The sequence below is a fragment of the Callospermophilus lateralis genome, chromosome 1 (genome assembly GCF_048772815.1).
Source record: "Callospermophilus lateralis isolate mCalLat2 chromosome 1, mCalLat2.hap1, whole genome shotgun sequence".
Taxonomy (NCBI): domain Eukaryota; kingdom Metazoa; phylum Chordata; class Mammalia; order Rodentia; family Sciuridae; genus Callospermophilus; species Callospermophilus lateralis.
The window spans coordinates 218,646,852-218,718,940 of NC_135305.1; the positions used below are offsets into that span (position 1 = coordinate 218,646,852).

Here is a 72,089-nt window from a genome sequence, read left to right on the forward strand (position 1 = left end):
ATCTAAAATTATTTTGCATTATGCAATGGTAAGAACTAAAAATCAGCATGTGCATTACCTCATTAATATCTGTTTTAGGGTGAGAATATCTCATATCAGCTCAACATTTTTTAAGAATACAATACATCATCACTAACTAGTTGAATTTCTAGGCCATAGGTCTCTTGAATTATTCCTCATATTTAAAAGGAATTCTTACCCTTTGGCCAACATTTCCCCAGTATTACCTTCCCACTGCCCAGCCTGTGGTGACCACTCTTCCACATTCTATTTCTTTTATATCACCTTCTAAAATGTTCCACAAATGAGCAGTCATGTAGTATTTATCTCAGTTAGCCTACGTTACTTCGATTCCTATAAGGTTCTCCAGGTTTATCCATGTGGTTGTAGATGATTTCCTTTTCTAATTCAGAAATCCGATATGGATTTTTCAGAATATAAATTTTAAAAATGGTCAGCAACTAGGAAATAGATATAAAAAAGTTCTAGGTATGGAAATATATTTTAGTATGGAAATTAGAATTCATTGTGTATACATACTACATTTTCTTTATCCACTCCCCTGTTGATGGACAGTTAGATTGATTATATATCTTGGCTATTTTGAAAATCTTGGAAAGCAGCTATGTTTTCTAGATATTCATTTTATTTACTTGGATTCTACCCAACAATGGTGAATCAGACAGCTCCCGAACTTCCTCATGCTAAGAATAAAATGACCCCTTGCTGTGGAGGGGCACCACTGACCCTTTCTCTAACACAGCATAGCTAGATTTTGTTTCTGTAAACTTTAACCAATTCTGTGGGAACCACAGAGAAACAATCTAGCTGCATCTCTTCAGTTTGATCAAAACTGAAAATGAAATTCTTTTTTCCTTTTCTATTGTTCTCCTATTTCTTGTAAAGGTCATTGGCCAATTTCAGCCAGCCATCAAGCAAGGTGCTGGGCTAGAATTCTATAATCACAAAGGTTGCCACAATACTGGTATTAAAAATTTAAATTTCCCTCTGATAGCTATGCTTCTCTATAAGAGGGTTTGTATTGAGCGAATGCTTGGCAGCAGAAAAAAATGAGGTACTTTTTCTTGAGCATCTGTGAGTCCAACTTGTCCCAGTTTTTCAAGTATGCAGGCTAGTGGTGAATCCAGCATAACATTTGAGATTGAAACTCCCAGCTGAGTAAGAAAAGACAGAACTCAGGTGCCCACACCAGAGAAACTGCCCATACTCCTAGCTCTCCATGTTGAGCTTCTGATGGCCAGAAATCCCACCCCTCACTCCCACATCCTGCCAGATTTATTGCCGCCTTACCAGTGAGGATGCCAGGGTCTTTGCCACATGCCAAAGACCCAGGGAACTCAGACTTAGTGGCTATTATGGCTTACCTTGACCACTATCAAATTTCCAAATGTGGTGCTCAGTGATAAAAAAGCAAGCCTACAGTAGGTGCATTCCTCTTCTCTGTATCTTTTTTTTTTTTAGAACTCCTGTATTTTTTATTTGTTCCTTTCTTTCTTGATTTTTTCTTGAGCTCATGGTTTTGTGGTGAATTCATATTTGAATCCTGCTTTCCTACATTAATATATTTGGTTCTGATCATTGTTGTTTTATATAACTATATAGATAGGATTTTTGTACTCTGACTTTTCCACTCTTTATTCATAGGTAAATTACTAAAGAGAAAGATAAAAAAAATCCTTGGTTCCTGTTAGTTTTTATATAGATTTGTGCATTCTTGTGTACTGTATGTGTGTCTTTGTCTATATATTGCTTACATAGTACCAAAATTGGCATATATAAATGAGCACTCATAATGTTTTTTAAAAAAGAAACAAGGAATGGATCCAAATTCATTTTAGTTCATGTGACTTAAAATTTTTTAAGTTCAATATAAATTGATTAAATATATTATTTAAGAGCAAAGAGGTCTTTAAAATTACTAACCCATAAGTTTTTCTAGGTGGTCAGGCAATTGATAGAGAGTTGGTTTCTGTAAAAGATAGCTAATACTATTAACTACACTTGTGAAATATGTTGGTGTTTATGGGTAACCTAAAGTTAGCACTTACAAATGAATAAATTAAATTTCACATAAACAGGATTAATCTTCATAAATGCGTTTGTTAGAGGAGACATTGGATTAATTTGCAAAGTTAAAGTGCTAAAACATCAACTGCTAAGTATAAATTCAAGTACTCTTGACTTCTGGAATTCTAAAAGGTAAAGCATATTTAAGTACTATTAAATGATTTTACAAGTCATTTCCCTCTGATAGCCATGCTTCTCTATAAGAGGGTTTTTATTGAGGGAATTCTTGTAAATAAAAAAAAGGAGTTTAAGATTGCCTTGTGCTGGGCATGATAGTGCTCCAGTGGCTCAGGAGGATGGGAAAGGAAGATCATGAGTTCAAAACTAGCCTCAGCAAAGGTGAGGAACTAAGCAATTCAGTGAGACCTACTGTAGAGCCATTTTTTATCATTTGGGCACCACATTGGGACCCTGTCTCTAAATAAATACAAAATAGGGATGGGGATGTGACTCAGTAGTTGAGTGCCGCTGAGTTCAATCCCCAGGGTCCACCCTCCAAAAAAAAAAAAAAAAAACATTTTTTTGTTTCTGCCTCTTTACTAAAAGCAAGGTTACTAAGAGTTAATATAATATCAAGTATAATTCTATGTGTAAAAAGTATAAAAGGTTTTAGTTGTGTTTCAATTAAATTACTATAAAAAGCATAAAATATTTCATCTTACTAAAATTGAGTAATTTGTCTAAATTAAGAAATCCCATAAGGATTTTTCAGAATATAAATTTTAAAAAGGGTCAGCAACTAGGAAATAGATATAAAAAATTCTAGGTAGGGAAATACATTTTAGTATGGAAATTAGAAGGAAAAAGAAGTGTTTCTGGATGAGGAAGTCTTTTGTATGACCAATTAAACAAGTTGTAGTATGTCTAAGTAAGTTACACAAGGTTTTTGGAGGATAAATCTCATAAATAAGGATAAATCTCAAAAATCACAAAAAGGTTTGTGTCTAATTAAGTTGAGTAAAATTAGCATTATCAGTTAAAGTTATTTAAAGCTTTTTTCCTAAGGTCAAAAATAATATACTGATATAAACAAGAATTTATTTATTAAATTTATTAAAATTCTCAATGTGGTAAAAAAAAACAATGGTTTCTTAAAACATTAATCTGCTCTTATCTATCAAGATAATTTCTTTAACACATTAGGTTTTATTGTCTAAGGGAAATAGTAGACTTAGAAAATAATACATGAGAACTTTGTAAAATAATATTTAAGAAAGAGGCAAAAATCAGGTTCAGAAATAAAATACTTTACCTAAGATTTGTCAAAAGTCTACCTCACCTGAGTTAAGACTCTGCCCTCACCTTATTCCATGGTAGAATGACTCTAAATTAGGCTAAACTTAAGTTCATTTAAATTTAAGTTCTAAATATAGATTTTTGTTATAAAAATTACTGTGATCTCAAAATAAACAGGGGATTATAGTATATAACTAAGTAAAGGTTTGGGATTATAAAAAATACATTTCTTGGTTCATAGTTATCATACAAACTGATTATTTCTTTGTGCTTGTTAATTCCATTTTGTATTTTCCTTGTAAAATTTCATATCTATTGTCTGTTAGCGCTTTGCAGAAGTACACATCTTATAAAACAACATGGGTTAATTTGACAAATTAAACAAATTTAAGCCATCACCTATAAGACAGATGGGATATATAGCTGACTTCTAGTACTAATACTGACCCCAATTAAAAGGAAGGAGGTAAGTACTTGTAAAATTATAAACATTAAAGTTAAAACCCAGTACTCCTACTTCAAGATTTTTGACACTAGCCTGCTACATGTTTAAAACTAAAACTTGGAGACTAAATTTAAGAAAATAAAAGGGCCAAGGAAAATAGCAAATATTTGGCTCTTGCTCTTTGAGGTCAGTGTGGACCCAGGGGCCCTCACTAAGGGCCTTGCAACTCTGGTCCCATGACCTCGAAATCAGGGGGATCAATTGCACCCTAGAGACCAGGAAGGCAATCAGTGCACATTCTGCAAAAAGGAGGGTCATTGGAGGAAAAAATATCCCTGATGCTTCCATGTGGTCAGCAAGAATCTGACCCATCCTGGCAGATGGCACTAGATAATCTAAGAGGTTTCTTTCAAGTTCCCAAGAGTGATTCCCTGAATAATCTTAGTTGACTCTTAACAGTAGATAGAAACAAGGTCAATTTGACTAACTTGGTCTTAAACATCTAGCAAGAAAATTATAACTAAAACACAGACATACCTGGGTATTTAAAAGGAAAGACAATAGTTTTTTAGTGTAATTCAAGATGTACACTTGTGTCAGCCCTGCCAAAAGTAAGTAAAGCTGAAGTTATAAAAGAAGGGTTTTTAGACAGGAGTTGTCTGATAGCTATCAAAAGAGACTGTCAGAATCACAAGCTATTTTGAATCAATTTGAGATTCCTAACATTTCACATAAGCAGGCTTGGTCTGTGTTTGCTAGTATGGCATCTAGCCCCAATATTTATCCCTCATGTTGGTCTAAATAATGTAATATGGCACATAAAAATACTAATTAACTTTACCAAAAAAGTCCTAAGTGACAGAGATAAAGTGATCTCTACTAAACACAGAGGTAATGCCAATAGAAAGATATTTTACAAAAATAAGATGGCATTAAATATCTTAAATAGAGTTCACGAGGATATCTGTGACATTATAAAAAACTAAATGTTATGTATATGTCTCTAACAACTCTGCTAAAATGTTTCCAAATCCTTAACTGGACTCCTCTCACAGATCATGTGGAGCTTTAATGAGTTACCATCTTCAAGGTTTTCAGAGACTAGCCAATAATACTGATTGCTCTCATGCTAATTGTTTGCAAAAAATAATGTTTTGCTGTTTATTTATTATTTTCTTAGCTTGATCTCACCCTATGTAAACCTCATCTAGTCACCCAATAACAGTCATCATGGCCTTCTGGACTGTCCTAATAATGCTAAATAATCTTAACTCTCCATGCCCTGCCTGATAGAGAATAAAGACTTCAGGTTTCTTTCTCCAAAAACTACCCACTTTCAACAGGAAGTAGCCAAAATGAGTTGAAACCCAAATGCCCTAAGAAGATTTAAGGACCCAAAGTTCTTGAGTGAGGAATGACACAGAGGTAAAAGTCAGACAGTCAGTGCAGTAATCAATGATGGGGGTTGAGAGGGTGATGACAGGTTACTGAATAGAGAACAATGTGTTGCAAACGGTTAACCCCTACACTCTTGCTCTCATTCACATATGCATGGAAGAAAGAGAAGACAATGATTAAAGAGGGGGATTCCAGGGTTATATGAAAGTAAATCACACCCTCTTTCATGGGTTTTCAGCTCAAATCCCTTTCTCTTTGGAGAAGTCTATCTCTATCTCTTTCCTAAATAAAACATGCTTGCTACCCTTGCCTCGGCATTTCTTGAGTGTTAATTCTTTAACACTGGGGAAGAAGAACCCTTTCCTGATCACCACTTGATAGATATCACTGTGATATCTTACCTGGTTTACTTAAGCCTTTCTCAGGTCTTTTCCTATAGTTATTGGAATAGTGAAATCTGTTCAAATTCTCCTCACAGATATTTGTTCCAATCATATTCCCCAAGACATTTCAGAATCAAATGCCCTAATTTCCAAGTTGGCTTCCAGGAAACATAAATGCCAATAAGAACAGTGACCCATGAGAGCTTATTCATCATGAATATGCATTAGAATTTGGGGAGGACTTACCTTAAGTATGAGAACTGAAAAACCATAACTAGGGCTCCATCAACCATAATCATTACTTTCTCACCTATTTCTCTATAAACATAATTGCCTTCCTTGCAATGCTTTATAGATAAGCAGAACACTTGAGCATCATGTTTCACTGCCAAATAGATATAATTAATGGTGTGATTCACAAACATATCCAGTGAACTTTCCAGGAATGAATTTAATAAAAAGAAGTAATCTGGAGACCTAGCTCACACCATATATAACACAAAAATCCAATAGTTTAAATATTATGAGTAAAATCATAAATCTTTTAGATTCTTGAAATGACCCAAATTCATTAGTTAAAAAAAAGCAAAAAACCAACAAAAAAACTCAAAAAAGTTATGTTGCTCTTAAATAAATTTAAAAATGTATACAAACCAAGACACACTATCAAGGAAATGGAGCCTAATAGAGGCATAAAATGGACATAAAGACAATGGAACAAGATAGCGAGCCCAGAAATGAATGCACCAGTTTATGGATCAATTCATAATTAAGCCATTTTGACAATAATGTCAAGGACACATTGTTGTGGGAGGAGAAGTGTTTTCAGTCAATGATTCTAGGAAAACTGGATATCCACATACAGAAAAATGAACATAGACCCTTTGTCACAACATGCACATAAAAATGACTAAGAATTCAAGATTCCAATGTAAGACCTGAAATTATAAAACTACTAGAAGACAACTAGAGAAAACCCTATGATATTGGTTGAGGCAATGATTATTCACTTATATCTATTTGAATGTGTGTGTGTGTTTGTGTGTGTATATCTCCAAATATATAGATAGATATACACAAATATCTAACAAGTATATGAAGAAATTTCTCACTGTCACTATTCATTAGTCTAATGCAAAGTAAACTGCAAGGAGACATCACCTCACACATTAGAGGGGATATTGTCAAAAACCCAGATGACAACAAGGGCTGGTGAGTATATGGAGAAAAGGGAGCCTTAAAAGTCATTATAGGCAACATGATGTTGGTCCAATGATACAAAGTTTCCATTAGACAGAAATAACTTCAATAGATCTCTTGCACATCAAGGTGGGTATAATTAACATTAAACTGTACGTTTGAGGAAAAGGTAATACTAGCATACAGAATGGAAAAATATCATTGAACATACATCTGATAAGGGTCAAGTACCCTGACAAAATAATGAAATTTTAACAGGAAAAAAAGTATAATCTACACAATTGATGAATGAGCTAAGACTTAATAAAGCATTTCTGCAGAGAAGATGCATTAACTTCAAAGAAGCACCTGAAAATATGCTCAATGACTCACAGGGAAACACAAATCAAAAGCAAATGAGGTGCTACTTCAGAGTCAAGAGTGGCATACTTTTTACAAAATTAGATACCACCAATATTGGCAAGGATGTCAAGATAACAGAACCTCCATACATTAAAATATAAAATTTGCTGGCCACAATGAAAACCTGCATGGTAATTCTGCTAAGTGAAATACCCCACAACCAAGCTGTCCCATCCCTATATACATTACCCAGTAAAATGAGAATCATGTAGTCATACACTGTTTAATGAGAATATATTCTGAGAAATGCAACATTAGGTAATTTCATCAGTGTACAAACATCCTGCAATGCACTTACATAAACTACCATGACTGTGACATCACTAGGCAATCCAGTTTTATGGGATCACCATCACACAGACAGCCTGTCATTCACCAAAGCATCATTAATGCAACACAAACAATACCCAATTGTGCATATCAAGAGCAGTAATTTACTAATAGTTAAAGGTAGAAATAACCCACATATCCATCAATGAATAAACAACTTGTGGTGTATACTTAAAGTCGATCTGTAGCCATAGTAAAGAAGATAGTTAACTTTAACCAACAATAAATAAGAAAACTAAGGAAGTAGGGAATGAAAGAAGGAGAAAATATGAAGGTAAGAAGAAAGAAAGGGGAAATTATAGATCAAAAAGAATGAAGCAGTCGGGGATGTAATCCCAGCGGCTCGGGAGGTTGAGACAGGAAGATCATGAGTTCAAAGCCAGCCTTAGCAAAAGTGAGGTGCTAAGCAACCCAATGAGACCCTGTCTGTAAATAAAATACAAAATAGGGCTGGGGATATGGCTCAGTGATTGAGTACCCCTGAGTTCAATCCCCAGTACACCTCCCCCCCAAAAAAAGAATGAAACAATCTTTCAGAATATCATAGGCATTATATTACTATGTAACAGAGAAACACTGCTGGATTGTATCCTTCATATTCAAAATTCAATCACTGCTGCTACAAAAAGCAGGAAAACAAAGGTATGAGGGTGTGCTCATTTTTAGCTTCCTGTTTTAGTCCATCCAATATGTTGCTTCTCTTCAGAAATCATGTGAAGAAAGAAAAACAGAAAATGTCTCAAATCCCTCCAAAATGAATGTATCCACAAATATGGAGTCACCAGCACAGCCTGGTAGGCACTTTGTTCTGATGATTTTCATTTATTCCAGAGAAAAAAGAACAAGATCACATTAAGGTGGAGAACATTCATGCCGTAATTTTTCAGGAAACCATGTCTTGATATAAGTCTTGATATAAGACTTGATATAAGTCTTCATGTCAAGTTGGAAATCTAGAAGTGCCTGCAAGAAAACTTACAAAACTTGAAATATTATGGGCTACATACAGAGGAGAAAATTAAAAAGAAAATACTGAAGGATTTGTTAGGGAGAAATATATATAAAAATCTACAGAAGCAAAGGCATAGGGTATAGAAGAAATCAAACACAAGCTTTAGGAAAGAAACAGAGCCTGGCACTGGACATTGAAACACAACATTTGCCTGACAGGCCACACTGTCCCTCTACTTCTCAGGTCAGTCATTCCTTAAGGATCAGAGGCTGCTCTGCTGAGGAGTCTCCCCAGGGCCCCCTTCACATCCTTGTTCCTCAGGCTGTAGATGAAGGGGTTCAGCATGGGGGTGACCACAGTGTACATCACTGAGGCAACTGTGCTTCCCTGTGGAGAATGGGTCACAGCAGAGCTGAGGTAAACCCCAAGTGCTGTTCCATAGAACAAGGAGACCACACAGAGGTGGGACCCACAGGTGGAGAAGGCTTTGTACTTGCTCTCAATGGAGGACATTCTGATTAAGGAGGAGACAATCTGAGAGTAAGAGAAGAGGATCCCTGTCATAGGAATCATGCCCAGCAAAGCAGTTGACACATACAAAAAGATGATATTGATGAGGGCATCTGAGCCGGCCACCTTGAGAAGCTGAGCCACTTCACAGAAGAAATGTGGGATTTCAGTGCCTGTGGAGAAGGCCAGTCGATTCAGCAGTAGAATATGAATCAGGGAGACCCAGAACATGATGAGCCAAGACATCAGAACCAGGAGGACACAGAGCCGAGGGTTCATGATGACTGTGTAGTTCAGGGGATGGCAGATGGCCACAAAGCGGTCATAGGCCATCACCGTCAGCAGAAAATTATCCACTCCAAGAAACATAAGGAAAAAATACACTTGAGTCAGGCACTCTGTGTAGGAGATGTCATTGCTGTGTGCCTGGATGTTCACCAGCATCTTAGGGACCGTGGTGGAGATGAAGCAGATGTCAGCCAAGGACAGGTTGGAGAGGAAGAAGTACATGGGGGTGTGGAGGTGGGAGTCAGAGCTGACAGCCAGGATGATGAGCAGGTTCCCAAGCACTGTGACCAGGTACATGGACAGGAAAATCCCAAAGAGGACAGGCTGCAGTTCGGGATCATCTGAGAGGCCCAGGAGGAGGAATTGTGACAGGACTGTATGGTTCTCAGCTTCCATGTTGCTGGTCTATCTCTTACAGAAGCAGGTAAAGGTGAGTTTCAATGAATAGCCATCTGGAATCCCAGTTAATTATCACTTTATGAGCTCTCCCTAGGATGGAAATCCTACATCCTTAGTTTCTCCTGCCAGTGAGTGTGATTTTTCTCAACCATGTGGCAGCCCATTTCTCCTTTAAAGTGTATAATCACATGGACTTTCTTTAAATTACCAGAAATCAAAAGTGGATATCCACATGTAGACAATTGTAACTAGATTCCAAGACATTAAATTGAGTCATAACAGTTTGAAAGAACCATTGGAAAATAGGGGTATACAGTTTAAGATACTGTCACAGGCTATAATTTCCGGAATAGGTCTCCAGTAGTTCAGGAAACAAAAGCAAATACTGACAAATGCAATGACATTACGCTAAAACCTGCACAGCTAAGGAAACAATAGAGTGAAGAGACATCCAGAGAATGGAGAGAAATCTGCTAGGTATTCATCTGACAGAGGGTTAAAATCCAGGATATATAAAGAACAAAAAAATTAACAGTAAAGAAAAAGTATCCAATCAATAAATGGGTACAGGATCTTACCTATTTCTCAAAAGAATTTCAAAAGACCAATAAATATATGAAGAAATGCTCAACATCTACAGTCTTCGGGAAAATACAAATCAAAACTTCACTGAGATCTAATCTCACTGGAGTCAGAATGGGTTTTATCAACAAAATAAACATGACAAATGGTGGTGAGGGTGTAGGAGAAAAGACCTGCAAACATTGTTGGTGGGAATGCAAATTAGTACATCCACTATAGAAAAGAGAATGGAGGTTCCTCAAAAAACTAAAAAAGTGACTTCCACATAATCCAGCTGTACCACTCCTCGTGTACCCAACAAAATTGGACTCAGCATGCAAAAGAGGATCAAAATTAATATTGATCATAACTGTATTCACAGAAGGAACTTTATCAAGTCAGACTAGGTGTCCATCCATAGATGAGTGGAGAAGGAAAATGTGGTCCATACTCACAATGGAGAATTACTCAGCCACAGAGAAGAATGGAATAAGCCAGACACAGAAAGACAAGCATTGCATATTTCAAGTGTAGAGACTTAAAAAAAAGGAAAAGTCCTGAAAATAAAGGAAATCCTAGCAATAAAGGAGTAAGAGGGCAAGGGGGAGGAGAGGGGGACATGCAGGAGGGGAGATGATACCAGGCATGGTGGATGTGGTCAATGCACGATGCAAATATGTAAGGAAATGTCACAGTCAAACCTATGAATCTCCATAATTAATATGCATTAGTAATTATTATTTTATAGATAAAAATTAACAAAAAATATTCTCTTTTATCATCAAGTCACAGGATTTAACTATCTCTTTTTTCAATTCCCTTTTTAAATCTATGGACATGAGCTAATGTTTTCCTCAATGTGACCCAACCATAGAAATTGAAGACCTTCACATGTTTTTGTTATATTATCTGAGCTTGTTGTGGATTTTTATTTTAAAAATCTTTATTCTGTGACTCAGCACTTAATAGTGCTGTGATAGTTCTCCTGCAGTGCCTTATTTTTTTCTCTAAATATGAAGTTATTGCTATTACCACAATTGTGAGGTAAAAATGCTGTTCTGCTTCAGAGCAGTTCAGTAAACTATAGCTATTGTTGTTACTACAAAAAGTTATGTAAAATCCTCTCCTTTGTGATTCTTTGGACATATACATCTCTCAGTGGATCCTATAGAGCTGTGATTTAAAAATGGGATTCTGAAGTCAGCCTTCCAGGAGCAGAGTTTGCTCTATCAACACACCATCTCTGTGACCTTGAGAAAGTTATTAAATGATCTTAATTACAAGTACCTCACCTCTATAGCAGATGTACATCTACTACATGATATGAAGAGTAAAATTTAATTATACAGTGTAATTAAATTTCTGCTATGGTTCCTTCCTGTGTCTTAAAATGGGCATCTCATAAATGTCAGCTTCTGTATTTAATATGTCAATAAATCTATCATTTAGCAAAATCCCTCAAACTACGGTAGTAATCAAGGGTGGAATTCTTACTCATGTAAGCTCAACAGCTCTTTCCCTCCTGACTGCCATAAAGTACAATTAATGAAGATCTCTAAAGTTCCTTTTAGAGAATACCTGCTGGATGAATTGTTCTAAGAGGAAAAAGGATAAGGACCACATTGATCAAGGGGTGAGGAGTGGGAATCACACCACCATAACAGTCTAACCAAGGCAGGTCTGAGGTGCATTATCATGTGTCCTTGGTCTTGAGACACGATATATTAAAATCAATAGACTTAATGGCCAAAATATTTAATTGATGAATTTGACCTAAAATATTCCGAAATCAAAAGGCAAGTTTGAAATTTTAAAATGTGTTTATGTTCCATGACACAAAAGATCATTATTAGGAACACCTAGAGGAGGAACATTAGCTCAAGATGGAAAAAAAAAACACTAGGGACAAATTTACCCTGTGGAAGTGGTTTGGAAGTCTACTCTGAAATAGGAATGTTTGAGCCAGGACAGGAAGAAGCATTCATTGTTAAACAGGGGACATAGGAAAGAAGAACAATTGTAGGTGGAGAGAACAGAATGTTCAGTTACCCTCAGATGTGAGCCGGTACTAAAGGGATTAGGGAAGCCAGTGTGAGGGAGAGCAGGAGATGAGGGTCAGGAAGGTCAGCAGGGACAGAATGTGCAAGGCGCACTGTGGAGCTTCTGTGGTCTTTACAACCCTCTCAGGTGGTGTTCATTTTTGGCTCTGATAATTTGGGGTTATTACTTGTCCAGAGACTTCAATTGTATTGTCACATGATAGGTGCTGAACGAACACAACGCATAATATAGATTCACAATATATATCAAGATCAAAATGCCTAGCAGAATACAAAAGGGAAATCTTCCAATTTCTCATATATCTGTACATAGACACAGAATCAAATACGAAGTTAAATAAATGTATTCATATCTATTTTAAACAGTAAAACAGGTCTAAAAGTAATACCGATTTCAGGTACAGAAGCCAGTTTAAAACAAAATAATTTGTCACAAACTACTTCAATGTTGTGAAGTCATAAACATAAGCTCGATTTATGCATGGATTTGAGAAAATCCTCCTGCCATTACTATAGGTAGCAGCCAGGGCTGAGGCTGGCGGTGAATGAAGAGACCAAGTACAGTCCCTAACCCAATAAAAAATGGTTGTTTTTCAGACAACATCCAAGAGATGCTAACTTATGCTACAGTCTCTTTGTTAAATTCATAAGCATGCCAGTGAAGTCTCCTCCAGACTCAACTGTTAAATGTTTAAGGGGATTGATAAATATAAGAAAAGAATATTGGACTGAGTATTGAACATCAGAAACAATTATGCCAATGTTAGATTTCTGATTACCTCAAGGCAAAATGATGACTTGAGCAATATTAAACCAAGAGCACTTGCCTAAGCATGAGTGAGTTCCTAGGTTAGATCTCCAGACTCACAAATATTGAATGAATAAATAAAGATGAAGAAATAATGAGATCTATCAGTAAGTCAAATATGTAAATACAAATAATCAGGAGATGTAACCATAAAAAAAATCAAATTCAGAATAAAATAATCAATACATCATGCATAATAGCATTTAACAGATAAATAATGGGAGCCTGGAAACCAGACAGGAACTATAGGAAAGAGTCGGGAGGAGTTGGAGATTCTCCAGAAATTAACTCTTTTAGGAGATGGGAATCTAGATTCCAAAGAGTGAGAAATAGATTGGAGAGAAAGATCTCAGTGGGTACTAGAGTGCCTTCAAAGTACAGAGATTTCACCTTCACAGCCTAAAGAAATATGAAATCCTATTTCCATTTCCACTGTTCTAGAGGCAAAGCCCAGTATCCACGCTGTCTCCCATTTTCCTTCTTCATCTGCCAGCCTTACCAGGACACACCAACTCTCCGGTGAGTCTCTCTGAAGCCTCTCTCCTCTACAGCCTGTCCATAGAAAGAGGACTCAGGTTTTTAGACAGGCAGATACCAGAGAAGTACAGATGGGGAGCACCAGGAGCATCATTAAATTTTCTCCTCTCTCAGGGCTTGGATTCTCAGAGCTCCTCATTAAATAAATTGTTCTATAGTCTTCCCACTCTCCAAACCATTCAGTTCCCTTGGGGTACAGGGGAGATGGCAAAGAGGAAAATTCCCAGTCATTTTTGTTTCTGTGGAGGCAGTGGCAAGAGAAGATGAGTTGATTTTATTAAAGAAAAAAACTCTTTTTCATTGCTTTGACTTAAATATAGTAAGGTGTCCCCTAGGGAAAGGTCAACTTCTACAAGGAGATATCACGAGGTGCCTCCATTTCATAATCTTTGGAGCTTTTATACAGCACTGCAAATTCACAATGTTGTAGGAAAAAAGGAAACCTTTCTCTTTTTTAATATTTTTTTAGTTGTTGATGGACTTTATTGTCTTTATTTTTATGTGGTGCTGAGAATCAAACCCAGTGCCTCCTGCAAGCTAGGCAAGCACACTACCACTGAGCCACAACCCCAGCCCCAAGAAACCTTTCTTTTTAATTTTCTTTACCATTTCTGTTTTTCACTTATTTGTGTATTTCTTTAAATTGACATATAAAATTGTATATATGTATTATGTGCAATATGCTGTTTAGAAGAATTTTGTTTTGTATTATGACTATATCTGAAAAGTTAACACCGGTAGTCCCTCATGAGTTCTTATTGTGGTGAGAATACTTAATGCCAGCTCAACATTTTCTATTATACACTGCAGTGTCACTAAGCCTAGCAGCTATGCCGTACAAGAGATCTCTTGGGCATAATCCTCCTGTCTAAATGGGCCTGTGGGGAAACTTTGACCAACATTTCCCCAGACCACCTGCCACTTCCCCAGCATGTGGTAGCCACTGCTCTGTTCTCCATTTCCATGAGCTCAACTTTTTATTTTCATGTGGTGCTGAGGACAGAGCCCAGGGCCTCATGCATGCTTGGCAAGCACACTACCTCTGAGCTACAGCCTGGCCCCAACAAGTCATTTTTTCAGCCATTGTGAATGAAAATTCTTCTCTGATTTCTTTTTTTCAGTAGAATTATTCTTGTTATATAGGCAACAGATTTACTAAATAAATTTAGAAAACTGGAAACATTTTTTTTAAATTACTGCCTTAAAGGTTTGATAAAGAACTCCAATGATTGATTGCTATTATTTCTGATATAATTTTCAATGTTTTCTGGAGGTTACATTGGCTGTCAGAAAACTTACTGATGCATGGAAAATGTCATCTGCAATAGTTTACAGACCTTTTATACTAGATATTTAACTTCTTAAAACCCCTAGTGGAATGCATTTGTGAACTTAGATTTTAATTTCTAAATAGTCTTCCAATCAGATTTGTATGGTCAGAAGGTACAAAAAGAGTTTGTGTGTTAGATTAGAATCTACTTCATCTAAACGTAGTCATCAAAAGCTTTCTAGATGTCACACAGGCTGCTGGAGCAGTGATGAATGTCTTATTTTCAAGGTAAAATAATAACATTTGAAAATAATGTAACTGTGATGACATGATTTTTTCTAAGCATGACTCAACTTAAAACATTAAATTATTTAAGAATTTGAAAGAACAGTATATCTATCACCACTGCACTAGAATTACTTTGATCATTTCAAGAACTATAGGGGATTTTGGAGTTTTTTATTCTACTGAAATTAAACCTGAGTAAAACAGGTGACTTATTAACTATGATAAAAGCACAAATATTTAGCATTTCTTCCTGAATAGAGGAACTCTTCTCATTGAAATTTTTCTCAAGGTATTTTTGTGATTTTAGAATTTAAAATTCACTTAAAAATAGAAACAAGTAAAAAGAACTACTTAGCCTCACAAAACTAGTAAAAAAAATATGCTAAAATCTACTGACAGAGTCATGAGGAATTCAATACAATACTTAGACTCTACTAGTTTTATGTCAAATAAATAAGGAAAAATTATGATTACAAAGACATCTTTCCCCTTGAGAAACAAAAAGTCCATTTTTGACCAACTGTTCCCTACACACACATAAATGTTATTGTAAACTTCTTTAGAGAAGCAAGACATATTTGTCTTCCTGACACTAAATTTTAATATATGGTAATTTTTCACAAAAGTGAATGGGCTTCAATATCTTCCAAACACGTAGAGTGTGTTCAGTATTACCTCCTTAAGTCATCAATACAAAATAATAGATTCCATCTGTGTGTTTCTACAGTGTCACCATCAAGCAACCACCCAAAAGTCCTGACACTTACTAGTGCAATGTAGTGGCCTCAGTTGGGGCTATTCCACAGTGAACCACAACAGCAACAAGGTGGTTCATTCCATCAGGATTATCTGTGTCATTTGAAGTGTTAAATAGAGGGAGTTCTAAAGAAAAAAAAATATGCAACAAGAAAGTCTTATGTTTCAATGAAGATGATCCACATATGTAACTTGTTCAGGTATAGACCTAGAATCATGGGCAATTCAATCCTTTGTGTGCTTCCTGCTTGCTGATCTTCTTAGTAATATTTTTGTTCCCTGGACAGAGTTTCTGTGTTGCTAAAGCCTAAAGGGTTTTTTTTTATATGTTTTGCTTCACATCAATGGAAATGTCTAAAAAGTCTTAATCTTTGCTGCTTATAATTTCATAAGTAAGACATCAGGTTTAATTTATTAATGTACCATGAAAAATATCATGAACCCACACCAGGGCTAGTGTGCTATTATTATTTTTACTATCAATATAATCATTAGGTAAGCAACCATTTTGTTTTTCCTTCTTTCTCATTTTGTAAAATATAGTAATTGCACGGGGCAGGTAATTTAAGAATTAATGCACAGCTTGGTGCAACTAGTTGTAAAAAAAAAACTCAATTTTCTGTTCTAATCTTGTTCTGAACTTCTTAGAAGGGATTACTCCAACCTTTTCCTCTGAGTGGCTTCACTATGGAAGAGATTTGCTAAGAACCTAAGGATCTCTTTCCTAGACCAGCCCTGGTATGCCAAAGCTGTTTCCCCTGAATTGACAACAAAAATAAAGTGCTCAAAATAAACTGAATTGCTGCAGCAGGTATTCCCATTAATTCAAAATAGTACTGGTTGACTGCAAACTTCTGGACCAATATTTTTCTTTAATGCTGAGCACTGGTACCCAAAAGACCAATGGTGGCGAATTTAGAGACTGTCGTTAGAATTTCCATTGGCTCAATGCCATCTGCCAACAAATCAAATATGAATGGTGAAAATAAGAAAACTTTTGGCAAAAACTGAAGAATAGATGAATTGATGAAGAACTGTGGTGTATATACACAATGGACACCATGCAGTCATTAAATATAAGATATCCTGACATTTGCTAGGATACGGATAAACCTGTAGGACATTTTGACAAGGAAAATGAGACAGGCATAGAAGGACAAACGCTGCATGAGCTGACTCATATGTGGATCTAAAAATGTAGAACTCAGAAAAACAGAGGCAACGGTGACTATAAGAGGCGCTGGGGTGGAGACAAGGGAGCTATACTGAACAACTTTTCATATTTCTTCTTTTGAGAAGCACCTACTTGGATCTTTTGACCAGTTTCTAATCAAGCTATTCATTTTCATATAATGAATTGTTTTAGTTCTTTATGTTTTAGATATTAACCCCACATAAAATTTATAGTTTGCAAACAATATCTCCTGTTTGATTTCTATTAATCTTTACTTATTCTTTGCTGGATAGAAGCTTTTGTGTTTGATGTAATCCTACTCATCTATCATTTGTCAGAACCCACTGACAATCTGTAATTCCTGGTACAGCAGAGATGCATAAAGAAAGACACAGCAGGGATGCATAAAGAAAGACACACGCACACGCACACATCCAGTAGAGAATAAGCAGCAGCTTTATTTTTTCCCTCCTTCTTTTATACAGCAAAAATGAAACACATCTTTCTGGCAGCTTAATCTTATCAAGCACGGATAAACATTCTCAGAGTAATTTTGTTCATGGTCACAGTGCTCCGTACTTCTTATTATCTGAGTTGTAGTTAGTTAATTTCCTGGCAATCACATATCTATATCTCTATAGATTTTAAACTTGGCAAACATTCTTTTCTCTTATCTTCTCAAGACTGCAACAAGGACACAGCTCAAGGAGTTCATAGTTTCTCACAGAACCCCTTTGTTTTGCTAAACACAGCAAAACTTAACTGTTTGTGTGAGTGAGCACACAATCATTGCTCTCATGGTCAAAGCTTTAGAGTATATCCAAAAGAGTCTTTGCCCAGATTAAAGTTATGGAGTGTTTCCCTCAGGATTCTTCTCAATAGTTTTATGCTTTCAGATCTTGTTTTTAAGTCTTTATTCCATTATGCATCAATTTTTATATAGAGCTAGTGATAAGGTATTGATGGCACACCCTTTCCTTTGGAAATGCATCACTGGTGTTTGAGCTGCCTCCTCTAGGTCTATAAAAGTTTTAGATGTTAGCATTTTTTCATTGATAAAATGAGACACAGATATTGTCAGGTCTTGTCCATCAAGATTCATGCATAACCTTGACCATACTTACTCTGTATTCATCTTTCTCCTCAAACCTCATGGATTCCCATGAATACAAGAATATTCAGTACCTGTGTCTAGTAATGCTAAAATGGCTTGCTCATTTATTCTGTCCAATAAATTGCTATTTCTATACATGGCCTCTATTTTCCCAACACAGCATGCACAAATAAAGCTGGAGCTGGGCTCTGTGGAAGATCTTGACTTGTTCCCTGGTGGCAGTTGTGGGGAAAGGATACTCCCACATCGGGGCAGTAAGCATAGTCTTAGCTTCTCTATTCTCATGGTGCTTAGAAAACCACTGTTCAGCCAGGCTCAGTGGAGCATACCTGTGATGCCCGTGGCTCAGGAGGCTGAGGCAGGAGGACTATGAGTTCAAAGCCAGCCTCAGCAACTTAGTGAGGCCCTTAGCAACTTAGCAAGACCCTGCTTCTAAATAAAGTATATCAGTAAAGAATAAAGTATATGTTGCTCAGTGGTTAAGTGCCACAGGTTCAATCCCCAATACTGAAAAGAAATGCATTCTCCAGGTTTTAGCTTTTCCCATAGTCTTACCAAAACAGTAGTAGATTGATCATCAGCTTCTTCCACAGGAGACCCCACTGTATTTAGATCATTATACATCTGGCTCCTCATTACCTGTATTCTTCCCTTTGTTATTCCTTTGCCCTCTCTTATCTTCCACTTTCTGATCAATTCATTCTCCTCTCTCCCTATGGCCTTGGCTGCTTGAGAAACAGAAAAGCCTACTAGAGGGTTCAGGTTCAATACCAAAGCCCCCTAAGATTGCCCCAGAGCCATCTGAAGATCTTTCATTCCTGCTATAAATGTTTCTTTATCAGGATCAATGCAGTTCAACATATAAAGAGCATACAAGGCATTCTATGATGATGAACACATAAACAAGCCTGCTGCCAAGGTAGACTCCTGCTTCCATGTTCAAAATCTACTACTGCTGTTATAAAAAGAAGGAAAAAGTGGGATAGCAAAGATAGGAGTGTGTGCTCAGTGAAGATTCAGTTTCATGCATCACATTTTCAAATTCTTCCCTTCAGATATTTTGTGCCTGAGAGGAAATAAGTGAATGAAATCTTTCCAGGATAAATGAAATCAGATACATAAAGTGAGAAGCACAGTACTAATATGGTAAACACTTCTCTGATAACTTTTATCCTGTTTTTTTTCCAGGTAAAACAATAATGCAATAACATTAAGATGAAGGATTTTAACATTTAAGCAATAATTTTGAGGAAATCATGTCAGTATTTGATGTACATTCTTATGTAAAGTTGGAAATCTTAGGAGTTATAGTAAGAAAAGTTACTTAATGTAGAACTTTATGGGCCATGTACAGGAAAGAAAATTCAAAAAAAATTACTGAGATGGTTGTTAGAAATATGTACAAAAATATGCAACATAAAAGTATGGAAAACAGAAGAAATGTAGATGAAGAGGTACAGCATGGGGGTGACCACAGTGTTTTAGGGAAGAAACAGAACTAGAATATTGCAATTCACAACATTTTCCTTGGGAACTACAATGTCATTTAGCTCTGAGGTCAGTAATCAATCAAATAGAAGAAGCTGCTTTGCTGAGGAGTCTCCCCAGGGCCCTGTTCATATCCTTGTTCCTCAGGCTGTAGATGAAGGGGTTCAGCATGGGGGTGACCACAGTGTACATCACTGAGGCAATCATGGTTCTCTGGGAAGAATGGGTCACAGCAGAACTGAGGTGAACCCCAAATCCTGTTCCATAGAACAAGGAAACCACACAGAGGTGAGACCCACAAGTGGAAAATGCTTTATACTTGCTCACAGAGGAGGACATTCTCATTAAGGAGGAGACAATCTGAGAGTAAGAGTAGAGAATCCCAGTGACAGGGAACACACCCAGCAGGGCAGCCACCACATACAGAAAGATGTTGTTGACAAGGGTATCAGAGCTGGCCACCTTGAGAAGATGAGACAGTTCACAGAAAAAATGTGGGATTTCAGTGCCTGTGGAGAAGGTCAGTTGATTCAACAGCAGAACATGAGTGAGGGAGACCCAGAACATGATGAGCCAAGACATGAGAACCAGTAGGACACAGAGCCAGGGGTTCATGATGATGGTGTAGTTCAGGGGGTGGCAGATGGCCACAAAGCGGTCAAAAGCCATCACAGTCAGTAGGAAATTATCCATCCCAAGAAAGAGAAGAAAAAAATACACCTGGGTGAGGCACTGTATGTAGGAGATGTCCTTGTTCTGTGCCTGGATGTTCTGGGACCGTGGTGCAGATTAAACAGACATCAGTGAAGGACAGGGTGGAGAGGAAGAAGTACATAGGGGTGTGGAGGTGGGGGTCAGTGCTCGTGGCCAAGATAATGAGCAGGTTCCCCAGGATAGTGACCAGGTACATGGAAAGGAACAGTCCAAAGAGAACAGGCTACAATTCGGGGTCATCGGACAAGCCCTGGAGGAGGAACTGTGATAATCCTGTGTGGTTTTCTGCTTCCATGTATATAGTGTGTCTTCTGGTTCAGAAGGTAAAATCAGAGGAGTTGGGGTGTAGCTCAGTGGTAGAGTGCTTGCCCAGCACATGTGAGACACTAGATTCAATCCTTAGCACCACATAAAAAACAAATGAATAAAATAAAGGAACTTGTCCATCTACAATCAAATTTTTTTTAAAAAAGGTAAATCAACATTCACTGAACAGCCATGCTTTCTTTGCATTAACAGAAATCTCTTTTTTCATTGACTAATGAGTTTAATTTTCTTTTAAAATATATGTATGTAAGCTAACTTTTCATATACTGTAGACTAGACAATTGAAGACAACTAACATCTTTTCCTTGAAATTTCCATACTTCTTTATCCTACAGCTTTATGATCATCTTTAAACACAGAATATTTAATTCAACTACCTTTATTTATGAGTGGATACATCATAATGACATGACAGTTTTCTCTCAATGCCTTTTTTCTTTCTTAAAATGTGGTTTTGCTATTACCAATTTAGACATATTTTTATTAGTTTAAATCAATCACACAGAATAATGGGTTTCACTTTACATCCTGTTTATAACACACTTTGATCATACATACCCACCTATTACCCTCCTTTGCTCCCTTATTCCTGTAGATTTTAAAACACCTTTCATCTCAGTAGTACTCTCAGTAAATAAAGTTGCTATTGTTATCATTAATATTATTTAAAACTCATGCTTTATGTTTTGGTGATATATATAGGTATAGATCTCGTGTGTGTGTGTGTGTGTGTGTGTGTGTGTGTGTGTGTGTGTGTATGGTATAAATATGGGATTCTTTTTTTTCATGTGTGTGTGGTGCAGGAATCAAACCCAGGGCCTTGTGCATGCAAGGCAAGCACTCCACCAACTGAGCTATATCCCAAGCACCAATATGGGATTTTTGAGTCAGATTTTCAGTAACAGAAGTTTGCTCCACCAACACATCACCTTTCATATTATCTTTGTGACCTTGAGAAAGCTATTTAAACTCTCTCAACTACCAGTACTTCTATAGCAGAAGGAGTAATTATTCCCTACATGGTAGGATTGAAAAGCATAATTAAATAAGATGATTCAATTTTTCTACTATGATTTCTACTGTGATACAGTGGGTATTTCATAAATGTGAACTCCTGTTCTTCATATCTCAATAGATCTGTCGCACATGGCTATCATTCATCAATCTCTCTCTGAAACTGGGTCAGGCATCTGGGATGGAGCTCTTATTGGTGTAAACTCAACAGCTATCTTCACACTTCTAGTGTCATAGAGCACTACTAATTGACAGCAATCCCTATGGGTGCTTCTTTCAGAGAGCACCTGCTGGGTTATTCTTCCAATAGGAGGCAAAAGCATGTGGACCAGCCCCACAACAGGAGAGAAAAGCATGTGAGGGAATGGGCATTCATGTGTCTGTGCTCTTGAATGGGAATTTATTGTATCACAGGGATCACAGCTAAAGGCCAAGAAATGTAATTCATGGATTTGATCCCAAATATCCAAAAGTTGTATAATCTATCTATCCTACAGGAAAAAAAGGATAAACTTAAGGTTTAAAAATAAATATTTACATTCTGTGACAGAAAAATCAGTGCTATAAATGTCTAGAGAATGAGGCATTTATAAAATCCACTGAGGATCAGGTTAATCTGTGAAGACAGGTAAGAATGTCTGCTCTGAAATAGGAATGCTTCCACTGAGAGGAAAGATGAGTCACTGTTAATCAGGGGAAGTGAGGGAAGAAAACAGAATGTCTACTTGCCCAGTTGGTGGGTGAGCTGGTACACAAGGGATGGAGAAGCCAGCGTGCTGGAGAGCAGGGGACAAGACTCAGGAGGAACAAAGTGTATGAAGCCCACAGTGAAGCTTCTATAATCTTCCTTTAAGACTCTCTCAGGGCTTATTTCCTTTGTGGCTTGTGATGGTTTTGTCTTATTGATTCTTTCCAGGGATGTAAATGGTGCCTCTCACCTTACAGGTCCTGAGCAACTGCAAATGTTGGAAGTATAATAAATATTGTAATTAAAACGTCTCCTGTGACCCAAAAGATAAATTTTTTAACATCATATCCCCAAAGATAGGCACAGAATTAAATTGTGGAGTTATGAATTATCCTTATATTTCTTTTAAAATAGATATGAATGCATATTATATAAAGATCAACAAGTAAAACCAATTCCGGGAATGGAAGACAATGTAAGAAAAGTTTGCCAACATTACTCATTACAAAAAAATTAAGTCAGTGATGTGAAATTATAACCAAAACACAATATATGAAAAGGATTTGAGGAAACTTAACAGCCATTAGTTGGGGTGGCAGCCAATGCTTAAGGCCTGAGATTGTCTGTAAAGGAAGATAACAAGGACAGTTCTCAAGCCCAATAAAGAATGGTTGCTTCAAACCACATCCAAGAGGAGATGCTACATTAAACACTGCAGTATTATGTCAAAATCATGAACATGCCAAGGAAGTCTCCTGCAATTTCAATCATTCAATACTTTCCAAAAACTGAAGAGATTTGTATAAAAGAAAAGGAAGTCTGAGTGTTGAATATCAGATAAAACTATATTGATGGTAGATATTTTGTGTATCTTAAGTTAAAATGAAAACTACAATATAGATATACCAAATATACCTACTGTGTACTTGGTAAGTCAGATATACCAATAAAATAATTAAGCATACCAAAAAGAATCCAATAAACTTGAAACAAAATAGGCAGTACCTTGTACATAGTATATATTTGGTGAATTGTTAGCAAATAATTGTATGCAAGAAGTTGGACAGCAGCCTAAATTTATAGAAAAGAATCCAGAAGAGTTGGAAACTGAGGAAATAACACTTTCAGGAGAGATGCTCTAGAATGCAAATAGTGAGAGAAGGAAACAGAAGAATAACTGGAAGATACAGTTCTTAATGGAAACTCAAGTGCATTCACAGCACTCTAGTGAAACCAGAACTAAAAGAGGCAGTCAGTATACATAGGTAAATGGAGTCAGATCCATCAAGGAGGCAAATTTGGGTCTGGGAAGTTGGAGAGAGACTGAAATGCTAATGCCTTCAAGAGCTCTTCCTCCACCATTATCAAGATAATCTGCCCCTGCTCCAACCTGTTGCTAAGGTAACCTGTCTAAGGGATTGTCCCTCCCTACAGGTTGTTGTTAATTACACCCCATCCTGCCTGGATCACTTTTCCAGTGGCCCTCCAGCCCACCTGTTTACCACCTTTGAGCCATCCTACCGAGCATTTCCTGGGCCTAGTCACATGTGCTGGAAGGGAGAAAGAGCAGGAGAACAAAGGAAGCCTAGGACATATAAAAAAGCAAAACACCCTCGCTTCTTGGGATCCCAGAATACCAGCTATGGCCCCCTTCTCCCTCCTGGGAGGAGTCTGTAACCCTTTTTAAATAAACCCTGCTTTATATGCTTGCCTCGGTGTGCTTCTCTAATGTTCAAACTTAACATGTGAGGGAGCAGAACTCGTCACCAATAACCGGCTGTATCACTAGGGAGGACTTAACCTCCTTAGACTAAAGAAAAAAATGTGCCTGCTCTCACTGTTCTGGAGGTGAAGCCCCATACCTGCTTTCTCTCTGTGCTCTTACTCCACCTGCATTACAGGGACACTCTGCCAATCTCCAGTGGTGGTCACAGAAGCTTTCCCTTCCCCACACTGGTTGTGAGGAAGCCCATGTGAGCCTTCATGGAAGACTGGGACCAGGGAAACATAGGTGAGGGGCACCAGGAGCATTATTTAAATTCTCTACTATTTCCAGGTTTAAATTCTCAGAGCTCCTCATTAAAGAAATTGTTGTATTTTCTTTATACTCTCCAAACAATTTGGTTCCCTTGGGGTGCAAAGAAGAGAGCAGGGTAGAAATGTTCCATTGATTTTTCTGGGGAGCAGTGGCAGGGAGAAATGGTTTTAGTTCCTCCAAGGGGAAAAAAAGTATCTTTTTTTGCTTTAATTTGATTTAAAAGTCATAAGATATCCCATAATGAATGGTTATTTTCTACAAAGAATCTGTCCCAGGATCCATCTCCTGTGATGTGCCTCCTTTGAACAATCTTTGGACATTATTGACATCATTTTGGATTCACAATGTTATAGGAAAAAAAGAGAATTTTTTTTAGTTCTCTTTAACTTTTTACTTTACAAAGTTATTTGTCAACTTATTTATTTAAATTGACAGATAAGAGGAACTTATCATTTTTAATGAGGATACATAATATAAGCTCTAAATTTTTCAACAATGGAATATATGATCACTACTTTAGTCATTGAGGTACACAGTAGGCCCCTTACATGGAACACTCTTTGACCAACACTTCTGCTCACCACCTCCCAATGGCCCCCACTGCTGGTAACTACTGATCTGCTCTTTTTCTATAAGATCAACTTCTTAAAAATTCCCAAAATGAGGGAGATCATGTGGTATCTTTTTTGCTTGGTGTATTTCAATTAATATAATGTTCTCCAGATTCATACATCTTGTGTCAATGACAGGATTTCTTTCTATTTATTTTTACTTATGACATATTTCTATGATAAAGTTATCATAAGTAAACTTTGTCATGAAAAATAAAAAGTTTGTTTCCATTTTCTAGGTAGTATTTGGTTTTGTGTATATACATGTTTTCTTTTTTTCACCCTATGCTGATGGACACTAAAGCTCAGCTGCAGAACATGGGAGAGTAGGCATCTCTTAAACATGCTCATCTTATTGACTTGGATATATGTCCAGTAATGCAACAGAGGGATCATATTGCAGTAATAGTTTTATTTCAGAAGGTTAGATGTCTATTTTCATGAAAGTAGGAAAAGTTCAGATGTACTGAGTCCAGAGCTGACATGTCCAGGCAGATCCAAACTAAACTGTCTTCCCATCTTTTCCCCTTCCCTACTTTTCCCCTTCCCAGCCAATAATCATAGGAGTTGATCATAGGAGTCTTCTATTTTCAAGGTTTTTGTTTTTTACTTCTACAGATGAGAGAAAACATGAAATTCTTGTCTTTCTAGGTCTGTTTTACTTCACTTAACATAATGTTCTCCAGTTCCATCCATTTTCCTGCAAATGACATGATTTCATTCTTCTCCATGGCTAAATACTACTCCATTATATATATAAGGCTTGGTTTGGTGGGGGGTGGGGGTGTTTGTTTGTTTTCCAATCCATTCATTTGTTAATGGGCATCTATATTAATGCCATATGTTGGCTCCTGTGAATAGTGCCACAATAAACATGGATATGTAGGAATTCTGGTTTGTTCACCAAAGTCTCTGATAGTGAAGTCTTGGTCCCCAACACACCAATAGTCAGAGGTGGGGCTTTTAGGAAGCGATTGCATCATGAAGACTCTACCTTCTTCATCAGTGGGTAAGTCCATTAATAGCTGAATGGACTACTAGAAGTGGGACCTAGTTGGAGGAAGTAGGTTTCTGCCCAGAAGCCTATGAAGAATTTATCCCTCCCCTGCTCTGGTTTTGGCTACCTTGATCTGAGGAGCTTTCCTCAGCCGCTTCCTTCAGTCTTGATGTTCTGCCTCACCTTAGGCCCAAAGCAATGGAAACTAACAACCATGGACTGAAACCATGCTCTGAAATAAATTTATCTTCCTTTAAGTTGTTCAGGTATTTTGTCATAGGGATGAAAAGCTGATTAACACAGCATGTATCTCTTTTGTGTGCTGACTTCCTTTTCTTTGGGTCAAAATGCAGGAGTGGGTTAGCTGAATCCCATGGTAGTCTCTTGGGGAACCTCCATACTGTTTTCTATTGTGGTTGTACTAATTTACATTCCCATCAACAGACTAGGAGGGTTCCTGTTTCCCCACATCCTCACCAACATTTGCGGTTTTGTTTTCATTTTTGCATTAATAAATCCCATTCTGACTTGGGTGACATAGAATCTCAAAGCCAATTTTGATTTGATTTCTCATAGAGAGAAAGAGGTTGAGCATTTTTTTTCATATATTTATTAGCCATTTGCACTGTTTTTGATAAGCATTTTTTAAGATCATTTCCCCTTTTTTAATTGGATTATTTATTCTTTTGGTATTGTTTTTCAAGTTCTATACACATTCTGTATATTAACCCTCTGTCAGATGATCAGCTAGCAAAGATTCTGGTCCTTTCAGTAGGTTATCTCATCATGATGTTTCCTTGCTGTGCAAAAAGTTTTAATTTTGATCTAATCTGATTTTTTCAACTCTGCCTTTTATTTCCTGAGCCCCTGGAGTCCTATTCTGAAATCATTGCTTGTGTCTATATCTTGAACTGTTTTGCCTATTTTTCCTCTAATAATTTCAAATTAATTTCTTTGATCCATTTCAAGTAGATTTTTGTACAGGGTGAGCAGTAGGGATCTGGCTTCAATCTTCTACATGTGGACATCCAGTTTTCCTTTATGTTTATCTTGTAAAGTCTTTATTTCTCTCCACTCTCCTGGTTACTACTCCAGTCTTGTCAGCAATGAGTATTCTAAAAGTGTGTGGGAGTAATCTCTGCCCAGGTCCCTCACAGGAACTCTGTCCTCAACAGTCACTTTACTTCTCTCTGCTGTTGCCACGTGGGGGAATGTGCAGAAGTGGGATTCAGGCCTCCCAGCCATATCTACTTGGGGCTGGGAGATCAGTTGGGGGCTTTCAACTCCTTTATTTTAATTTGAATTATTTAAAAAAAAATAATAATTTAATGGCCATGCCAGCAAGGAGGCATTGCTGCAGCTCTGGGCATGCAGCGCCAAAGGCGGGAATGGGCAGTCTGGGCCCCTTCCCGGCAGGACCAGGCCTCCCTCTTCTTCCGCAAGCACCTAGGCCCAGCGCCCCATAGTGGAAGCGGGGAGCCTTCCCACCCAACCTAGGTCCTAGCACAGGCCTGGATGTTCCAGCCCTCCCAGAGCCGGCCCCCCTCCCCGCCCCAACTCACCTCGTCTCCAGGGCGGCCTCTCAGAGGTCACAGGTCTCCTCCAGCCTAAGGGAACTCGCGTCCTTAGGGTTCCACGCTGCTCTTATAGGCCCGGCCAAAGACGCAAAACGACTGACAGCCGGTTCAGCCAATGATCATAGGAGTTGATTTTTGGCCTCAGCCACTCAGCGAGGGGAATGGGGGGAAGCCTTTGGCCTTTGTGACTCTGGGCCAATGAAAAGTCGGCTAGGCGGTGTGCTCCCTCCCCTGTTAGCTGCGGATGGCGAGGCTCACCTTCTAGCGTAGAGCCGGGGCGGGCCTGAGAGGCTCTGATTTTGCCAGGCCGGAGTTGGAAGGTGCCGCAGTTCTGGCAAGGAGAAGAATGCGGGGCTTTCTATTCCTTTTAACCTGTGCCTTAGGCTGTTTTAACCACATAATTATACACAGCGGGTGGAAGCGAGTCTAGTTTCCCCCTTTCCCTCACCCCAATGATTAACTTAGGAAAGGGTGCGGCCACTGTGTTGGTGCGCAGGCCCAGAGAGGAGCTGTGCGCAGGCTTTGCTCAAGGTGAGCGGAGAGAAGCAAGAACGAAAGGGAAGTCACTGGTCCTAGTGGGCTAACAAATGGTATAGGCTAGTTTCACTGTATGAAGGGCTTTAGGTACCTTCTTCCGCACAAATTAGAACCTTGGATACAATGCTTGTTGTTACTAATTAGGAAATTGAGATGGAAGGTAATGTAATTTCCCCTAGATCTTGCCAATCAATCGAGAATCACCGTCAGATCAGAACTTATGCCGGGCTCTACTAGAGGGAAAAAGCGGTGATGAGACGAGGTATGAGACGAGGCAGGGATGGTTGACTGCATGGTACAAACACAGTGAATACCACATGACATAAAAAAGAAGAGATCCTGTCATTGACAACCTTGAAAGACACTATGTTAACTGAAGCTCAACAGGCATGAAAAAACAAATAGCACATGATCCCGTTCATTTGTTGGATCTTAAGAAGTTGATTTAGAGAGAGCAGAGCAGTAGTTACCACCGGCTGGTGCTTTTGGGATGTGCTGGGAAAATGTTGGTCATCATTACAGAAACACATTTAGATTTGAGAAATAATTTCAAGAGATTTACTGCACAGCATGGTGACTGTAGTTAGTGATGATACAGTGTATTATTGAAAAATGTTAAGTATTCTCACCACAACGTTAACTAACAAGATGATGCAAAAGTTATGTTTTAGATCCAACTGATGCATGCATGACACAAAATATTTCCAAATATCACATTGAATATGTGTGTTTACAATTTTATAGGCCAACTTAAATAAACAAATAAATGGACAAATAAATTTGAATAACAAAACTAGTAAAGAAAACTAAAAAAGAAGGGACTTCTTCCATGACATTGTGAAATAATGTCTACCATCCCCAAAGATGGTCAAATGGAGTCATGTGACAGGAACTATTTCCTGAGACTGGTTCCTTAAAGAAATTAGCCTTTCCATAGGGGACAGCTTATGATTTATAAATCAAACCAAAGTTTAAAAAAAATGGTATATTTCTCTTGAAGGAAATATGTTCCCCTGCCACCGACTCCACAAATAAAAAACTGGCTGAGACTTTTCCACTCCGCCATTTTCTTTGTACCCCAAAAGAGCTGAATTGTGTGGAGAGTAGAAAGAAAATAGAACAATTTATTTAATGAGGAGCACTGAGAATTTGAATTCCAAGACGGCAGAAAATTTAATAATGCTCCTGGGGTTCCTACCTGCACTTCTGTGATCTCAGCCTCAGCGACAGCCCAGGGTGCTTCCTGCAGACAGACATTGGGAAGAGGAAACTGCAGCAACATGACTGGAGAGAGTTGGTGTGCTCCACTCAGGCTGGAACAGTGAGATGAAAATGCAGAGAATGTGGGTATCATGTTTTATCTCTGAAATGAGAATAGGACTGTATCAAATTTCTGTAGTCTGTGAAGTCCTTGTGCCTTGAAGGCACTTCAGTTTCCATGGAGACCTCTCTCCTCCATCTGTTTCTCCGTTTCCCTATCTACTGATCTTGGGAATCTAGAACTTTTCTCCTGAAAGTTTTTTTTTTTTTTTTTTTCTGGAGACTTTCCTGCTCTTCTGCACTCTTGTCTATAAATTGCAGGCTGCTGACAGATTTCCCTGCATCCAGGTATTTATGTGTTAATGATTCACTGAAGATCTAAATTGCCTGGGGGATTATCTGTTTTTCTCTAAATTTGACTTAGTTTTCCCTAACCTTTATTACTGGCATCTTTGACTTACTGAGAGCTCTTATTAGTTCTGTGATGTGATAGCCATGGTTTCACCTTAAGATGCCCCATGTGATATTTTCTGACACTCAACAGTCAGTCCAATTTCCTTTTCTCTGATCATCAACATTATTAAGTGTTCAGGGAAATATCAAGTGGTAGAAGTTGGAAGAGAATGCCTTGGCCTGTTCATGAATTTTCAGATACCTCAGTGTTATAATGTAGCCTGTCTTGGTGAATATGGTTTGACAATAACCATTCTTTACTGGGTGAAGGAATTATTCTTGGTTTCTTCCTTTACCAACAGTCTCAGCCCTGGCAGCTACTCATAGTAATAACTGCTAAATTTTCTCAAATGAATTTTACTCATTGTGTTCTGTTATGATTTCACTTCAAAGACCTAGTTCAGCGATTAATTATATTAACAATTATGTTCTTCTTAAACTGAATTCCATTGCCAGAATTAGGATTGCTTGTTCATTCTGTATTTTTGTTTTAAAATAGATTTGACCCCTGGGTCAATAAGACACTAGAAGAGGAAAGATTCTAGGCCAGAATGTTCCTGTTTAGAAGACACTATCCAATTCTAGCCTTTAAAAAAGGGGGGTTTGGCTTCAGAGTATAGCCTTCATTTAGTAAGTTTTGCAGTTTATTCAGTGATACTGTACATATAGTTGAAATTTTAAGTCCTTGTTGGAAACATCCAGTGTTTCTAGATGTTAAAAGTGAACAACACATGGTAAAAGTAGAAGGCTAAAGTAATTTCCTTCAAGTATTTTTCATTACTACATAGGCATGCTTGCCATTTGGGGGAAATGGAATCATTGAACTCGATGTCTTGGAGAGTATGCTGAAGGTTGTCTAGGTGGTGGGTGGGGGAAGGAGAAAGTATGCATAGAGAAGCATCCTGTGCCCCTTAGATTAGTTCAGGTCATCTAGCCATTGTTACATGTGCATTTTGGTTAATATTGCTAGGCATTAAAGGATAAATCCTGATGTCCAAAATTTGTTAGAAGTAGCAAAATAATCCCTATATAAATATATTTTTCTTAGATTTTAGGAAGAACTGTCTTCTGGGAATGACCTTTGTTAATCCACTTCTTGGAACTAGGCGTAGTCCTGAATGTAGTCACTGGAATGGTGAAGAGGGAGAAGAGGAAGGTTGAGGGGAAGTGCTCTTTGCTAGTATCACCACATCTGGAAGACAGGTTTAGATTATAACCATAGATCTGTATGTGCATTTTTGGTAAAGTACTTGTGTTTATTGTGCACAAAGTTCATGCTTTATTTTACAACATCTATTCTATCTGAGGTGACAATGAATCATAAAAATTAGAGCTAGTGAATTATCCAACTTGTGAATATATTTTTGTTATAATTGATAGAAAAGATGCATCTTGGACTTGGAATTATTTTAGCTCTGCGCATTGTGTGCCAAGTCTTTCTCATCAGGCCGACAGCAGAGGGGAACCAGGAAGCATGCAATGATTTACATTTTGATGTTAGCCACTGGTGGGTGTGCATCTTCTGGCTGTCCTATAGGAATACTTTAAGTCACTGGGGACATCCATTCTTGCTAATATTTTAGTAGCAGAAATCTAGTAATGAAATAAGCTGGGTATATTCTGTTGTTCTGTCTCATTTAAAATTGATCATTCAGAAACTGCACTGTTTTAGTTCTAACTCTGCCAATATGTCCATTTTCTGTCTTCAGTGAAATTTTTGTCCTCAAGAAAGGATAAACAGTTTGAGATGGTGTAGTGTATTCTTGGTTATCAAAAACACTCACGTAGCTTGGGGATTTTGAATTCAAGATGTGTGGAAAAACATGATACACTATGATCTGAATCATACAAAATTTGATATTGAGTATGTATGTGCACAACCTAAAGGGACAGATCCAAGTAAGCTGCTTGTGACTGGATGACTTTTTTCTTTGGCTTGTGTTTTTATTTTTCCTGCAATGCACATATTAACTTAAAAAAAGAGGTATTTTAAAAATCTGGAAAAAAATATATTTGGATGCATATTCTTTAACTTTACCATTACTCTCCAATTTTATACCCATATCCAGGCAGATGATTAGCTGGACACTTTCTCTTTTGTGTTACAGAAAAACATCCTGCTCTCCATATTTATTGTACTTCCAAGATTGCATTTGTTCAACACCTGTGATGGGACAGCCACTGTGTAAGTCACTGGAGAGACAAATGATGAGACAAAACTATCACAGTCTCAAACTCACCAATCAACATGAGTTCACTGGTGTGAGGTCAAGAAGGACGAGCACAGCCCCACTGTGGGCCCCACACACTCTGTCCCACCTTGCCATCACCGTGTCTACCTCACATGGCTCCTCACTTCCCTTCCTGCACCAGGTTCACCCAACTGACAGAAACAACATAGATCATTCTCTCTCCTCCGAAATTAGTTTTTGTTCCTAAATCCTCTTATCAACAGTGACCAGTCTTCCTCTCTCAGGTCAATATCCAGGCTTCTGAGTAGGCTGTCCTACCCAGAATAGAAGACCACATGTATTAAGTACCCTGGGTGTATCACTGGGGTCACAGTAGAAAATCACATCATCTCATTTAATTTCACATTTCAATTCTCCCAGGCAGTGAATGCTCACTGCTCCTGCTGTGGAGAATGGTACTGTGATCTTAAATAACACCTTCAAGGTCACAAAGATAGTACAGTGAGGGGAAAATCTCTATTCTACAAACTCTGGACTCAGGAATCAATCCCATGTTTAAATCCCATCACATTGAGATATTTATATGTTCAAAACATATTAAAGGAGTTCTTAAATAACACTAGTAATAATAATGACAACTCTCATTTACTCAAGACTCCTACTCAGCACCAAATAAAGAAATAGCAATGACCACAGTCTCAGCAATTTAGCAAGGCCATGAGCAACTTAGGGATACCCTATTTCAAAATAATAAATAAATTTTTAAAAAAGGGCTGGGGATGTAGATCAGTTGTGGAGTGCCCCTGCGTTCTATCCCCAGTACCAAAAAAAAAAAAAAAAAAAGAAAAAGAAAGAAAGAAAAGCTGAATGATTATATGCTTTGAAAGAGAAATGAGTGCCACTTGACTGAATAAATCACAATCACTGGCAGAAATAAATAAAGAATGAAGGCCAACACCCTAGGATGATATTATAAAGTGAGAGCTAACTGAGGTTTCAGTTGACTGTTCATTGAACTTCCTTTTCTCTTTCTCCAGAAGATACACTGGATTTATGGAAGCAAAAAACCATACAGTCCTATCCCAATTCCTCCTCCTGGGCCTCTCAGAGGATCCTGAATTGCAACCCTTCCTCTTTGGACTGTTCCTGTCCATGTACCTGGTCACAGTGCTCGGGAACCTGCTCATCATCCTGACCATCAGCTCTGACTCCCGCCTGCACACCCCCATGTACTTCTTCCTCTCCAACCTGTCCTTCATTGATATCTGCTTCATCTCCACCACAGTCCCCAAAGTGAACTTCCAGGCACAGGACAAAAATGACATTTCCTACATAGAGTGCCTCACTCAGGCATATTTTTTTAATACCTTTATTGGAATGGATAATTTCCTACTGACTATAATGGCCTATGACCGCTTTGTGGCCATCTGCCACCCCCTGAACTATGCAGTCATCATGAACCCCTGGCTCTGTGTCCTCCTGGTTCTGATGTCTTGGATCATCATGTTCTGGTTCTCTTTGATTCATATTCTGCTGTTGAATCGACTGGCCTTCTCCATGGGCACTGAAATCCCACATTTCTTCTGTGAAGTGACTCAGCTCCTCAGGGTGGCCAGCTCTGACACACTCATCAATAAAGTCTTCCTTTACATGGCAACCGCTCTGCTGGGTGTGTTCCCTGTCACTGGGATCCTCTTCTCTTATTTTCGGATTATCTCCTCCTTAATGAAGATGTCCTCTTCTGTGGGCAAGTACAAAGCCTTCTCCACCTGTGGGTCCCACCTCTGTGTGGTCACCTTGTTCTATGGAACAGCGCTTGGGGTTTACCTCAGTTCTGCTGGGACCCATTCTTCCCAGAGAACCATGATCACCTCAGTGATGTACTCTGTGGTCACCCCCATGCTGAACCCTTTCATCTACAGCCTGAGGAACAAAGATATGAAGGGGGCCCTTCGGAAACTCGTAGAAAGAGCAGTGTCTTGTTCCTGATGGATCACTCAGCTCAGAGCTGAGCGTTGGGTTCCCCCAAAATAAATACTATGGATTTTAGATCTTGGTTCTTTTTCTCCCCAGAGATGTACTTGATGTCTTCTATCCCTAAACCATCTACGGCTTTGCACACCCACTCAGTAATTCTTTCCTAACTTTTCCCCCTCATACATGGTCCATAAAGGTCCAAGTTTTTAAAGGTTTCTCACAGGTACTTCTGAGATTTCCAACTTGACTTAAGTCTATCACACGTTGGCATGGTTTCCTAAAAAATCGTTGGTAGAATGTTCGTGTTCTTTCACTTAATTTATTGTTTTGTATTTTGTTTTACTTTCTCTGGAGGAAAAAAAGGTACAAATCATCAAAGCAAAGTGCTCATCATGTCATGACTGTGCTGGTCACTTTATCTGTGTGACCTTATTTAATTTTGAAAACACTTTGAGATATTCGCTCTCATTCGTACATTTTCCAAAGGAAGACTGGGTTGGACAAAATCCTGGGCCTGACACAGAGCCCTCACTGACTCTGGTATCCTACTGTTCATTAGAGCAATGCTTCAATTTTCAACCTGAAATTTGAAATCTAATTTTTAATGTGGGTTTGTTCATATGATTCTTACTGACATGATGCCTTCAGTAACTCTGATTTTTTGTGTTATTTTACAAACGTTCCCTATTTCCATTTATTCTTTCCTTCCTTTTCTCCTTCATTTGTTCCTTCCTTCTTTTTTCCCTCCTGTCTTTTGGCTGGTTTGTTGGTAAAGATCCACTTGCTCCTCTCTATGGCTGAAAGAGTCTCTTGTAGTTTGGTATATCAGGAGTTTATCTGTATGTCCATTCATGGACATTGGACTGATTTACATCTGTTCACCCTTGTGAATAATGCACTGCTGTGTGAATGTTAGCCCATTTGTCTGCTTTTGTGACACTGTCACCAAAACATAGTCCTGCATTTTGCTGGTGTTTTATTTGCATTTATTTATTTTTTTCATCTTAGGGATCTTTTTCTCATGCCTGATGTATCTTAAATCAAGGTGGAAATCTCAGGAATACCTGTTTAAAAAAAAAAAAACTTGGACCTTTATGGACCATGTATAAGGGAGAAAAGTTAGGAAGGAATGACTGAGAATGTATGCAAAGTCCCCAGAACCAGCTCCTGTGATGTTTCTCCAGCTCACAATCTCTGGAGATTTTAGGCATCATTTCAGATTCACAAGTTATGGTAGGGAAAAAAGTCCTTTCTTTCTAAATTCACTTTTAAAATGTGTACAAACCTGTGAATCCACAGGATGAAAAATTTTTGGAGATGGACAATGGCCATGATTACACAAGTATGTGAATGTAATTAATGCCAATGGACTAATGCAACTAAGTAGTTTCAATGGTGGTATATTTGGCTCTGTATATTTTGCCACAATAAAAATAAATAAATAAATAAATAGATGAGTCTTGAAAAAAAATAAAAGAAAGGAGTGGTATGAATTGTATGCATGAGCCATCTCTGGAGTAGAGGTAGAGTCCCAAAACTTTTGTAGATATCCATGTTCTCTTCTTCTACTACTAATATCGGAAGTCTTTAGAGATTATGATAACATGGATCAATATTACTACTATCTGTCAGCTTCTGCAGTGACCCTCCCAGGTCACATAATAGTAAATAATGAGCCTGTATCTCCAATCCTTTAGTTGTTCCAAGTTCTGTGGGCTCCATACCTGTGTCTTCTCCTCACTTGGTTGTCTATCTCTATCTGATATTGTATTCTTCTCAGTCCCCAGGACAGACTGAGGTTCCACTGGGCACCAGGCAAGGGAGGGGTGTTGGATTTTCCATTCCTGATCATAACCCAGCAGAGAAGCAGCTTAACCTGGTAAGAGCTCAGGAAGTTGATGGTTGAAGTAAGGTTTGAACCTTAGTGGATATTTCAAATTAAAAAATAGGGGAAAGTCCCTAGCACATAACCTGCCCCAAGTAGACCCAGGTAGTGGGGGGTAGGTCATGACTGGAGTAGGGTGAAATTTCTCCCGAGTGGGCTAGGGGTGTAACTCATCAGCAAAGCACCCACCCAACATGCTCCATATGCTGGACTCAATTCTCAGCACCACTCAAAAAGGAAACAACCGTTAACAACCACAATAGCAGTCAGCAGTGGCCCCTGCCTATAAGGAGCTACTCAAAGGGAGGGGCAGGAGCAGCACAATTCAAGCCAGCCTGGGCAAATTAGTGACCCTGTTTCAATACATAAAAGGGCTGGAGATGTAGCTCAGTGGTAGAGCACCCCTTGAGTCAAACCCCAGTACCAGAAAAAAGAAAAAGAAAATTGAATATAAGGATGTGTGTGTGCTCATGTGTCCATGTTTTTGAGTGGAGATGTTTTGTATTAATATCACCAGAGATAATGGCCAAAATATAAAATTGATTTATTTGATTACAAATATTTAAGCATTATATAAATCAATCATCCTGGAAAAATTAAAAGATAAGTTGATGGCTTAAAAATAAAGATTTACAGGGGCTAGGGCTGTAGCTCTAGTACAGTGCCCGCCTTGGATGTGTGAGGGACTGGGTTCCATCCTCAGCACCACATAAAAATAAATAAAGATTTTGTGTCCGTCTACAGCTAAAAACAAATGTTTTAAAAAAATAAAGATTTACAGTGTTATTAAAGTCTGGCTATGTGAATTAATTCAAGACATAAAAAGTAAATTTAAACCAATGTAGTCTGTCAAAGGTTGGAAGGAGAGTCTTCTCTGAAATAGGGATGCTGGGCTGAGAGGCAGGAGGGGTCGTGGTTAATTAGAGGAAGAAAGGAAGGAAGAGACATCCTGGGCTGAGAGAGGAGCAGGTGGGGCTGTCCTTTCAGGTGGAGAGTTGACATTGGGTTAAGAGAGGCCATTATGATGGAGAGCTCAGCAGGGACAGAGTGAGGGTGAGGGTCAGCAGGGACGAGTGTGTGAGGTCCACAGAACAGATCCCAGGGTCTTCTTGATGTTGTTCTCACACTGACAAACTTACACTTATTTGTAGACCTGAGTTTGTGACAGTTTTGTCTCATATTTCTTTACAGGGATTGACAGAGTCCCTATCACCTAGTAGATGTTACACAAATGCTAACCTTGGATGTCTAACAAAGACTAAGACCAGCATGTCATTTAACCACGAAAAAAAGAAGTAGGACAATGAAGAGAAATCATAACAAAAATCACAATAGAAAAATGTCCTTCAGATTCAGCAGCTAATGCTATTTTTAGCAGCCAGGCCAGAGTATCCTCAGACATGAGGAAACTACAATAACTTCTTAACTCAATAAAAAAATGATTGTTGGAAAACCCTAATTAAAAAGAAAATGCTTCAATACAATATTATAGATATCTGTGGTCAGCTCATAAACATGACAAGAGTACATACTCCAACTCCAATCATTCAGTATTCTCCAGAGCACTGAATTGGCCTGAGTACCAAAAAATAGAAATGATTATATGATTATATATATATATATATATATATATATATATATATATATATGTCACTAAAGTGAACATATAATGACTATGACAACAACCAAAATATAAAACTATTCAATGATGTTATTAACTCACATCTGACAGCAAGCACAGGTAGATTATAGAAGAAACACCCAATCACATCAAGCACAAAAGGGACATTGACCCATGCATAATGGATCTTGGGTGAGCAGTTACTAATAAACTAACTGAAACAGGAAATCTAATAAGGACCTGGAATTCTTGGGAGGGAGTGGAGAAGAGAGGGAAGCTTTCCAGAAAGTACTACCTTTGAGGAATGGGTATATCTGACTTATTGGAAAAGGTTCTGAATTCCACAGAGCAAGGAAAAGAGGCAGAAGATCATCTGGTGGAAAATAAAGTACCTTGCAAGTACTTTAAAATGACCAATGGGGGAAATAGGACAATGTTCTAATCAGGTCCCATAGGTAACCATTGGGAGCAAATGGGGTAAGGTCTTCAATCAGGTCTATATAGGAAGAAAACCCCTCACAGCTCAGCGCATAAGACACTGATTTCCAGACATCAGGACCTCTGGCCTCTCTCTCTTGCTCAACCCCCTGTACTCTACCTACCAGAGTGCTGCCTCCACCTTTGTCTTCAATAAATCTGTACTTTGCCTGTTACCTGTGTGTATTTTGCTCAGTTCTTTGTTTGGCACAGCGAGGACCTGGACCCCATCTGGACACCCTGACGATGACATAATCTACAAAATTAGGAAATGAGCACAGGCTCCATACGAGATTTACCCACAAAAGATTTATTAACTGACAACAAGCACCTGAAAAGATGCTGGATTAGTCATAAGGAAACACAAATCCAAAGCGTGAAGAGATACCACTTCACAGCCAATAGGAAGCTTTGGTTTAGATCAAATTGAAGATGACAAGTTTTGGCAATGATGTAAAGACACCAGAACCTTCACACATTAGATGTGAAACACACCAACTACAACAAAACAGCAGTTTGACGATTCCATAAAAAGTTGAATATACCACTGTCTTATCACCCAGTGTCTTACTTCTATGTGTATATTACCCAAGCAACTGACAGCCACATAATGGTGCACTGTTTAACCATAGGAAATACATCTTTTGGCAGTTTCACTGTTGTGCAAAATCACAAGTCACTTACATAAACTCACATGGCTGGGATGTCACTAGACGACCTCATCTTATGGGACCACTATCAAATATACCGTCTGTCACCTCCCAAAGCTTATTATTTTAACATATGACTGTGCTCAAACAATCAATGTTCACAAATATCCTTTTAGGCACTACTGTTCACAATATCAAAATGGTAGAAATTAAAAGACCAACAAAAGATTAATATAAAAGCAACTACTGATGCACACATAAAGAGAAAAATTACTCAGTTACAGAAAGAAGATAAATAGTTAACATTAACCCAAACAACCAGAGGAGGAAGGAGGGAAGTTGGGAAGGAGAGAATGGAGAAGGAAAGAAAACAAGAGAGGAAGAAAGAAGGATTTTGAGAGGAACACTGCAAGGATCACAAAGAACAGAGCAACATGTCGGGGTCATCCAAAGCCCTTGATGCCACTATGAGTCCTAGGAGTGCACTGCTTTCAAAGGCGGACTCAAGCCTTCAAGCTAAAAATCCAACCATTTTTGTTATAAAACCTAAGATAGCAAAGGCAGGGGCTTGCACTCAGCATAGGCTCATTCTCATGCACCCCTGAAGGGTGTCTTCCCTTCAGAAATTGTGTGAATGAGAGAAAATATGTCAAAGCAATCTTTCCAGAATAAGTAAAATCAAATACGAAAATCAGCAAACACAGGACAGATACAGGAAGCACTCTGAGGGTTTTCATTCCATTTCTTCCAGAGAAAACAAGAATAACATTCAAGTTCAAGCGACAAACACCAACATTCAAGCTATAAATTCTAACAAAACCATGACAGCACTTGATATGAAAGTCTTCGATTTTTTTTATTTTCACTTATTATTACATTGTACTTAGACATAATATTGTCATTAATTTGGACATAATTATATAAGCATAGAATATAGTTGGGGGGGTTCCCAATAGTTCCTATTTTCCTTCTATCTTCCCTCTCCCTGTTCACTGTCTTTTACTTTTACTGGTATTCCTTGTTTATTTTATAAATTTGTATTTTATAGATTTTTTTAATCAATGGTTGACATATATATATATATATATATATACATAAAGTTGAAATTCACTGTGATATATTCATATATGTACATAAGATAGTTTGGTCAATTTAATTCCACCATTCCCATAAAAGTGGAAATTTCAGAAATCGCCTATAAGAAATTTCACCAATCTTGGAACTTTATGAGCCATGTATAAAGAAGAAAACTGAAAAGAGGTTAGTAAGGGAGTTGTTGGGGAGAAATATATACAAAAGTATATATAAAAGAAGTTATAGCAAATAGAAGAAATTAAGCTTGTATTTTAGGGATGAAAAAAGAGCCTAGATATTCAAGTTCCTGTTTGCATTACGGAACAGATTCTCTAGTTCTGAGGTCAGTGGTCCATCAGGGACAAGGGGCTGCTCTGCTGAGGAGTCTCCCCAGGGCCCCCTTCACATCCTTGTTCCTCAGGCTGTAGATGAAGGGGTTCAGCATGGGGGTGACCACAGTGTACATCATTGAGGCGATCATGGTTCTCAGAGAAGAATGGGTCCCAGCAGAAGTGAGGTATTCCACAAGCCCTGTCCCATAGAACAAGCAGACCACACAGAGGTGGGACCCACAGGTGGAAAATGCTTTATACTTGCTAGCGACGGAGGACATCTTCATCAAGGAGGAGACTATTTGAGAGTAAGAGAAGAGGATCCCAGTCATAGGAAACATACCTAACAGGGCAGTCGACACGTACAGAAAGATGTCATTGATGATGGTATCAGAGGTGGCCACATTAAGGAGCTGAGCCAATCCACAGAAGAAATGTGGGATCTCAGTGCTAGTGGAGAAGTTCAGTCTCTTCACCAGTAGAATATCAACCAGAGAGACCCAGAAAATGATGAACCAAGACAGCAGGATCAGGAGGACACAGAACCGGGGATTCATGACGACTGTGTAATTCAGTGGATGACAGATGGCCACAAAACGGTCATAGGCCATCATGGTCAGTAGGAAATTATCCATTCCGGCAAAAGTACTTAAAAAATATGCCTGTATCAGGCACTCTATGTAGGAAATGTCCTTGTTCTGTGCCTGGATGTTCACCAGCATCTTTGGCACCGTGGTAGAGATGAAGCAGATGTCATTGAAGGACAGGTTGGAGAGGAAGAAGTACATGGGGGTGTGGAGGTGGGGGTCAGAGCTGACGGCCAGGATGATGAGCAGGTTCCCAAGCACCGTGACCAGGCACATGGACAGGAACAGTCCAAAGAACATTGGCTGCAGTTCAGGATCATCTGAGAGGCCCAGGAGCAGGAATTTTGACACCTGTGTGCAGTTTTCTGCTTCCATGGAGCTGGTGTATCTTCTGGAGAAAGAGGGAAATGCAGTGTTCATTCAACCACCAACTGGCACCTCAGGGAAAGTTTTCTCCTTACTACGTCACCCTTGGACATCCTTCATCCTGTGTTGGGTCCTACCAGTGACTATGACTCACTCATCCAAGTCACACACCATTTCCACTTAAATGTGTATAATTATCTTGACTTCTTCAGGTTAGAAGAAATTTCCATCTTTGTATCAATCACTCACTCTCGAACATCAACTTTTTTCCCAAACTGTTCGAAGACATTTCAGGATCTGTTCCTGGTAATACTAATACTTATTCATTTACATACCTCTAAAACAGAAATTAAACATAGATTTTTTTAATCCAGGAAACCTTTATTCTGTGACTTGACACTATAGATTTGTGAGAGTTAATTACCATGGCATAATCTTTTTCTTAGAAAAAAGTATGATTACTGCTATTCCTATGTTTTTGAGATCTAAAATGCCTTGTGGAGAGTAGAACCTAAAAAAGTTATTGTTGTCATTATTAATATGATATTTTCATTGTTAAGCTCCTTTTTATGATAATTATTTCAAATGCATAACACTCCTGAGATACCAATGGTAGATGGACATATAGAAATTGGGATCTTGAGTCACACTTCCCTTGATATGAGTTTGGTTTATCAACCACACCATCTGTGGGGTTTTTTAATTTATTTACTTTAATGTTTTCATTAGTGCATTATAGTTACACGTACTAGTGGGGTTCACTTTGGCGTATTCATAAATGCATAGGATACAATGTGTTCTATTTCTTTCCCCAGGACTTCCTCTTTCTCTCCTTTTTTCCCTCCTCCCAACTTTTCCCGTCTACTTTACTGATCCTCATATGCCTTTACCTTCCCAAACACCTGAAATATAATCACACATAAACGTGGGACTTATTGTGATGCAGTCACACAAGTAGATGGCATAATTGGGTCAATTGCATTCCTCTCTTCCTCCCTTTTCTCATCCTCCTTCCTCCCCCTTGATCCCCTTCCTCTGCTTTACTATTCTCCCTTCAATTTTCATGAGATCCCCCTTTTTTATTTCTTATTTATTTCTAGATTTCAGATATCAGAAAAAAAATTGACCCTTGACTTTAGCATTTGTGTGGTCTTGAGAAAAACTATTTAGACTCTCTTAGATGGATATCCTTCACCTCTACAGTAAGAATCAGTAACATTCACTACATGGTATGATTGGAGAGGGAAATTAAAAGAGATAATGCATGTAATTTTTCTCCTGCGGTTCCCATGACATAGCAATGAATATTTGGTAAGTATGAGCTTTTGTTCTTAAACATCGCAATATATCTGTCTTGCCTGACCACTGTTTGTCAATACCCCCCTTCACTGGGGCAGCCATGAAGGATGAAATTACAATCATCATGAATACAACATCTGAGTTGTTTCTTTTAACGGCATACAGGTCTTCAAACTAATGAAGCTCCCTATGGCTCCTTTCAGAGAATTGCTGCCCGGTAAAGGTTTCCAAAGGAGGAATCAGTGTGTGGACTATATACACAAGAGAAGGAAAGAGAAGGCATCACCATTAACTTCAAGTACAAAGTCTATGTAGAGGTGCACTCTTGTAACTCAGGGTTGGCCAGGCCCACTGTGGCTATAGTTAGGCTCCCTCTCCAAGGCTTTTGGAGGGATGTGTATTTAGTATGTACCCAAGGTCATAAACACCCAGGCTCAGTTTATGTACTCAAGGTCATAAACGTTTTCTTGTGAGCATGCGTGCACTCATGTAACCTGTTGGCACTGTGCCTTCTTTGTCTGGCCTGAATATAGAAAAAGGCCTATGGAAATGGCCTCTGAATAAGGCCTGTCTACTATCCCAACTGCACCTCGGATCTTCTTTCAACTGCCAGAGCCCTGAACCTCACTACCTGGATCAGAGCCCCCCACATGGCAGCCAGCTACTCAGGATTCAGAGGCAAGAATATTCCATATGGCAGGCAAAACCTGGGAAACTCAGCAAGACCATATCTGGATATAAAAAAATAAAAGGGGCTGGGGAGGCAGCTTAGTGGTGGAAAAGTGCCCTGGCTTCCATCCCCAGCACCAGAAACATGCACACAAGAATATGTGAGATTGTGCTACGGTGTCGATGCTCTAGATTGGAAATGTATTTTATTAAAATCAGCATATTTAATGAACAAATCTATAGTTGATGGATTTTATTACAAATATTCAAGCATTATGCAAATCAGTCATCCTGGAAAAATTAAAAGACCTAAATTGATGATTTAAAAATAAGTGTTGAAAAAGACTAAGTATTATGAATGCCTGGTAATGTAAATTAATTCAGTACAGAAAAAAAAGTTATTTTATATTAATTTAATCTGTGAAGGTGGGAAGAAGAGTCTTCTTTGAAAAAGGGATGCTGGGCTGAAGGGGGGGTGATGGTAATTAGAGGATGGAAGGAAGAGACATCTAGGCTGAGAGAAGAGAAGGTGTGGCTGTCCTATCAATGGAAAGCTGACACTGGGAGGGGTTAGGAGAGGCTGGTGTGACGAGAGCAGGGGACGGGGGTCAGCAGGGACAGAAAGTGTGAGGCCCACACTTTCATCTTTGAAAAGATTCGGCAGCTTCTGATGCTCGTTTAACTGCAAGACAAAGAATCCTCAGACATGTAGAAACCAAGGAAATTTTTTTAACTCAATAAACAGTGACTGTTTAAAAACCACAGAATATAGGAAAGCTACAAAAAAATACTGTGATATTTGTGTTCACCTCATAAACATCCCTAGAGAATGTACTCCAACTTTGAACATTCAATATTTTCTTGAGATGAGATCAGAATTGGCCCGAGTACCACACATCACAAATAATCACGACTGTAGTTGTGGCTACTGAAGTGCACTGATAGTGACAATGACAATCACCGCAATCTGCAGCTATTCAGTGACGTCATTAAGTCAGTCTGACAGCAGCACAGGTAGATTATTAAAAAAAAAATCCAGTTATGTCAGAACAATACCTCATGCAGGAGGGATCTTCAGTGAGCAGTTAACAAATAAATGATTGAAAGAGGAAATCTAATAGGGACCTGTCATCCAGGGAGGGAGTGGAGGAGAAAGCACTGCCTTCAAGGAATGGCCATTTCAGACTCTTGCATTAAGGTTCAGAATTCCAGAGAGCAAGGGAAGAGGCAGAATGGGAGCCTGAAAAGATGATTCAGTGGAAAATAAAGTACCTTGCACATGCAGGACCTTCACCTTCATAGACTGACTACCCTGGGCTGTCCCAGGGTCACTGTCCTGGAGTAGAGCCCAGTGCCCATCTTCTCCTTTCCCTTCTTGCTGCACCAGCCACACTGGACACGCTGACTCTCTCCAAGGGCTACCACCGGAGACATCCCTTCTGCACAACCAGTCCTAGGGAGCCCACTTGGGTTTTCACAGAAGCTTGGAGCAGAGGAGTACATGAGGGGAGAGAAGGGCATGCTTAAAATTTCTACCATCTCAAGGGTTGGATTCTCAGCGCTCCTCATTAAGTCTATTATTCTTGTGTCTTTGCAAGTAATTCAGCTCCCCTGGGTACAGAGTAGATAGCAATTAGAAAATTTTCAGTCAATATTGTGTGTGTGTGTGTGTGTGTGTGTGTGTGTGTGTTGGCAGAAAGAGGGCAAGAGGGATTGATCCCTTGCCAGGGAAATTCTTTTTTCTTTGGTTTGATTTAAAAATCTCAAGGTGTCCCCTTAGGAATGTTTAATTTCTATCATGTTTTAATTTCTATCAATGTTTAATTTCAGGAAGCAAACCTAAGAATCATTCCTCTGTGAGGGGTCTCTTCCAGAGAATCCTTGAAGTTTTTACGAACCACCAAGCATTCATAGTGTTAAATTCATGCTAATTAATAATGTCCAAGTTAGTGAGAAAAGTATAAATAGAATTCTGAGTCAAAGCTTACTTTATTCCTACAATTGCAATACTTTAAAAAAATTGTCATACATAGTATATGCACATTACGTATATACACACCACCAATATAACTTTAAAATTTTTCCATTAAGCTTTCTCATGTTCTTTATTTTAAATTTTCTATTAATTTTGTTTTATATATTTTATGCTTTTTAAGGGATAAGGAGGACACATAAGACAGAGTTTCTTTGAAGTGAGATAAATGTCCAACATTCAATCATTGGGATGTCTCCACATGTCTAGAATATACAAAAAAAAAAAAAAAAACACTTTTAGCAGGTAAAGTTCACAATAAGTGAGTTATATACCATTAAAAGTGTTTAAGAAAGTCATCAAACTAACTTTGAAGACATCAAAAATAGATTATCAGCCCCTGCCACCAGTGTAGGAGCCCAGGCCCAGGTTAGGCCCAGGACTGACTCCGCTGACCAGCAGGAGCCCAGGTCCAGGTCAGGCCCAGCACCACCCCCCAGGCCCACCTGGGAGCCCAGGCCTACCCCACCTCCATCTTGGGACACTGCAGCCATTGCCATATCCCTCCCCATGCAGCAGCCTCCACCTTGCAACAACAGACAGGGCCTAGAAGCAGCTGCATCTTGAAACAGACAGATGTTTACATTATAAGGTCCTTTCAGCCCCACCTCTGAAAGTGGTTGCAGCCATCTTGGGCCACCCCCACTGCCTACGTTGAGTTACCTCCGTTATTGCCACCACCACCTTTAGTTGCAGTAGCATCTATCACAGGACACCTGCAGGATCTGCAAGCCCAACACCAAGGTGAGACACAGATAATCTGCACGGACACTATAAGATTATAAGGTAGAAACTGTAATACCTCAGATACTTACTGCAAGAAAGGAAGACACATAGACAACATGAAAAAACAAGGGAGGAAACCAAGATACTACAAATACAGAATCCACTGGCAGCGTAGTAGATGAACTGTCAGAGAAAGAGTTCAGAACATAAAATGATCTGTTAATTAAAGAATGACCTAAAGGAGAAAATACAGGCAAAAACTGATCACTGTAACAGAGATAAGAGAGTAAATACAGGCAACCATCAAATCACACCAACAAAGAGATAAGGGAACAAATACACTTAGCAAAAGATTACTTCAAGAAAGAGAGATTCTGGGGAAAAAAATCAGGAAAACTTGAAATGAAGGAAACAGTAAATAAAATAAAAAACTCAATAGAAAGAATCACTGGGGCTGGGGATGTGGCTCAAGCGGTAGCGCGCTCGCCTGGCATGCGTGCGGCCCAGGTTCGATCCTCAGCACCACATACAGACAAAGATGTTGTGTCCACCAAATACTAAAAAATAAATATTAAAATCCTCTCTCTCTCTCTCTCTTTCTCACTCTCTCTCACTCTTAAAAAAAAAAGAAAGAAAGAAAGAATCACTAACAGACTTGGAAGACAGAATGTCAGATAATGAAGACAAAGTATACAATCTTGAAAATAAAGTTGATCACACAATGAAGATGATAAGAAACCAAGAACAGAATATCCAAGAATTATTGGATAATATCAAAAGTCCAAATTTAAGATTTATTGGGATAGAGAAAGGCACAGAGACTCAAACCAAAGGAATGCACAATCTCTTCAATGAGATAATATCAGAAAACTTCCCAAACATGAAGAATGAATTGGAAAATCAAGTATAAGAGGCCTATAGGACACCAAATGTACAAAATTACAGCAGATCTACACCAAGGCACATTATGATGAAAATGCTTAGCATATAGAATAGGGATAGAATCTTAAAGGCTGCAAGAGAGAGGAATCAGATCATATATAGGGGATAGGTGGAGACCAATTCATATTTCAGCAGATTTTTCAACCCAGACCCTCAAAGCCAGGAGATCCTGGAACAACATACCAAGCTCTGAAAGAAAATGGACGGCAACTAAGAATGTTATATCCAGCAAAATTAAGCTTCAGATTTGATGATGAAATAAAAACCTTTCATGATAAACAAAAGTTAAAAGAACTTACAGTAAGAAAGCCTGCACAACATCAGAGCATTCTCAGCAAAATATTCCAGAAGGAGGAAATGAAGAACAACAATGAAAATTAGCAAAGTAAGGAACTACACTAAAGGAAAGGCCAATTAAAGGAGAAACCAAGTCAAGTTAAAAACCAAAAATAAACCAAAATGTCTGGGATTACAAATCATATTTCAATAAGAACTCTGAGGGTGAATGGCCTAAAGTCATCAATTAGAAGACACAGACTGAGAGATTGGATTTAAAAAAGAAAAAGACCCAACAATATGCTGACTTCAAGGTACTCATCTCCCAGGAAAAGACATCCACAGACTAAAGGTGAAAGGGTGGGAAAAAATATACCACTCACATGGACCATGTAAACAAGCATGGGTTTCCATCCTCATATCAGATAAAGTGGACTTCAAACCAAAGCTAGGGAAAAGGGATAAAGAAGGACATTTCATATTGTTTAAGGGATTCATACATCAACAAGGCATAACAATCATAAATATCTATGTCTCAAACAATGGGGCATCTATGTATGTCAAACAAACCCTACTCAAATACAAGAACCAAATAGACCACAACTGGGTGACGTTAATACACTCTCTCACCACTGGATAGATTTTCCAAACAAAGAAACTATAGAATTCAATAATGCAATCAATAATTTGGACTTAACAGACATACATAGAATATTCCATCCATCAAAGAGAAGATATACTTTCTTCTCAGAAGCACATGGATCCTTCTCCAAAATAGACCATATGTTATGACACACAGCAAGGCTTAGCAAATACAAAAAAAAAATAGAAATATGACCCTGCATTCTATCAGACCATGATGGAATGAAATTAGAAATCAATGATAAAAGTAAAAAGAGAAGCTACCCCAACACCTGGAGACCGAATGATATTCTATTGAATGATGCATGGATAACAGATGACATCAGGGAGGAGATATAAAAAATTCTTAGAGGTAAATGAGAACTCCTATACAACTATCATTATCTCTGGGACACTATGAAGGCACTGCCAATCCCAAAAGACCAGCTTATTGCATTAAGCTCATTCATTAAAAGAATAAAAAGTCAACAAATAAATGACCTAGAAAAAGAACAAACCAACACAAAAACCAGTACAAGACAGGAAATAATTAAAATGTTCATAGCAGCTCAATTCACAATAGCTAAACTGTGGAAACAACCTAGATGCCTTTCAATAGATGAATGTATAAACAAACTGTGTATACACAACGGAATGTTACTCAGCATTAAAAGAGAATAAAATTATAGCATTTGCAGGTAAATGAAGTTTTAGAATATCATGCTAAGCAAAGTAAGCCAATCCCCAAAGACCAAAAGCTGAATTTTTCTCTGGTAAGTGGAATGTTGATCCATAATGGGGGTGAGGTGGGCATGGGAAAAATGGAGCAACTTTGATGGGGCAAAAGAGAGGGAGGTGGGAGGGGGTATGGGGGCAGGAAAGATGGTGGAATGAGATGGACATCATTACCCTAAGTACATGTATGACTGCACTTTCGATGTGACGCTGCATCATGTATAACCAGAGAAATAAAAAGTTGTGCTGCAATTGTGTACAATGAATCAGAATGCATTCTGCCATCACATACCTAATTAAAACAAATTAATTAATTAATAAAAAATAGATTATCATGTGGTTCAGGAATCAGAAGTGATACAATGCATTATTATTTTTTTAAAGACCATAGAGAAGGAAGTGTTTTTGCTTCTTTAAAGTGAATGAAATTGGGCTGGGGTTGTGGTTCAGTGGCAGGGCACTTGCCTAGCATGAGTGAGGCACTGTGTTTTGATCCTCAGCATCACATAAAAATAAATAAATAAAATAAAGGTATGGGTCCTCCAGCAACTAAAAAAAAATAATAATTAAAAAGTAAAGTGAATGAAATCACCTGCAGTGTGTTGGAATTTTTTTTCCAGTGGTGGGTATGATACGCAGAGCGCTCTGCCACCAAGCTACATACCCAGTCCTTGGAGGTACTTTTATTTAGAGCCTTATAGTTATACATAATATGGGTTCATTTTGACAAAATCATAGATGCAAGAAATTTGACTTACTCCATTTCTGTCCCTGTCCCCACCCCACTTTCACTCCCTCCTTTCCCCTATTCCCCTTTCTCTACTCTTACAGATCTTCCTTTCCATGATTTATTCATTTTTAGTTGGTGGTTTTTACATATTCATAAAGGTGGAATTCCTATTTATGTATGCCTACAACCTGATTTTGCTAAATTTATTCCACATTTCCTCTCCTTTCCTGTCCTTCCCTCTTTCTGTATCTCCTTTTATGCCACTGATTTCCCCTTTGTCTGTTTTGATATCCAATCCTCCACCCCCACTTTTCCTTTTATTTTTCACTGCTTTCTGCATATGAAAGGAAATCACCCTTGGTTTTCTGAATCTGGCTTATTTCACTTAGCATGACGTCCTTCACTCCATCCATTCACCAGCAGACATAATTTCATTTTTTTTCTAGCTGAGTGAAACTCCATTGTGTACATATACCACATTTTCTTAATCATTCATCTATTGATGGGTATCTGGGATGGCTGTGACTGTGCTCCTACAAACATGGGTATGCAGGTATCACTTTAGAAAGATGACTTTAATTCTTTAGAATAGATACCAAGGGGTGGGATATCTGGGTCATATGGCGGTTCCAAGCCTAGTTTCTGAGGAATCTCCATACTGCTTTTAAGTCAGGTTGTATGCATATATAAATATACCACATGGAATTCCACCTTTATGTATATGTAAAAAACACCAACCAAAAATAAATAAATCATGGAAAGAAAGATCTGCACTAATTTGCAGTCCCTCCAAAAATGTATGAGTGTACCTTTTCCTCCACATCCTCACCAACATTTATTATGATTTGTATTCTTGATCACTACCACTCTGAGTGCTGTGAGATGAAATCTTAGGGTAGTTTTGATTTTCATTTTCCTGATGGCTACAGACATTGAACATTTCTTCATATATTTCCTGGCCATGTGTTTCTTCTTTTGAGAAATATCTGTTTAGGGGCTGGGGATTTAGCTCAGTTGGTAGAATGCTTGCATTGCGTGTTCATGAGTTCAATTGCCAGTGCCCCCACACACACACACACACACACAAATACGTTTAGTTCTTTGACTCATTTTTTTCAATCCCCTGTCAGAGGAGTAAATGGCAAATATTTTCTCCCATTCTGTAGGCTCTCCACATTCTTGATTGTTTCCTTTGCTGGGCAGAAGCTTTTTAATTTAATGGCATCTCACTTGTTGATTCTTGGTTTTATTTCTTGAGTTTAAGGTCTCGTAAAGGAAGCTGGTACCTGCACCAATGGAGTGTTGACCCTATGTTTTATTCTATCAGTTCCAAAACTTGTGGTGTAACTCCTAGGTCTTTGATCCACTTTTAATTGATTTTTGTGCAAAAAAGGGAGCTAGTTTCATTCCTCTACATATGAATGTTCAGTTTTCCCGGCACCATTTATTTAAAAGGCTTCTTTTCCAATTTATATTTTTAGCACCTTTATAAGTATCAGATGGCTCTAAGTATGTGGGTTCATCTCAGTGCCTTCTATTCCATTGGTCTTTGTGTCTGTTTTGATGATACCATGCTGTTTTGTCACTATAGCTCTGTAGCATAATCTGAGGTCAGGTCTTGTGCTGTCTCCTGCTTTGCTCTTCTTGCTCAGGATTGCTTTGGCTGTTCTGAGTCTCTTATCCTTCCAAATGAATTGAAGAGTACTTTTTTTTCTAGTTCAATGAAGAATGCCATTGTTATTTTGATGCAGATTGATAAAATATTAGCAAATCGCATTTAAAAACACATCAAATATGGGGAAAAAACACATCAAAAAGATAACACACAGTGATCACGTGGGTTTCATCCCAGGGATGCATGGTTGGTTTGACATACGCTAATGAATAAATGTAATTCATCACATAAATAGAATTAAGGATGAGATTCATATAATCAGGTATGAGCAGGTGGACAGGACAGGCTGGCGCCCCTGCCCTGGCCTGCACCATTATCTGCACCCATTGGTGAAGGCTCTCTGCTGCTCTTCTGCCCTCCCTCTGTCCTGCCTAGTCCATCCTGGGTTCCCGCAGGCCCCATCCTTCAACACTGCCTGTGTTCCTATGGACAGACACACAGACACCTGCAGGAAAGACATCCCTGATCCTGTAACAAGGAGATTGTCTTCATTCTCATCTGAGAATCTGCACAAATTTGTCAGCTGGGCCCACAGCCATGGGACCATTTGCAGCCTCATTGCAAACCTGAAATACTTGCTTTCTGAAGGTTTCCCCAGGAACTTGACTGCAGTGTGGGGCTGCAGCGCTGGCCTCACTTATCACTGGCCACTCACTGCTGACTGCAGACCTGGGTCCCAAGAGTGGGGCTGTTTCTAGGATATCAGACGTTTTAATGCTGATGGTCCCAGTATTATCTGGCTGCCTTCTGAGACATAGACTGGCCCAGTTGAAAGACACCCTGGGAGACCAGTGAAAGCAAAGCTGGACAGTAACGGGACCAGAGACTCTCGTGACTCTTGTTACTGCAGTGAGTGAGCCTCTGAACTGGCAAGGCTGTGGAAGAGTAGGAAGATGGAACACCCTGCTCAACAGGGTCTGTGGGCCTCCTGTTACAGACGAGGACAGTGACTTTGAACCCTGTTTTAATCAGCATTTTTCTCTGGCCAAAAGATTTGACAAGGACAGTTAGAGGAGGAAAAGTTTATTTTCAGGGCTCATGATTTCAGAGGCCTCAATCTACAGAAGGGTGCCTGACTCCTCAGGGCCTGAGTGAGGCATGACATTGTGGCAGAAGCATGTGAGGCCCAGGACATCACATCAGGAAGCAGAGAGGGAGCCTCCACTCTCCAGGGACAAAATATACACCCCTAAGGCCCGCCCCCACTTACCCACTCCTCCAGTCACCCCCTACCTGCCTCAGTTTCTGCTCAGTTAATCCCTATTGGGATTAATTCACGGCTTAGGTTAGGGTTCTCCTAACACCCATTTCATCTCTAAAATTTCTTGCTTTGTCTCACATATGAGCTGTTAGGTGACACCAAATATCTAAAAAATAACAGAACCCAAACTCTCTGCCCGTCTGCAAAGGCCTGAGATAGTCCCCTCTTCTCCCGTTCAAGTTCCTAGGCGCAGATGGTGGATGAATGAGGCAATTACCCACCATCAAGAACGTCAAAACAGAAATTCCAGGCTAATATTACATTGTGACAAATTCAGAGCTCACTGGAAGGGTAGATGGACAAGCCCTGTCCTTGACAAAGATGGCCAAATCCAAGCCTCCTCCTCACCCTGATGCCTCCTGTGCAGGATCTGCCATAAGCAAGGAGCTATATGCACATGGCATGTCCATATCCCCCCTGAGATCTCTAGACCAGTCACCCCAAAGACTTTTAGAGTACCTCTGGCTTCATCCCAAAGAAGACCCCCTGGTACCCAGGGCAACAACCAGCAGATGCCTGTGAGCACAACTCAATTCTAACAAACACATCAGTATCCCTTTGCCCTGCAGGATGAGCAAGTTGCTTCTGAAGCATCCCTGCCCCATCTGCCCAGTCAGGTCTCATCCCATGAGGTAGCCACCCCCCACCTGTCCCCCTCAGTTAACCCAGAGCCAGAAGCAAGCTCCAGGCAGCAGCAGCCCCCAGTTGCTCCAAACACAACCACAGAGGCCACAGCACAGTGCACACCAGGTCCCTATGGGGAGGCTGAGCAAGTGCTGAGAACTTTTGTCACCTTCAAGAGACCTCCTGGCCACCTTGCTCCATGTCACTTGCTGGGGCCAGGACCATATCCTGAAGGGGAAGGCTTTTCCACCATCAGCAGCACCTTCAGCTCTTCCACCGAGAAGCTCAAGGAGAAGCTGTGGGTGCTGAGTAAGGCTGGGTGCCCTGTGTCCCCTCTGGCCATACCGTCTACTTCTCCCTTTCTGATGAGGGCAGTGGCAGGCAGGTGTCTGGGGGAGGACAGACCCATTAGCCTCCTGTCCACGGTGGCCACGTAGGACAGCCAGAACCTGAACATGCAGGCGCTGCAGGAGCATGCAGATCTGATGTCCAGCCACATGGAGCTGCTCAAAGACCCACAAAAGCAGCCCTGCTATGCCTGGACAGCCAGGGACCAGCAGGAGACAGGGAAGTTCCACGAGAGCGTGTCCTGAGGAAATCTACCAGGAGCACTCCAGGGACACAGTGCTCCCCTCTATGTGTACATCCACCGACGGCCACCCAAATGGAGGCCAAGTCCCCCTTCTAGCTGAGGGCAAAACAAGCCTTTTCTGTTAAACCATGGAGGCTTCATTTTTAAAATTTTTGTTTTGATTAGTTATACATGACAGTAGAATGCATCTATGCACTTTGAAATATCACACATAGATGGGATATCATTTCTCATTTTTCTGAGTGTACATGTTGCAGAATCACATTGGTCATGCAGCCACATACATACATACAGTAATAATGTCTTTTTCATTCCACTGTCTTTCCTATCCTCACATCTTCTCGCTTTCTCTCGCCTCAGTGTTCTCTACCTAATCTAAGATGTCTATTTTTCTCTAGTGTCCCCCCCTTATTGTGAATTAGCATGCAGATATTAGAGAAAATATTCCGCCTTTGGTTTGGTGGGATTGGCTTAGTTCACTTAGCACGATATTCTCCAACTCCATTCACTTACTAGCAAATGCCATAATTTCACCTTCCTGGGCTGCCATTTTCTTGCAACCCAGATGCCTTTCTAAAGTTAATGTTTCCTCAACAGTAACCACGCCAAAGATTGTGTGGTCAGTCCTGACCCACAGGCAGCAGCCAGGTGGCCTGGGTCAGGGATAAAGGCTGAGCAGACCCTTGTTTTGCACGCCTGATTGCTGTGCGCCTTCTGCACGTGGGAGAAAAACTCTTGCAGAGCTAAATAGACTCCAGGTGTTTATACCTTCCCTCGGGGTTTCCAGAACTCCCCCACCCCTTAATTCCAACATACCTTAGAAGGAGGCCACAGATGAGGGCAGATTGTGGTCTGGGGAGCAGAGGATGGGACCGCAGTCCCTTCAGGTTGCCAGGTATTGTCCAAAGTTAGCCAAGGTCAAGCAGGAAAACTGTGCCAACTTCACCTCCAGCTCATTTACTCAGGACTCCAGGAAAGGGCGCCCACAGCTGCAGCCAGTGAGCCCTCCCTGGGTGGAGGGCGGCTCGGCTCCTTCTCCTAGGCAAGAGCTCCCTCATGTGGCCGAGGCAGAGCCAGCAGCCGCCGACCTGCGGGTCTCCATCACTGAGGCCTGCTATCCCTCTGATTTGGAGTTTGCTTTTTCAGTGAATGTAGATGAATCTGAATAACCGGATGCGTTATCCAAATGTGTGTCACCTTTGTTAAATCCTGTTATCCAAATGTGTGTCACCTTTGTTAAACACAATGCATAATTGCTGAGTACAAGAGTGAGGAAATTCATATTATCTAGTGCCTTCTTAGCACAGAAAAAAAAAAAGAGAGAGAAAGAAAAAAAAAGGAAACTGTTCAAGTAGTCATTAAAAAGAAAAAAAACAGTAGCTGTAGAGTATATGAAGACTGTACATTTTGTTGAATTACATTCACAATAAAGCGAGACGAATGAATTTGCATTCTTTACAAACTCATCTCAGGTATTTTTTTTACAGCAACACAAGCAGAATAAAGAATAGGTTCTTGTCTATGCATGCCTGGGTGTATGTATTAACAGGAAACTCAATTACAGTTCTCAAGAAGGTCCATACATGAAGGAAAGAGGAGATCTCAGAATCAACATTAGTGTAAGTAAAAAATCACTGGAGTAGAGGAGTTTCAGCTTAGGAAACTTCACCTTCAGCTCATTTAATCTAGCCAAGGTAAGGTAAGTTAAGTTGTTGCAGAAAACAGTGTAAAATGTCACAGACTTAATGAAATCAAATCATTTCTTTCTCAGGAAAATTATCCACCAATCACGGAAAATGGACTGGGGAGTCCTTGTGTATTAGCCCAACATTCCAGATAAGTTTGATCTTATGATAATGTCCATATCAGCACATACTTACTCAAATGCCAGCTAAATGGAAGAATATTAAGAACAATGAATTAGCTCTTAAATAGTTTAGCCTAGAAGTGCCAGCTCCTTTACACCCATATTTCATTGAACAGAACAAAACACTTGGCCACCTGTAACTTCAAAGGAGAAAGGAAGGAACTGAGAATATAGCACAGTTGGTAGTCACATGCACAGGACTCTGGGTTCAAATCCCCAGCACCACAAAAAGAGAGAGAGAGAGAGAGAGAGAGAGAGAGAGAGAGAGAGAGAGAGAGAGAAGAAGAAGAGAAGAGAAGAGAAGAGAAGAGAAGAGAAGAGAAGAGAAGAGAAGAGAAGAGAAGAGAGAGAAAGGAAATGCTATATCTGATAGGAGAAGATAACCACTAATATATTGGGTGAGAAAATGGGCCAGGTCAGAGCTCTGGGTTTCAAGCGTGCTTTGCCTACTTGTTTCCTCTTTAACCTTGTGAAAGACTTTTCATTTTTCTTTGTGTGTGTGTTTGTGTGAATGTGAATGTGTGTGCTCATTTCTTTTTAGACTCTCAATTTTCTCCCCTCTAAAAAGGTGATGGTAATCATTACTAATAGAACATGTTCATAAGATACTCAGAAGTAATTAACACATGATTAATACATAATCACCAGTTACAATGTCAGCCAAAATTTAATATTGATTGCATTCATACTATATTCATACTATATGCAGTAAAACATTTACTGCTGATAACACATACATAAACAGCACAAATCACATGCAAACCCATAGAGCTGAATTAAGTAAACCATCTACAGCTTAAGGATCTTAAGGAAACATTTGTGGTAACAAAGCTACTTTAAGTGCTGCCAGTTCCGGTTAAAACTCAACAGTGTGGAGGTAAAACTGCAGAAAGTTTTTGGACAGTAGATCAGTCAGGGATGCCATTGAAGAAATTATGAGGAGATGTGTTGTTTAAAGGTGTGTAAACTAGAAAAAAAGAGTAAAGTCGTAGAATTCTAGAGTAAATGAAAGAACTAGATGTTTTGAGAGATCTGGAGGTAAGAATTTTGAAACTATTGTGATTTTTTCCCCAGTATGCACAAAACCTCTTATTCCTGAGGCCAATGAATGTCTCACGGACAAGAAGCTCCTCTGCTGAGCATCCTCCCCAGAGCCCCCTTCACATCCTTGTTCCTCAGGCTGTAGATGAAGGGGTTCAGCATGGGGGTGACCACAGTGTACATCACGGAGGCGATCATGCTTCTCTGGGAAGAATGGATCACCGCGGAACTGAGGTAAGCCCCAAATCCTGCCCCATAGAACAAGGAGACCACGCAGAGGTGAGACCCACAGGTGGAAAAAGCTTTATACTTGCCAGCAAGGGAGGGCATCCTCAGTAAGGAGGAGACGATATGGCAGTAAGAGTAGAGAATCCCCGCCATGGGAGGTACACACAGCAGGGCAGCCACCACATACATAAAGATGTTATTCATAAGGGTATCCGAGGTGGTCACTTTAAGAAGCTGAGCCAGTTCACAGAAGAAATATGGGATTTCAGTGCCTGTGGAGAAGGCCAGTCGATTCAACAGCAGAACATGAATCAGGGAGACCCAGAACATGATGAGCCAAGACAGCAGCACCAGGAGGACACAGAGCCGGGGGTTCATGATGACTGTGTAGCTCAGGGGGTGGCAGATGGCCACAAAGCGGTCATAGGCCATCACAGTCAGTAAGAAATTTTCCATTCCAGCAAATGTATTTAAAAAATAGACCTGAGTCAGGCACTCTGTGTAGGAGATGTCCTTGTTCTGTGCCTGGATGTTCACCAGCAACTTTGGGACTGAGGTGGAGACGAAGCAGATGTCAGTGAGGGACAGGTTGGAGAGGAAGAAGTACATGGGGGTGTGGAGGTGGGGGTCAGAGCTGACGGCCAGGATGATGAGCAGGTTCCCAAGCACTGCGACCAGGTATACATACAGAAAAAGTCCAAAGTACAGCAGCTGCTGTTCAGGATCCTCTGAGACTGGCAGGAGGAGGAATTCTAACACACCTGTGTGGTTTTCTGCTTCCATATTGCTGGTGGACCTGCTGGGGAAGGAGCCATGTTTCAAATAATAGCCAACTGTCACCTTGGGTACTTATCTCTTTTCAATATCACCCTGAGATGGAAGCTCTTCTTCCTATATTGAATCCTGCCAAGGACTGATCAACTCAGCCAAGTGAGAGACCATTTTCATTTTAATGTATACCATTTTTCTGGCTTTCTTTAATTTTATTTATGTACTTATTTAGTACTATTAGGGATAGAACCCAGGATCTCCTTACCACTGAGCTACACTCAGAGCCTTTTTTTATATTTTTTATTTTGAGATGTCTCTCTAACTTGCTGAGGCTGGCCTTGAGCATGTGATCCTTCTGCCTGAGCCTCCCAAGAGGCTTGGATTACAGGCATGGGGCATCATGCCCAGCCTTGACTTCCCCTAATTTTGCAGAAATCTCTCTCTCTCTCTTTATCACTGACTTTCACTTGTTACAATTTTCCTAACGGAATCTAGAGACGGAAACTTATTTCTTCTCTACATAAGCCTTTCAAAGTGTCTGAAGAAATTTTATTGCTTTTTTTGTTTGTTTGTTTTGAACCAGAAATTGGACCCAGGGGTGCTTAATCATTGAGCCACATCCCCAGCCCTTTTTTTAGTTTATTTTGAGACAGGGTCTTGCTAAGTTGCTTAAGGCCTTGCTAAATTGCTGAGGCTGGCTTTGAGCTTTTGATCCCTCTGCTCAGCCTCCCAAGCTGCTGGGATTACAGGTGTGCACCACCATGCCTGGCTCATCACCTCTTCTTGGTGATCTTTATTCATCTCATTCCTCCACAGTAGTGAAGAAACATGGAGCTTCAGCAGAAGGAAACTTTATTCTGTCTTGACACTTGTCAAGTTATGACTTCCACAGCCTACACATTTTATTTGGAAATGAATAATTAGTACTATTTTTGTGATGTTTTAAAAATGCCGTGTGCATATTAATATCTCAAAATTGATTTTTCAGGTAAGCTGAGGTAAGCCTTCAATCCTGTCAGTAAGAAATGTGGATGTGGCTCAAGTGGTAGCGTGCTTGCCTAGCATGCCTGAGGCACTGGGTTCGATTCTCAGCACCACATAAAAGTAAGATAAAGATGTTGTGTCCACCTAAAACTAAAAAGTAAATATTTAAAAAAATGATTTTTCATTATTAACATTATAATTACTAAAATCCTCCTGTAGGATAATTATTTTGGATACATATCTCCCAGCTCTCCCATGGCATCAATGTGAGAGCAACATTTAGAAATTGGGCTTTGAGTCAGACTTCATTTAATAGAATTTTGGTTCATCACTATGTTTGCTCTGTGATCTTGAGGAATTATTTAAGCTCTCTTAGATGTATACATTCACTGCACAGTAGGAGTTGTAAATATTCACTCCATGTAAGATTGGGGAGTGAAATTAAATAGGATAGTGTATGCAATTGCCCTACTATGGCTCTGGGGACCTACAATGGGCATTTCACAAACATGAGCTAATGTTCTTTTATATATAAAATTTATATATATTTATATTTTATATATATGTATAAAATTTATATTTGTATAGTAGATGAAAACAATACCTTTGATCGAACCAAGTGCCTCACACCTGCTAGACAAACACTCCACCACTGAGCTACAACCCCCGACCCCAGTTAGTGTTCTTAACATCACGAAGATAACCTGTCTTCATGGGTACCATTGGTCAGAATCCCCCTGAACGGGGGTCAGCCATGGAGGATGCAATTCTCATCAATGTAAGTATCAGTCGTCTTATCTCCTGTAACTGTGCACAGCACTTGTATTGTCGCCAGACGACAAGCAGAGAGGCTTTGCTGTTTGTAAACAAAACCATCAATTGTATTTTTTGACCATAAAGTGCTGATTTTTAGTCCAAAGCCTCTCTGCTCAACAGCAGGACTCGGGGCCCACTCTCACATGTGCCTTCTGTCTGAGTGAGAGGCTGGTGTGCCTTGGTTTCCTCCTTGTATTTATGGAGTCCCTGGGCTTGTCATCTGGCAACAATGCACCTCCCAGGAATTGGCCCAAATAAGGGGGCATAGGGAAGGTGACTGACTACAAGTGCTGTGCACCGTTACAGGAGGTAAGACAACTCTGATATTTATATTGATGAGAATTGCATCCTCCATGGCTGACCCCTGTTCAGGGGGATTCTGACCAATGGAATCCATGAAGACAGGTTATCTTTGTGATGTTAAGAACACTAACTGGGGTCTGGGGTGGTGGCTCAGTGGTAGAGTGCTTGTCTAGCACATATGAGGCACTTGGTTCAATCCTCACCACCGCAAAAAATAAATAAATAAATAAATAAATAAATAAATAAATAAATAAAAGCTATTGTGCTCATCTACAACTAATATGTATAAACCAAATCACCCTGGAAACATTAAGTGACAAAATTACAATTTAAGCATCACTGTTTATATCTAGGCCTGGTGGCTCATGCCTATAATCCCAACAGCTCAGGAGACTGAGGGAGGAGGATTGCAAGTTCAAAGCCAGCCTCAGTAACTTGTGGAGGCCATAAGCAACTTAAAGAGACCCTGTTTCAAAATAAAAAAGGGCTGGGGATGTGGCTCAGTGACTGAATGCCCTGGGTTCAATTCCTGGTACAAAACAAACAAAAAAACTGCTTACGATGAGTAAGAATTATGAAACCTGAGGATGTTAACTATTTCAAGATAGGAAAAAAACCCTTGAAGACCAATGAAGTCTATGAAGGTGGGAGGAGAGTGCTCTCTGAAATGGGAATGCTTGGGCAAGGAGAGGAAGGACCGGGGACTGCTCACTGGGGAGTGTAAGTGAGGGAGGAACTTTCTAGTATAAGAGAAGAGGATGAGTGGCTGCCCAACTAGATGGCCAGCTGGTATAGGAGGGGTGCAGTGGCCAGTGTGACCAAGAGCAGGGATGGAGCAGGGTGGGCTTCTGGAGGGACAGAGTGTGAGGCCCACAGTCCAGCTGCCTGGGGACCTCCTGGAGGTCCCTCACACATGGGTAAAGCTGCATTGATTTGTGGATAAGAGGTTGAGACCGTTTTGTTCGTTTTTCTATCCAGAGGCATATGGTGCCTGGCACCTGGCAGGTGCTTGACAAGTACAGATGCGGGCTGCGTAACAGACTGAGAGCTGTGATCTTGAGAAAGTCACTTAAGCTCATGTCAACAACAACACAAAAAAGAAATAGGTGAATGAAAAGAATTCAAAACGATAATCACAATAAAAAAAAAATGACTCTGAGGAGATTTTGCAGTGATTACGGTTTTTATCAGCCAGGCCAGAGAATCCTCTGGCATGAGGAAACCAGGGACAAGTTATTAAAACAATAAAAAAGATCATTGAAAACCACAAAAATCATAGCAAACATGAGATGCTGGGGTGGAGTACTGTGATATTTGGGTTCAGTTAATGAATATGCCAAAAAATATATATATATACTCCAACATTAATCAGCCAGTAGTCTCCTGAGATGAGGTCAGAATAGGCACAGATAGGGAACATCAGAAAAGGTCATATTACTGCCCACTAAAGTGAGCAGATAGGAGAGTGGCAGCAACCATCGTGTGGGACTATTCAGCAATGTCATTAAGTCAGGATTGACAGCAAATGTAGGTAGAGTACAAAGGAAAAATCACATTAGGAACCTATGAGTCAAATATCTCATGCAGAATGGATGGATCTTCAGTAAGTAATTAGGAAATATATGATTTGGTATGGAAATCTAATAGGAGCCTATAATTCCCGGGAGAAAGTAGAAAAGATATGGAATGGCCACTTCTGACCTATTGAAAAAGGTTCTGAATTCTAGAAAGCAAGGAAAGGAAGCAGAATGAGAGTTTGAAAAGATGATTCAGAGGAAAATAAAGTACCTTGCAAAGTGCAGGACCTTCGCCTTCATAGACTGACTACCAGGGGCTGTCCCAGGGTCACTGTCCTGCAGTACAGCCCAGGGCCCACCTTCCCCTTTTCCTTTTTTGCTCCACCAGCCGCCCTGGAAGTGCTGCCTCTCTCCAAGACTCTCACTGGAGACATCCCTTCTGCACAGCCTTTGTACAGAGAGTTGGAGCGGAGAAGTGTAAGAGATGGGATAGAAGGCATGCTTAAAGAGGTGGATTCTCAGTGCTCCTCATTAAATAAATTAACTCTTTTATCTTTGCAGTTGCATGTAATTCAACTCCCCTGGGCCATGGAGCAGAAAACAGAAAGAGAAATTTTCAGTCAGTACTGTATGTATGTATGCAGTAAGAGGGTGAGGTGGATCATTTCCTCCAAGGAAAACAAGAGTTTTCTTTGCTTTAATTTGAATGTCACAAGGTGTCCCCTGTGGAATGTTTGTTTTCTACATGGACCCAAAGTCAAGAATCAGTCCTCTGTGAAGTGCTTCCTCTAAAGAATCTCTCAGGATTAGGGATATAGCTCAGTTGGTAGAGTGCTTGCCTTGCATGCACAAGGCCCTGGGTTCAATCCTCAGCACCACAAAAGAAAAGAATCTTGTTAACCATTTGGTGTTTGTGATGTTAAATTCATGATAATTAAAAGTGTCAAGGTAGAGAGGGAGGTACTTTGAAGTAGGGTTCTGATCAAACATCACCGTGGGGAGTCCTCTGTGAGCTATTTGAGGGGTATTAGCTCTGTACTGAGCCATGGAGACTTAGGTGTTTTTCCTTAGGACTATCCCAGCTCTCCTGTGCGCATCTGATTGCCCAAGGCAGGAGACCTGGGTCCTCCTAGGGGGACAGCTCCTGCAGCTCCAGATTTGGCATAACCTGTTGGGCGTAACCCCACCCCCTACCTTATTTGGCAAAGATCATTCCATGGAAAACCTTTGATGTTCCCCCATATAAAGAAAAAAATTGTGGGCTCCATCTCTCTTTTTCTAGTGTAGAAACTCCATCCTTTTTTTTTTAAATAAAATTAATTCCAAGTTTTATTAAGGATTTCAAATTACATATTTCAAATTTCTAGAATGGAATAGAACCACTTTGGAACTGAAGAAATGGCATAAATGAACACTGACATTCCCTGAAACTCCAATTTTATAAAGAAAACAATTCCTGTGCAGACCACACCAATTATTTAATAAGATGAAGTATTACTATCTTTTCACTTTGGCATAGCTGTTTCCTAAAGGAATAAAACAAAAATAGTGATTTTGTTGCTTCTTTCAATTCATTAAAAATGGGATTCTATCTTTAGATAAAAATTTTTAAATTCAGAAAAAGCTTGTATTTAGATTATGGTTAGAAAAAAAATCACAGTCTATCTAAGTCAAAGCAATCAAAATCTTTTTGAAATTGAAGAAGAAAAAAAACTATTATAATTGGTTAAGGATTTCCAGTAGTTAGTTAAAAAGCTCAGGAAAAGGCATGGATAATTCTATGCAAATAATAAAATGTCTTCACATTCTAAAACCTTAATACTAAATTTTCAAAAGAAAACTATCACTTCTAAAAGTGAACTTAATGTAATTTTATTAACAGCAGAAATTCAAACTCTCCTGTAATTACAATTCATTTAGTTCACCCTTACTGCCAGACCAAAAGTTCACCCCCCAAAATTAACAGTAATAAGCCTGAAGTATTTTAAATGTGGCTCTATAGTCTCAAATTTAATTTCATTCTCCTTCCCAAAAATGGTCTTATTACCACTTTAGTCCCATGATCTCTATAGTATTTTGTTACAGTATGGTCATCTGATACACCTGGAAAAAAAATCCTTGGACCTACTGAATAGTTCACTCATCCCATCCAATTTTCATTAAAATAGGAGCCATGCACAGATCTGAAAGAGTGCTGTCTGGCCAGATCCAGAAGAGAAGTGTTTTCACTTCATTTTCCAATTAATTATGGAAGCCTGGTATGGAAAAAAAATGCTGAATATCACACTTGTGGTACAAAACAGGCCCAAATTTTTAAGCTTTTAATGAGGCTGAGAAACAGTTCATGAAATTTAACTTAATATGCCTTAACACATCTGTGAGGTAGTTAAGTAAACAGCACTATCCATTTTAATACACAGTAAACAGAAGCATGGGTAAACGACATACTAAAGCAGTAAGAATTAGAATAAACCACACAGGCTTAGGGCTTTGGTTCTAGCCCAAAGGAAATGAAATTTAACATTTTTGCTTTTTAAAACTATATCACATCATTAAGAGTCTTTTTTTTTTCCTTTCACTTGCTTACGAAGCTAACATGCTTTCCTTCAATAATATGTGGTAAACTGGGCACAACCCTTAATCCAAGCCTCTGGGTCTAACCTGAATTAGTACAAAATTAAGACAGTATCTTGTGAGAACTAAAATTATATTTGACATTTTTATTTTAGGCTGCAAAAACAAGCAAACAAACAAGAAAAACTTGAAAAAGGCTCGTCACATGATGTAGATTCATCCTTTCCAGGAAAGCAGAAGGTAGATCAGTGCAGGTTATCCTCAAGGCACATACATCCTGCTTCACTGTTGCTTGCACTCTGCTGGGTTTTGATCCTTCTTGGAGTCATAGTCTGGATTATTTTCCTCATCTCTTTCTTCTTCCCCTTCCTCATCCACTTCTTCACCTTCTTCATCATAATCATCATCATCATCTTCAATAGCTTCTCCAGTGAGGTATAACACTGATCTCGGGATTTTACACTCATGTAAAAAGTGACCAATTTCAAAGTCTGCAGCAAGAATAGCTTCAGCAGCATCATCCAGATCTCCACTGTCAGGAACTTCAGGAGGGGCAAAAAGAAAGAAAGAAAGAATCATTGGAGACTGTTTTAGTCACTGTACAAACTTTCCCTCGACCCTTGTGTTTCTGCTTCTTCTTAATAGATTTCAAAGTGACATTCTTTCCTTTTTTCCACTCTATCTGGCACCCTGTACAGTCCATAATTTCGGGTCCATCAAAAGAAAAGGGATCAGAATCGTCTGGTTCTGACCTCATCCTGTATGTCTTTGTCAACACTTCATTAGTGAAATATTCATTGGGTTCAAAGTGAAATTCTAAGATAAAACTCATAGGCTGGCCAGCATCTGAGAACTTCACTTTAATATCTTTCAAGCGCTTCAGAATAGGTTCATCATGTTCCTGAACCATGTCACTGAGCAAGTCAACGTTCTTAAAAACAGTCAACCAAAATTCAGGAATTCCTTTAGGGTCTTCTTTTTCTTCATCTTTTTTTTCTCATCTTCTATCTTGGCCTTTTCTTTCAGCTCCTCCGAAATTTCCTCTTCTTCATCTGGTTTCCATTCACATTCTTATTCTGTAGGTTCATAAATTGCATTAATGATCTCAAATCACTTATCGAATAGAGGCTGATGGACAACAGCATACTTCCTTTCAAGATCATGAACTTCCTCATAGAATGTGGCTTCTATCTATGCACATTTAACTTGAAGGTTTTTGAGAGCATTCTTTTAACTACCCTAGGCAAGCTTTCAGTGTGTCCTGTTGGTGTTTCCACCAGATCTTCAAGTCTTTCTTGAACAGCTGCAAGAACCTGAGGATTTTGCATCATCTGAACAGTCAGGTGACGCGCTTTGATTTTTGTTTCTTCATCAGTTTCTTCTTCTTCTACTTCTTCAACATCATCCAAATCTTGATCAAGTTCAGATTGTTCTTTGTTGTCAGTGTCTGCCATGTTGTAGGAACTTCAAATACCGGCAGCTAGTACTGGGAGCCAGGCGGTCGGAGCTGCGCAGGCAGTGACTCCAGGAGGCAGCAGAGAGGCCAGGAGCAGGAGGTGGCGCCTAGAGCAGGTGGCGCTAAAAAAGCTGGAAACTCCATCCTTAAGATCAGCGAGCCCCCACCCACCCCTACTTTTTAAAATCACATCCTGTGTCCTGTGGTTTTCTCGCTGCTTTCTCTTTTTAGCTTTTATTCTGCAGCCAGCCCACTCCACAAAGGGGAACCTCACATCCACTTCATTACAGCTTTACCCCTAAAGCTGTAATGAAGGAAGAAGGAAGAAGGAAGAAGGAGAAGGAAGAAGGAAGAAGGAGAAGGAGAAATTGTTCTCAGAAGAAGACACAAATGGGGGCTGGGGATGTGGCTCAAGTGGTAGCGCGCTCGCCTGACATGCGTGTGGCCCAGGTTCCATCCTCAGCACCACATACAAACAAAGATGTTGTGTCCACAGAAAACTAAAAAATAAATATTAAAAAATTATCTCTCTCTCTCTCTCTCTCTCTCTCTCTCTCTCTCTCTCAAAAAATAAAAAATAAATTAAAAAAACAAGAAGAAGACACAAATGTCTAGCAGATATATGACAAAACTCCTCAACGTCACTCATCATCAGAGTAATGCAAGCTAAAACCACAAGGAGACAACACTGCACCCTGCTCAGCAGGGTTATGATCAAAAACAGGATAAAAAGGGAAACATGGGCTGTGCACTGTAATCCTATATACTCAGGAGGCTGAAGCAGGAGAACCTCAAATTCAAAGCCAACCTGGGAAACTTAGAAAGACCCTTTCCCTAAATAAAAAATTAAAGAGGCTGCAGATAAAGTTCAGTGTTGGTACAACTGTCTGGCTTGGGTAAGGCCCTGGATTTAATCTTTAAAAAAAAAAAAAAAAAGAAAAGGAAGAAAGAAAGAAAAGAAAAAAAAAGGCAGAAAAAAAAAGGAATGTTGGTGAGGATGTGGAGAAAAGGCATCTCTGAAATGTAAATAAATGTAATAATTTATTGTAATATAATAAATATGGAAAACAGGTTGTAATGTAAATAAATATAATAATTATGGAAAATAAGTTGCTTGAAGAATTTTAAATAGACCACCATAACCTCCAGAAATTCCATTTTTGTGTGAAAAACAGATGGGTGTGAAATAGGTATTCACATTACATGTACATTCTCATTAACTATAGCAATATTATTCACAGTACTCAAAGTATAAAATCAATGTAAATGTTTATTGACATATAACTGAATAAATAAATATGCATCTACACAATGGGACATTAGTCAGGCACAACAATGAGAGAATCGTGGCATTTAGTACAACATGGATGAGCCTGGATGACATTATCAGCGTGACACATCAGTATGTCCTGATATGTCATACTGAAGCTGCCGGGGTAGGAAGTCAAGTCCCACATGGCTCACTTACACGTGGGTCTAAAAGTAGAGCCCAGAGAAATAGAGAAGATGGTGACCACAAGAGCTGTGGGGTGGAGGATTAGGCGGTTATCTGTCAGAGCTACCCATTTCAGTTAGATAAGCTGAGAAGCTTCAAGAGATCTATTGTACAACATGATGAGTATAATCAATAACAGTAAACTTCAGAGTTGAGACAAAGGGAAAGATATCATAATGAGGGGGAAATACTGGCAAAACACATATTGGATAAGGGTCAAGTATCTTTATAATGCAGTGATTTTAACTGTCAGAAACAAAAATACAATCTACACCATTACTTAATGAGCACTGACTTCATAAGACATTTCCCCACAGAAGATAGATCAACTGCCAACAAATTCCTGAAAAGATGCTCGATGTGTCACAGGGAAATGCAAAGCAAATGCAAAATGTGATAGTACTTCATAGACTGTGGAATGCTCTACTTTTTATAAGTATTGGCAAGGGTATTATGATACCGGCACCTTCACAGGTAGAATGTAAAATGGGACATTTTACACCTACCATAGGCCCAAGCTCCACTCCTATTTATATTACCCAAACAATAATAATAATAATATAGTTCTTAACAATAAAGATAGGTTCTGAGAAATGCACTCTTATGCAGTTTCGTCATCATGCAAACATCCTACAGTACACTTAGATGAAGTATCATGGCTGTGACATCACTAGGCAATCCAGTGTTGTGGAACTGCCCATCACATATACAGTCTGTCATTTGCTGAAGCCTCATTAATGCAGCGTGTGACTTTACTGAGACATAAGCATTCACGCATATCCTTAGCAGCACTCTTCACAGTAGCTACAAGATGTAAATTACCCCAAGGTCCATCAAGGAAGGAATGGCAAAACCACTTTGTTGTACACCTAAAGTGAAATATGCAGTGACAGAAAGAGAGAGAGGTGACATTAACCAATAAAACTGCCAAAGGGAAGAAGGAAAATAAGGACAGAAGAAATGAGGGAGAGAAGGAAGGAAAACCAGCAAGAACCACAGAGAATGAAGCAAGGTCTCAGTGCGATTCTAGCCATTACCTCACAAGTCGTATGAAAAAGCCTGTGTTCAAAACTTGATTCCAGATTCTTCACATGTTCAAAATCCAAACATTGCTGTTACAAAGCGTATGTTAGCAAAGGTCGGAGTCGACCTCAGTTGTGTGTTCCACGTTTAGTCAATTCCAATCTCAGTGTCTTCAGTGAGTAAGTGAATGAGAGAAAATATCTCAAAGAAATCTTTTCCATGATAAATAAAGTCATAGAGTGTAAAGCAACAAGCACAGTCCTGATATAACAAGCTCTTTTGTCTTAAAATTTTCATTCCATTTCCTCAGGGAAAATAGGAATATTCAAATTAAGGTAAGAAATATCAATATTCAATGAATGATTTTTGAGGAAATTATTTCAGCACTTGGCATAAGTGTACTGAATGGATTCTAGAGGAGAAGTTAACACAAACATAAATAAATGCGGAATCATGGATCTTTTGGGAAAAGAAGAAATAAAGCATGTCTTTAGGTCCCTGAAGGAGCCAGGACAGGTAAATTCACAGCAATAGCTTAAGTATCTGCAATGTCCACTTAGTTCTGAGGTCAGTGATCCAAGAAGGACCAAAGGCTGCTCTACTGAGAAGCCTCCCCAGGGCCCCCTTTACATCCTTGTTCCTCAGGCTGTAGATGAAGGGGTTCAGCATGGGGGTGACCACAGTGTACATCATTGAGGCGATCATGGTTCTTGGGGAAGACTGGGTCCCAGCAGAATTGAGATAAACCCCAAATCCTGTTCCATAGAACAAGGAGACCACACAGAGGTGGGACCCACAGGTGGAAAAGGCTTTAGACTTGACCACAGAGGAGGACATCCTTAGTAAGGAGGAGACAATCTGAGAGTAGGAGAAGAGGATCCCTGTCATAGGAACCACACCCAGCAGGGAAGTCACCGTATACATAAAGATGTAATTGATGATGGTATCAGAGCCGGCCACCTTGAGTAGCTGAGCCAGTTCACAGAAGAAATGTGGGATTTCAGTGCCTGTGGAGAAGGTCAGTTGGTTCAGCAGTACAATATGACCCAGGGAGACCCAGCATATGATGATCCAAGACATCAGAACCAGGAGGACACAGAGCTGGGGGTTCATAATGACTGTGTAGTTCAGAGGATGACAGATGGCCACAAAGCGGTCAAAGGCCATGATGGTTAATAGGAAATTTTCCATTCCAGCAAAGGTATTAAAAAAATATACCTGAGTCAGGCACTCGATGTAGGAGATGTCTTTATTCTGTGCCTGGACCTTCACTAGGATCTTTGGGACTGTGGTGGAGATGAAGCAGATATCAATGAAGGACAGGTTGGAGAGGAAGAAGTACATGGGGGTGTGGAGGTGGGAGTCAGAGCAGATGGCCAAGATGATGAGCAGGTTCCCAAGCACTGTGATCAGGTACATGGACAGGAACAGCCCAAATAGGATGGGCTGCAGGTCTGGATCATCTGAGAGAGGCAGGAGGAGGAATCCTGGTACACACGTGTGGTTTTCTGCTTCCATGTAATTGGTGTACCTGCTGGGGAAAGAGGCAAGTGCACTGTTCAATTAATAGCCAGCCGTCATCTCAGGTAATTTTCCCTTTACAGTGTCACCCTTGGATGGATGTCCTTCACCCTGTATTGAATCACACCACTGACTGTGATTTACTCAGCCAAATGACAGCCCATTTCCCACTTTCAAAAGTGTGTAATTATCCTGACTTCCTTTAACTTAGCAGGAACATCTCTTTGACTCACTAGTTTCAATTTTCCTAACTAAATTAATGGGAATCTGGGGGAAGCCACCCATGAATTACATGAGGATTTAGGTTTGGCCTTAGGAACTATCCATGGCTCTCCCATGGCAATAGATTGCCCAATGCATGTGACCTTTAAACTCCGCTCTCCTAGGAAGATCCCTTATAGTAGCTACGAAGATGGATGTAACCCATTGGGAACTGGACAGCCTTTACATTTAAACTTTTTTGGTAAAGAACATTCTATGGACTGTCTCTGATATGTCCCGATATAAAGAAAGCAGATGGGGGCTCCATTTTGCTGTAGTGTAGACACTCGATCATGACCAGCTTGCCCATCCTGCCCCAGCTTTTGAAACTAATTCCACCGAGGGGAACTCCATTTTCACTGCCCTCATAGATCACGGGCCAGAGGCATCACCTGATTTCTCTTCTATTAAACTTCCAAGATATTTGCAGAAACTTCATCATCTCTTTTCAGTAATCCAAATACTCTATTAATTCTCATGGCTCTGTAACGGTCAGTACACATGAACTTTCATCCCAAACAATCTTCACTGTGTGACATGGCACACAGATTTCAATTAACTCCCATATTTGCTTGGAAATGAATGGTAATCATTGTTACTATTTTTGTGATGCTTATAAAAGGATCTAAAAATGATTTATCGTTATTAATTATCCCAAGGTATCATTATGAGAGAGACATTCAGAAATTGAGTTCTCAAGTCAGATTTCACTTAACCTCATTTTGGTTCTGCAATGCAGTACATGATGTTGGGAAAATGACTTAAACTCTTCTAGATGCAGATTCTTCCCTCCACGGTAGGAGTCATAATTATTCATGACACAGTAAGGATTGGAGAGTGAAATTGAGACAGTGCATGTAATTGTTATCCTGTGGTTCCTGTGCTGTAACACGGGCACTCAATAAATGTGAAATGTTAAAAACAATGTTAAGAACAATACATCTGCTTTGCCAGGCTACCGTATTTCAATACTCCTCTTAACTTAACCAGGGCAGCCATAAAGGATGAAATTCTGAATAATACAGATACAACAGTGATGTTACCTCTTTTAACTGCATACAGCACTTGTATTAATGAAGAGACCTATGGCTCCTCTGGGAGAATTTCCTGCCAGGTGAATTGTTCCAAGAAGAGGAAAAGTCCAGGGGGACTCTACTGATAAGAGGAAGAAGCAAAAGCACACCACCATTAAAGTCAGATGCAGGAGACGTGTAAGAACCTGTGTCCAGTTACCCATTCTCTTGAGTAGGAATGTTTTGTAATAAAATCAGCAGTCAATGGGCCAAATATACAGCTTTGGATTCCATTTCAAGCATTTATAAACCAAATCATCTTAAAATCAAAACACCAATTTATGATTTAAAATTTTAAACAAAGAGTGAGCAGTAAGAAGGCTAGGGATGTTCGTTTTTTTTTCAAAACATGAAAAAAATCCTTGAACACCAATTTAGTCTGGGAAGGTGGGGAGAGAGTGTTCTCTGAAACAGGAATGCTTGAGCGGGGAGAGGAAGGAACGCAAGTGAGGGAGAAACCTTCTGAGAGAAGAGGATGAGTGGCTGCCTAGTCAGATGGCCAGCTGGTATAGGAGGGGGTGCCAGTGACCAGTGTGGCAGAGAGCAGGGATGGAGCAGGGTGAGTTTCTGGAGGGACAGAATAAAATTGAGAGGGACATTCAGAACTGCCTGGGGTCCTCCCTGAGGTTCCTCACACATTGGTAAAGCTGTATTGATTTGAGGATATGAGGTTTGGACATCTTTGTTAATTTTTTTACCCAAAGTTACATATGGTGGATAGATAAAGAAAATGTGGTATATATACTCAATGGAACATTACTCAGCTTTAAAAAAGAGAAATTATGGCATTTGCCAGTAAATGGTGGAGTTGGAGAATATCATGCTATGTGAAATAAGACAATCCCACAAAACCAAAGGCGAATGTTTTCTCTAATATGGGAATTCTAATTCACAATAAGGTGTGGGGCACTAGGGAAAAATAGCGTGACCTTAGATTAGGTAGAGGGAAATGAAGGAAGGGAAGGGGAGGGGATGTGAGGATAGGAAAGACAGTGGAATGAAACAGACATTATTACTGTATGTATATATGTAACTGCATGACCAATATGATTCTGCAACATGTACACTCAGAAAAATGAGAAATGATATATCATCTATGTATATCAAAGTGCAGAAATGCATTCTAATGTCATGTATAACTAATTAAAAAAAATTTTAAAGATGCATATGGTGCCTGTCACCTTGCAGGTGCTCAACAAGTCCAGATGTTGGCTGTGTAACAAAGACTGAGATGTGTGATCTTGAGAAAGTTGTTCAAGCTCATGTCAACAAAAACACAAAAATAAATAGATCAATGAAGAGAACTCAAAAGTATAATCACAATAAAAAAAGTGACTTTGAGGAGATTTGGCAGCCATTACTGTTCTTCTCAGCCAGGCCACAGTATCCTTGGACATGAGGAAAGCAATAGTAACTTCTTAACTCAATAAAAAATGATTGTAGGAAAACCACAGCAAATAGAAGATGCTACATTGAAATACTATAATATTTGTGTTTGGTTCATGAACATGGCAAGAGAGTACACTCCAACTTCAATCATTCAGTATTCTCCTGAAATCAGAATTGGCCTGAGTACCACACATCACAAATAACCAGGATTGTATATGTGGTGGCCACTGAAGTGCAGAGATAGTGACAATGACAATCACCACAATCTGAGCTTCAGTGCAGATTCAGTGATGTCATTAAGTCAGTCTGACAGCAGCACAGGTAGATTACAAAAGAACAACCGGTCACATCAGAGCAATACCTCATGCAAAAGGGATCTTCAGTGAACAGTTAGCAAATAAATGATTGAAAGAGGAAATCTAATAGGGACCTGTCATCCAGGGAGGGAGTGGAGGAGATCGGGAGACTCTCCAGAAAGCACTGCCTTCAAGGAATGGCCATTTCAGACTCTTGCATTAAGGTTC

General features: G+C 39.4%; 5 protein-coding genes and 3 pseudogenes across 5 annotated transcripts; 2 read left to right on the top strand and 6 right to left on the bottom strand.

Annotated features, from left to right (window-relative positions):
* Positions 1 to 8,689: 8,689 nt before the first annotated feature.
* Positions 8,690 to 9,628, bottom strand: LOC143410907 (olfactory receptor 7D4-like). The gene has a single exon (XM_076871713.2). It carries the CDS (start codon positions 9,626 to 9,628, stop codon positions 8,690 to 8,692), a length of 939 nt encoding a protein of 312 aa, XP_076727828.2.
* Positions 9,629 to 19,768: 10,140 nt separating this feature from the next.
* Positions 19,769 to 20,696, bottom strand: LOC143410915 (olfactory receptor 7D11-like; annotated as a pseudogene).
* A 12,452-nt stretch (positions 20,697 to 33,148) lies between these two features.
* LOC143401260 (olfactory receptor 7D4-like) lies at positions 33,149 to 34,084 on the top strand. The gene has a single exon (XM_076858468.1). It carries the CDS (start codon positions 33,149 to 33,151, stop codon positions 34,082 to 34,084), a length of 936 nt encoding a protein of 311 aa, XP_076714583.1.
* A 6,050-nt stretch (positions 34,085 to 40,134) lies between these two features.
* Positions 40,135 to 41,073, bottom strand: LOC143410926 (olfactory receptor 7D4-like). Its single transcript, XM_076871732.2, has one exon. It carries the CDS (start codon positions 41,071 to 41,073, stop codon positions 40,135 to 40,137), a length of 939 nt encoding a protein of 312 aa, XP_076727847.2.
* Positions 41,074 to 49,635: 8,562 nt separating this feature from the next.
* On the top strand, positions 49,636 to 54,415 carry LOC143401265 (uncharacterized protein KIAA1958-like; annotated as a pseudogene).
* Positions 54,416 to 56,226: 1,811 nt separating this feature from the next.
* LOC143638188 (olfactory receptor 7D11-like) lies at positions 56,227 to 57,165 on the bottom strand. The gene has a single exon (XM_077105874.1). The coding sequence runs from the start codon at positions 57,163 to 57,165 to the stop codon at positions 56,227 to 56,229; it is 939 nt and encodes a 312-aa protein (XP_076961989.1).
* Positions 57,166 to 63,629: 6,464 nt separating this feature from the next.
* LOC143638193 (nucleosome assembly protein 1-like 1 pseudogene) lies at positions 63,630 to 64,845 on the bottom strand (annotated as a pseudogene).
* A 2,998-nt stretch (positions 64,846 to 67,843) lies between these two features.
* Positions 67,844 to 68,839, bottom strand: LOC143410933 (olfactory receptor 7D11-like). Its single transcript, XM_076871744.2, has one exon. The coding sequence runs from the start codon at positions 68,837 to 68,839 to the stop codon at positions 67,844 to 67,846; it is 996 nt and encodes a 331-aa protein (XP_076727859.2).
* Positions 68,840 to 72,089: the final 3,250 nt, after the last annotated feature.

Coding starts and splice junctions, on each gene's coding strand:
- LOC143410907 (XM_076871713.2), bottom strand. CDS start 9,628: ATGGAAGCTGAGAACCATACAGTCCTGTCACAATTCCTCCTCCTGGGC.
- LOC143401260 (XM_076858468.1), top strand. CDS start 33,149: ATGGAAGCAAAAAACCATACAGTCCTATCCCAATTCCTCCTCCTGGGC.
- LOC143410926 (XM_076871732.2), bottom strand. CDS start 41,073: ATGGAAGCAGAAAACTGCACACAGGTGTCAAAATTCCTGCTCCTGGGC.
- LOC143638188 (XM_077105874.1), bottom strand. CDS start 57,165: ATGGAAGCAGAAAACCACACAGGTGTGTTAGAATTCCTCCTCCTGCCA.
- LOC143410933 (XM_076871744.2), bottom strand. CDS start 68,839: ATGGAAGCAGAAAACCACACGTGTGTACCAGGATTCCTCCTCCTGCCT.